At 54.5% G+C, this 70,339-nt stretch overlaps 1 protein-coding gene and 1 pseudogene across 2 annotated transcripts; one reads left to right on the forward strand and one right to left on the reverse strand.

Moving 5' to 3' along the window:
* Positions 1 to 26,723: 26,723 nt before the first annotated feature.
* On the reverse strand, positions 26,724 to 41,081 carry LOC145339578 (DNA-directed RNA polymerase III subunit RPC7-like). The gene is given in 8 exon segments (XM_080184070.1): positions 26,724 to 26,828; positions 29,993 to 30,041; positions 30,043 to 30,101; positions 31,467 to 31,540; positions 34,529 to 34,585; positions 36,227 to 36,295; positions 37,259 to 37,388; positions 40,910 to 41,081. Coding segments are annotated over 8 exon segments (648 nt in total). The 5' UTR covers positions 41,033 to 41,081; the 3' UTR covers positions 26,724 to 26,741.
* A 496-nt stretch (positions 41,082 to 41,577) lies between these two features.
* LOC145339577 (LIX1-like protein) lies at positions 41,578 to 60,189 on the forward strand (annotated as a pseudogene). Its single transcript, XR_013886040.1, has 6 exons — positions 41,578 to 41,813; positions 48,857 to 49,021; positions 49,676 to 49,816; positions 55,753 to 55,848; positions 57,128 to 57,205; positions 59,049 to 60,189. The product of XR_013886040.1 is annotated as an LIX1-like protein (transcript).
* The last annotated feature ends 10,150 nt before the right edge of the window (positions 60,190 to 70,339 follow it).

The raw sequence follows: 70,339 nt of genomic DNA on the forward strand, positions 1-70,339 counted from the left end.
ATCCCAAGTCTGCAGAAGGTAAACAGGAAGAACATTATGTTCCGCAGTTACTAAAAGCCATAGCACTCTCTGTGGTTTTGACTGCTGTGAGCCTGCGGCGAGGATTCTCTGTACAGTCTGTACAATCTGCTGTTCTACAGATAAAACCTCAGCGCACCGATCTCAACAATTAATCCTCATTTTACCCAGCGAGGCCCAAACTTTTAACCCAGTGAGATCTCCTGTACATCACAACACAGAACCAAGCACAAAATAGCACCAGGCACTGTATACAGCACATCACACCCTCTCACAGAGAGAGAGACAGAGAGAGAGACACAGAGAGAGAGAGACAGAGAGAAAGAGACAGAGAGAAAGAGACAGAGAGAAAGAGACAGAGAGAAAGAGACAGAGAGAGACATAGAGGGAGAGACAGAGAGAAAAAGAGAGAGAGAAAAAGAGAGCGAGACATAGAGAAAGAGACAGAAACAGACAGAGAGAGACAGAGACAGAGAGAGAAACAGAGAGAGAGAGACAGACACAGAGAGAGAGAGAGACAGAGAGAGACACAGACAGAGAGAGAGACAGAGAGAGAGACAGAGAGAGAGACAGAGAGAGAGACAGAGAGAGAGACAGACATAGAGCGACAGAGACAGAGAGAGAGACAAAGAGAGAGAGAGAGACACAGAGAGAGAGACACAGAGAGAGAGACACAGAGAGAGAGACACAGAGAGAGAGACACAGAGACACACACACATAGAGAGAGAGGATACAGACTCTGTGAGTGTGTACAGTTTTAGTTTAGGCAGCGTGTTCGGGGCAGGCTTGGAGGGTCTGAAGGGTCTGTTCCTGTGCTGGAGGGTTCTCTGTTCTTTCTTCCTTTGATGTGGAGGATGGCCTCACCCGAGACCTTGGGTTCATGTCGCTCTATCTGTAACCCCCAGGACTGGGGTGGGTTTGTAAAACCTCACTCACTGTGCTGTCTGGAGACAATACACATCTCTTTAACCTGTGATCAGTGCTCCTTCCACTCACATTGTCAGCCACTTTAAGACTTGAACAGCAGGTTAGGTGTAAAGATTCGCATTCTAATCAGTAAACTGTAAACTCTCTGCGCTGTTATATGCTCTGTCTGAGGCCAGAACTCTCCATTCACCTGACGAAGGGGCTAACCCCGAAAGCTTGTGGGTTTACTATCAAATAAATCGGTTGGACTTAAACCTGGTGTTGTCAGACTTCTTACTTTCTTTGACACAGACAGCAACAGAGAGAGACGCACAAAGAGACACACACACACACACACACGCACACACACACACGCACAAAGAGAGAACTCAGACACACAGAGAGACCAAGAGACACACAATGAGGGATGGATGGATACAGAGAGAGGTTGGGGGGGGGGTAGGGAGGGAATTCCAGAGCTTAGGGGCCCCCCCCAGGCAGCTGAAGGCACGACCTCCCCAATGGCGGAGCGATGGGAAATCGGGGGATGCTCGAGAGGCCGGAATTAGAGGAACGCAGAGATCTCGGAGGGTTGTAGGGATTGGAGGGGGTTACAGAGATAGGGAGGGGGGTGTAGGGGGCTGGAGGGGGTGACAGAGATAGGGAGGGGTGTAGGGGCTGGAGGGGGTGACAGAGATAGGGAGGGGGTGTAGGGGGCTGGAGGGGGTTACAGAGATAGGGAGGGGGGTGTAGAGGGGCTGGAGGGGGGTTACAGAGATAGAGAGGGGGCTGGAGGAGGTTACAGAGATAGGGAGGGGGTGTATGGGGCTGGAGGAGGTTACAGAGATAGGGAGGGGGTGTAGGGGCTGGAGGAGGTTACAGAGATAGGGAGGGGGTGTATGGGGCTGGAGGAGGTTACAGAGATAGGGAGGGGGTGTAGGGGCTGGAGGAGGTTACAGAGATAGGGACGGGGTGTAGGGGCTGGAGGAGGTTACAGAGATAGGGAGGGGGTGTAGGGGGCTGGAGGAGGTTGCAGAGATAGGGAGGGGGTGTAGGGGGCTGGAGGAGGTTACAGAGATAGGGAGGGGGTGTAGGGGGCTGGAGGAGGTTGCAGAGATAGGGAGGGGGTGTAGGGGGCTGGAGGAGGTTACAGAGATAGGGAGGGGGTATAGGGGGCTGGAGGAGGTTACAGAGACGGGGGAGGGGGTGTAGGGGCTGGAGGAGGTTACAGAGATAGGGAGGGGGTGTAGGGGCTGGAGGAGGTTACAGAGATAGGGAGGGGGTGTAGGGGCTGGAGGAGGTTGCAGAGATAGGGAGGGGGTGTAGGGGGCTGGAGGAGGTTACAGAGATAGGGAGGGGGTATAGGGGGCTGGAGGAGGTTACAGAGAAGGGGGAGGGGGTGTAGGGGCTGGAGGAGGGGGCAGAGATAGGATTACAATTGACTCTGAGCACCCCAGGGGCAGATTTCCCTGCCTGGGAACAGACAGGCAGAGTTCCCTCAATCCTCCCTCACTCCCCCCAGTCCCTCAGGCAGAGTTCCCTCAATCCTCCCTCACTCCCCCCAGTCCCTCAGGCAGAGTTCCCTCAATCCTCCCTCACTCCCCCAGACCCTCAGGCGGAGTTCCCTCAATCCTCCCTCACTCCCCCCTCACTCCCCCCCCCCCAGACCCTCAGGCAGAGTTCCCTCAATCCTCCCTCACTCCCCCCAGTCCCTCAGGCAGAGTTCCCTCAATCCTCCCTCACTCCCCCAGACCCTCAGACAGAGTTCCCTCAATCCTCCCTCACTCCCCCCCCCCCAGACCCTCAGGCAGAGTTCCCTCAATCCTCCCTCACTCCCCCCAGTCCCTCAGGTAGAGTTCCCTCAATCCTCCCTCACTCCCCCCAGTCCCTCAGGCAGAGTTCCCTCAATCCTCCCTCACTCCCCCCTCACTCCCCCCCCCCCAAGTCCCTCAGGCAGAGTTCCCTCAATCCTCCCTCACTCCCCCCAGTCCCTCAGGCAGAGTTCCCTCAATCCTCCCTCACTCCCCCCAGTCCCTCAGGTGGAGTTCCCTCAATCCTCCCTCACTCCCCCCAGTCCCTCAGGCGGAGTTCCCTCAATCCTCCCTCACTCCCCCCAGTCCCTCAGGCAGAGTTCCCTCAATCCTCCCTCACTCCCCCCAGTCCCTCAGGCAGAGTTCCCTCAATCCTCCCTCACTCCCCCCTCACTCCCCCCCCCCAGTCCCTCAGGCAGAGTTCCCTCAATCCTCCCTCACTCCCCCAGACCCTCAGGCAGAGTTCCCTCAATCCTCCCTCACTCCCCCAGACCCTCAGGCAGAGTTCCCTCAATCCTCCCTCACTCCCCCAGACCCTCAAGAGTTCCCTCACTCCCCCCTCACTCCCCCCCCCCAGACCCTCAGGCAGAGTTCCCTCAATCCTCCCTCACTCCCCCCAGTCCCTCAGGCAGAGTTCCCTCAATCCTCCCTCACTCCCTCCAGTCCCTCAGGCAGAGTTCCCTCAATCCTCCCTCACTCCCCCCAGTCCCTCAGGCAGAATTCCCTCAATCCTCCCTCAGTCCCCCCAGTCCCTCAGGCAGAGTTCCCTCAATCCTCCCTCACTCCCCCAGTCCCTCAGGCGGAGTTCCCTCAATCCTCCCTCACTCCCCCCTCACTCCCCCCCCCCAGACCCTCAGGCAGAGTTCCCTCAATCCTCCCTCACTCCCCCAGACCCTCAGACAGAGTTCCCTCAATCCTCCCTCACTCCCCCAGACCCTCAGACAGAGTTCCCTCAATCCTCCCTCACTCCCCCAGTCCCTCAGGCAGAGATCCCTCAATCCTCCCTCACTCTCCCCAGTCCCTCAGGCAGAGATCCCTCAATCCTCCCTCACTCCCCCAGTCCCTCAGGCAGAGTTCCCTCAATCCTCCCTCACTCCCCCAGACCCTCAGGCAGAGTTCCCTCAATCCTCCCTCACTCCCCCAGACCCTCAAGAGTTCCCTCAATCCTCCCTCACTCCCCCCCAGACCCTCAGGCGGAGTTCCCTCACTCCCCCCTCACTCCCCCCCCCCAGACCCTCAGGCAGAGTTCCCTCAATCCTCCCTCACTCCCCCCAGTCCCTCAGGTAGAGTTCCCTCAATCCTCCCTCACTCCCCCCAGTCCCTCAGGCAGAGTTCCCTCAATCCTCCCTCACTCCCCCCAGTCCCTCAGGCGGAGTTCCCTCAGTCCTCCCTCACTCCCCCCTCACTCCCCCCCCCCAGTCCCTCAGGCAGAGTTCCCTCAATCCTCCCTCACTCCCCCCAGTCCCTCAGGCAGAGTTCCCTCAATCCTCCCTCACTCCCCCCTCACTCCCCCCCCCCAGTCCCTCAGGCAGAGTTCCCTCAATCCTCCCTCACTCCCCCCAGTCCCTCAGGCAGAGTTCCCTCAATCCTCCCTCACTCCCCCCAGTCCCTCAGGCAGAGTTCCCTCAATCCTCCCTCACTGCCCCAGTCCCTCAGGCAGAGTTCCCTCAATCCCCCCTCACTCCCCCCCCCTCAGACGGAGTTCCCTCAATCCTCCCTCACTCCCCCAGTCCCTCAGGCAGAGTTCCCTCAATCCCCCCTCACTCCCCCCCCCCTCAGACGGAGTTCCCTCAATCCTCCCTCACTCCCCCAGTCCCTCAGGCAGAGTTCCCTCAATCCTCCCTCACTCCCCCCCAGTCCCTCAGGCGGAATTCCCGTCACTTCCGGGGATTCCCCCAATTTGTAACAAACATGAAACTGACACACTGGCGCCACGTGAACGGCGCTCTCCTCCAATCAGCGGCCGCCTGCTGGGGGCCCAGCAGCCAATCACAGCCGGGGGGACACGAGGCGGAAGCGTGATTCCCTTTTCAGTTCAAAACAAAACTTCAACCAGAAAACTTTAACCCAGAGAGATCCAGAGAGATCCCACACAACACTGACCCAGAGAGATCCCACACAACACTAACCCAGAGAGATCCCACACAACACTGATCCAGAGAGATCCCACACAACACTGACCCAGAGAGATCCCACACAACACTGATCCAGAGAGATCCCACACAACACTAACCCAGAGAGATCCAGAGAGATCCCACACAACACTGATCCAGAGAGATCCCACACAACACTAACCCAGAGAGATCCCACACAACACTGACCCAGAGAGATCCCAGACAACACTGACCCAGAGAGATCCCACACAACACTGACCCAGAGAGATCCCAGACAACACTGACCCAGAGAGATCCCACGCAACACTGACCCAGAGAGATCCCACACAACACTGACCCGGAGAGATCCCACACAACACTAACCCAGAGAGATCCCACACAACACTAACCCAGAGAGATCCAGGGAGATCCCACACAACACTAACCCAGTGAGATCCAGAGAGATTCCACACAACACTAACCCAGAGAGATCCCACACAACACTAACCCGGAGAGATCCCACACAACACTAACCCAGAGAGATCCCTCACAACACTAACCCAGAGAGATCCAGGGAGATCCCACACAACACTAACCCAGTGAGATCCAGGGAGATCCCACCTGGACATTAACCAGATCACACCTTTCGAACAAAAGAATTCCTGCAGTGCAGATAGAGGCCATTCAGCCCATTGAGTCTGTACCGACTCTCTGACAGAGAATCCCTCTCCCTGTAACCCCATACACTTAGTCAATCCACCCTAACCTACACATCTTTGGACACTAAGGGACAATTTAGCATGGCCAATCCACCCTAACCTACACATCTTTGGACACTAAGGGACAATTTAGCACGGCCAATCCACCCTAACCTACACATCTTTGGACACTAAGGGACAATTTAGCACGGCCAATCCACCCTAACCTACACATCTTTGGACACTAAGGGACAATTTAGCACGGCCAATCCACCCTAACCTACACATCTTTGGACACTAAGGGACAATTTAGCATGGCCAATCCACCCTAACCTGCACATCTTTGGGACACTAAGGGACAATTTAGCACGGCCAATCCACCCTAACCTATTGAGTTACTGAGAGATGGAGTCTTGCTCTGTAACATCACCCCCGAGGAATGTAGGGGGCTTTGAAAGCCTTGCAATTTCTCCATCTACACGGGGTGATGCCGGCCTGACCCAGATCCCAGGCAGAGAATTCATAAACAAGGAACAAAGAACAGCACAGGAACAGGCCATTCGGCCCCCTCCTGCTCTGACTATGAATCCTAAACTAAAACCGTACGTGCTTACAGAGTCCGTACCCTCCCATTCCCCATCCTGTTCATGGATTTGCCCAGTTGCCCCTTAAATCCCACTATTGTACCCGCTCCCACCCCCTCCCTGGGTGTCCCAGACACTCACCTCCCTCTGTGTAAAAAAAACTTACCCCTCACGTCTCCTCTAAACATTTCCCCTTAAACCTGTGCCCCCCGACTCTTCCCCCCCTGGGGGGGGAGAAAGCTACACTCTGTCCCTCACAATCTTGTAGATTTCTATCAGGGTCTCCCCCGTCAACCTCCAGTGAGAACAAACCGAGTTCCTCCAACCTCTCCTCGTAGCTAATGCCCTCCGTACCAGGGGCAACATCCTGGTAAATCTTTTCTGTAACCCTCTCCAAAGCCTCCACATCCTTCTGGTGAACAGAATTGAACACTCTATCCCAAGTGCAGTCTCACTAAGGTTCTATACAGCTCCAGTATGACTTCCTGTTAATCACAGTATAAACCTCTATCGGGTCACCCCTCAACAAACATTCTGTCCCTTCAAGCTGTAATCCATCTCGCCACTCCCTCATCCCCGAGACTGACTGTAATCAGTGTGTGTGTGTCCCCCGAGACTGACTGTAATCAGTGTGTGTCCCCGAGACTGACTGTAATCAGTGTGTGTGTGTGTGTCCCGAGACTGACTGTAATCTGTGTGCGTGTCCCCCGAGACTGACTGTAATCAGTGTGTGTGTGTCCCCTGAGACTGACTGTAATCAGTGTGTGTGTGTCCCCCGAGACTGACTGTAATCAGTGTGTGTCCCCCGAGACTGACTGTAATCAGTGTGTGTCCCAGAGACTGACTGTAATCAGTGTGTGTGTGTCCCCCAAGACTGACTGTAATCAGTGTGTGTCTCTGAGACTGACAGTAATCAGTGTGAGTGTCCCCGAGACTGACTAATCAGTGTGTGTGTCCCCCGAGACTGACTGTAATCAGTGTGTGTGTCCCCCGAGACTGACTGTAATCAGTGTGTGTGTCCCCCTGAGACTGACTGTAATCAGTGTGTGTGTGTCCCCCGAGACTGACTGTAATCAGTGTGTGTCCCCCGAGACTGACTGTAATCAGTGTGTGTGTCCCCGAGACTGACTGTAATCAGTGTGTGTGTCCCCGAGACTGACTGTAATCAGTGTGTGTGTCCCCCGAGACTGACTGTAATCAGTGTGTGTGTCCCCGAGACTGACTGTAATCAGTGTGTGTGTCCCCAAGACTGACTGTAATCAGTGTGTGTGTCCCCAAGACTGACTGTAATCAGTGTGTGTCCCTCAGACAGGCTGTAATCAGTGCCTCAGAGTGTGATTACACGCTGCCTCTCCCTGGCCTGGGGGAGACAGGCTGGTTCCGGGAAAATGTTCTGACAATGCTGGAAACTGGGCAATGATCGCCTGTTCTCCCGAATTCCAATCCCAGCTTTACTTAAACCCTGAGAATCTCCCAGACAGAATGAAACCATAACAATAGTCACCGTGGGTAGGGGAGACACTCCCTGCTCGGAGGGCGGAGACACTCCCTGACTCTGTTCTAGGAAAGTTCAGACTTTCCGGGAATCGTTACAGACTCTGTTCAAATTGAAACCCTTGATGAGACACGGGGCGGGGAACACCAAACTCTCTAATCAGCAGCGAGCGGACTCTCCCCCCGTTCTCAGAGCAGATCTAACACACCGTCCACCCCAACACACCCCTACACACTATCCCTCACCCCAGTGAGAGTCAGTGTGTGTGGGACCCCGTACCCCAGTGAGAGTCAGTGTGTGTGGGACCCCAGTGAGAGTCAGTGTGTGTGGGACCCCAGTGAGAGTCAGTGTGTGTGTGGGACCCGTACCCCAGTGAGAGTCAGTGTGTGTGGGACCCGTACCCCAGTGAGAGTCAGTGTGTGTGGGAGCCGTACCCCAGTGAGAGTCAGTGTGTGTGGGAGCCGTACCCCAGTGAGAGTCAGTGTATGTGGGACCCCAGTGAGAGTCAGTGTGTGTGGGACCCCAGTGAGAGTCAGTGTGTGTGGGACCCCAGTGAGAGTCAGTGTGTGTGGGACCCCAGTGAGAGTCAGTGTGTGTGGGACCCCAGTGAGAGTCAGTGTGTGTGGGACCCGTACCCCAGTGAGAGTCAGTGTGAGTGGGACCCGTACCCCAGTGAGAGTCAGTGTGTGTGGGACCCGTACCCCAGTGAGAGTCAGTGTGTGTGGGACCCCAGTGAGAGTCAGTGTGTGTGGGACCCGTACCCCAGTGAGAGTCAGTGTGTGTGGGACCCCAGTGAGAGTCAGTGTGTGTGGGACCCCAGTGAGAGTCTGTGTGTGTGGGACCCCAGTGAGAGTCAGTGTGTGTGGGACCCCAGTGAGAGTCAGTGTGTGTGGGACCCGTACCCCAGTGAGAGTCAGTGTGTGTGGGAGCCGTACCCCAGTGAGAGTCAGTGTGTGTGGGACCCGTACCCCAGTGAGAGTCAGTGTCTGTGGGACCCGTACCCCAGTGAGAGTCAGTGTGTGTGGGACCCGTGCCCCAGTGAGAGTCAGTGTGTGTGGGACCCTGTACCCCAGTGAGAGTCAGTGTGTGTGGGACCCCAGTGAGAGTCAGTGTGTGTGGGACCCCAGTGAGAGTCAGTGTGTGTGGGACCCCAGTGAGAGTCAGTGTGTGTGGGACCCGTACCCCAGTGAGAGTCAGTGTGTGTGGGACCCGTACCCCAGTGAGAGTCAGTGTGTGTGGGACCCACACCCCAGTGAGAGTCAGTGTGTGTGGGACCCGTACCCCAGTGAGAGTCAGTGTGTGTGGGACCCTGTACCCCAGTGAGAGTCAGTGTGTGTGGGAGCCGTACCCCAGTGAGAGTCAGTGTGTGTGGGACCCGTACCCCAGTGAGAGTCAGTGTGTGTGGGAGCCGTACCCCAGTGAGAGTCAGTGTGTGTGGGACCCGTACCCCAGTGAGAGTCAGTGTGTGTGGGAGCCGTACCCCAGTGAGAGTCAGTGTGTGTGGGACCCGTACCCCAGTGAGAGTCAGTGTGTGTGGACCCGTACCCCAGTGTGTGGGACCCGTACCCCAGTGAGAGTCAGTGTGTGTGGGACCCGTACCCCAGTGAGGGTCAGTGTGTGTGGGACCCGTACCCCAGTGAGAGTCAGTGTGTGTGGGACCCCAGTGAGAGTCAGTGTGTGTGGGAGCCGTACCCCAGTGAGAGTCAGTGTGTGTGGGACCCGTACCCCAGTGAGAGTCAGTGTGTGTGGGACCTGTACCCCAGTGAGAGTCAGTGTGTGTGGGACCCGTACCCCAGTGAGGGTCAGTGTGTGTAGGACCCGTACCCCAGTGAGAGTCAGTGTGTGTGGGACCCGTACCCCAGTGAGAGTCAGTGTGTGTGGGACCTGTACCCCAGTGAGAGTCAGTGTGTGTGTGGGACCCGTACCCCAGTGGGAGTCAGTGTGTGTGGGACCCGTACCCCAGTGAGAGTCAGTGTGTGTGGGAGCCGTACCCCAGTGAGAGTCAGTGTGTGTGGGAGCCGTACCCCAGTGAGAGTCAGTGTGTGTGGGACCCCAGTGAGAGTCAGTGTGTGTGGGACCCCAGTGAGAGTCAGTGTGTGTGGGACCCTGTACCCCAGTGATAGTCAGTGTGTGTGGGACCCTGTACCCCAGTGAGAGTCAGTGTGTGTGGGAGCCGTACCCCAGTGAGAGTCAGTGTGTGTGGGACCCGTACCCCAGTGAGAGTCAGTGTGTGTGGGACCCGTACCCCAGTGAGAGTCAGTGTGTGTGGGACCCGTACCCCAGTGAGAGTCAGTGTGTGTGGGACCCGTACCCCAGTGAGAGTCAGTGTGTGTGGGACCTGTACCCCAGTGAGAGTCAGTGTGTGTGGGACCCGTACCCCAGTGAGAGTCAGTGTGTGTGGGAGCCGTACCCCAGTGAGAGTCAGTGTGTGTGGGACCCGTACCCCAGTGAGAGTCAGTGTGTGTGGGACCCGTACCCCAGTGAGAGTCAGTGTGTGTGGGACCCGTACCCCAGTGAGAGTCAGTGTGTGTGGGACCCGTACCCCAGTGAGAGTCAGTGTGTGTGGGACCCCAGTGAGAGTCAGTGTGTGTGGGACCCCAGTGAGAGTCAGTGTGTGTGGGACCCGTACCCCAGTGAGAGTCAGTGTGTGTGGGACCCGTACCCCAGTGAGAGTCAGTGTGTGTGGGACCCCAGTGAGAGTCAGTGTGTGTGGGACCCCAGTGAGAGTCAGTGTGTGTGGGACCCCAGTGAGAGTCAGTGTGTGTGGGACCCCAGTGAGAGTCAGTGTGTGTGGGACCCCAGTGAGAGTCAGTGTGTGTGGGAGCCGTACCCCAGTGAGAGTCAGTGTGTGTGGGACCCCAGTGAGAGTCAGTGTGTGTGGGACCTGTACCCCAGTGAGAGTCAGTGTGTGTGGGACCCGTACCCCAGTGAGAGTCAGTGTGTGTGGGGACCCGTACCCCAGTGAGAGTCAGTGTGTGTGGGACCTGTACCCCAGTGAGAGTCAGTGTGTGTGGGACCCCAGTGAGAGTCAGTGTGTGTGGGAGCCGTACCCCAGTGAGAGTCAGTGTGTGTGGGACCTGTACCCCAGTGAGAGTCAGTGTGTGTGGGACCCGTACCCAAGTGAGAGTCAGTGTGTGTGGGACCCGTACCCCAGTGAGAGTCAGTGTGTGTGGGACCTGTACCCCAGTGAGAGTCAGTGTGTGTGTGGGACCCGTACCCCAGTGGGAGTCAGTGTGTGTGGGACCCGTACCCCAGTGAGAGTCAGTGTGTGTGGGAGCCGTACCCCAGTGAGAGTCAGTGTGTGTGGGAGCCGTACCCCAGTGAGAGTCAGTGTGTGTGGGACCCGTACCCCAGTGAGAGTCAGTGTGTGTGGGACCCGTACCCCAGTGAGAGTCAGTGTGTGTGGGACCCGTACCCCAGTGAGAGTCAGTGTGTGTGGGAGCCGTACCCCAGTGAGAGTCAGTGTGTGTGGGACCCGTACCCCAGTGACAGTCAGTGTGTGTGGGACCCGTACCCCAGTGAGAGTCAGTGTGTGTGGGACCTGTACCCCAGTGAGAGTCAGTGTGTGTGGGACCCCAGTGAGAGTCAGTGTGTGTGGGACCCGTACCCCAGTGAGAGTCAGTGTGTGTGGGACCCCAGTGAGAGTCAGTGTGTGTGGGACCCGCACCCCAGTGAGAGTCAGTGTGTGTGGGACCCTGTACCCCAGTGAGAGTCAGTGTGTGTGGGACCCTGTACCCCAGTGAGAGTCAGTGTGTTTGGGAGCCGTACCCCAGTGAGAGTCAGTGTGTGTGGGACTCGTACCCCAGTGAGAGTCAGTGTGTGTGGGACCCGTACCCCAGTGAGAGTCAGTGTGTGTGGGACCCGTACCCCAGTGAGAGTCAGTGTGTGTGGGACCCGTACCCCAGTGAGAGTCAGTGTGTGTGGGACCCGTACCCCAGTGAGAGTCAGTGTGTGTGGGACCCGTACCCCAGTGAGAGTCAGTGTGTGTGGGAGCCGTACCCCAGTGAGAGTCAGTGTGTGTGGGACCCGTACCCCAGTGAGAGTCAGTGTGTGTGGGACCCCAGTGAGAGTCAGTGTGTGTGGGAGCCGTACCCCAGTGAGAGTCAGTGTGTGTGGGACCCGTACCCCAGTGAGAGTCAGTGTGTGTGGGACCCGTACCCCAGTGAGAGTCAGTGTGTGTGGGACCCGTACCCCAGTGAGAGTCAGTGTGTGTGGGACCCGTACCCCAGTGAGAGTCAGTGTGTGTGGGACCCCAGTGAGAGTCAGTGTGTGTGGGAGCCGTACCCCAGTGAGAGTCAGTGTGTGTGGGACCCGTACCCCAGTGAGAGTCAGTGTGTGTGGGACCCGTACCCCAGTGAGAGTCAGTGTGTGTGGGACCCCAGTGAGAGTCAGTGTGTGTGGGACCCGTACCCCAGTGAGAGTCAGTGTGTGTGGGACCCGTACCCCAGTGAGAGTCAGTGTGTGTGGGACCCGTACCCCAGTGAGAGTCAGTGTGTGTGGGAGCCGTACCCCAGTGAGAGTCAGTGTGTGTGGGACCCCAGTGAGAGTCAGTGTGTGTGGGACCCAGTTAGAGTCAGTGTGTGTGGGACCCCAGTGAGAGTCAGTGTGTGTGGGACCCCAGTGAGAGTCAGTGTGTGTGGGACCCCAGTGAGAGTCAGTGTGTGTGGGAGCCGTACCCCAGTGAGAGTCAGTGTGTGTGGGACCGCAGTGAGAGTGTGTGTGTGGGAGGGGGACCCAGTGGGTGTCAGGGTTAGGGGAGTTGTGGGGTCGGATGGCAGTAACGTGCCAGTGAGTGGGCAGAGGGTGAATGAGATGTTCGATGAGTTGTTATTTTGGATAGTTCCCTTACTCAGAGATCTCGTGTTAACTGGTGGCAAACCACTTCCTGTGACTGGTAGAAACTTGTCCTGTATCTGTGGCTTTGCGATTTGGATCTTTCTTTGCGTGAGGGGGGTAGGGGAGGGGAACCGGGTCCCTCTGCGGGTCAGGGGGAGGGGAACCGGGTCCCTCTGCGGGTCAGGGGGAGGGGAACCCGGGTCCCTCTGCGGGTTGGTGGTGGGGTGGGGGTGACCAGATCTCTTCCTCTGTGGATGTATAATCCTAACCCACTCAGTCTCTCCTCAGACCCAGGAATCAGGGTGGGAAACCCCTCGCTGTCCTCCCTCTGTAGCGAGGAAACATCCTTCCTCAGATAGGGAGACCAGAACTGCTCACAATACTCCAGGTGTCGCCTCACCAACGTCCTGTATAACTGTGGCTAACTATCCCTATCCTCCAATCCTCTCGCTATGAACTTACCTGCTTTACTGCCCGCTGTACCTGCACGCTTACTGTCAGCGACTGATACCCAGGGACTCCAAAGTCTCACTGTGTACCCGCCTCGCTCAATTTACACCCATTCCAGTAATTATCTGTCTTCCTATTATTGCTACCAAAGTGGATAACCTCACATTTATCCACATGATCCTGCATCTGCCATGTCTTAGTCTACAGGGAGACTTGGTCAAGTTGCAGAGCTGGGCCGAGAGGTGGCGGATGGAGTTTAATGCGGAAAAGTGTGAGGTAATTCACTTTGGCAGGAATAATGGATGTGTAGAGTATAGGGCTAACGGGAGGACTCTGAATAGTGTGGATGAACAGAGGGATCTAGGTGTATGTGTACATAGATCCCTGAAAGTTGGGAATCAAGTAGATAGGGTTGTTAGGAAGGCATACGGTGTCTTGGCGTTTATTGGTAGGGGGATTGAATTTAAGAGCCGCAGCGTCATGTTGCAACTGTACAAAACTCTGGTGCGTCCGCACTTGGAGTATTGTGTGCAGTTCTGGTCCCCACATTATAGGAAGGATGTGGAGGCTTTGGAGGGGGTGCAGAGGAGGTTTACCATGATGTTGCCTGGTATGGAGGGGAGGTCCTATGAGGAGAGACTGAGGGATTTGAGGTTGTTTTCATTAGAAAGAAGGCGGCTAAGAGGGGATCTTATTGAAACATATAAGATGATTAGAGGTTTAGATAGGGTGGACAGTGATAGCCTTTTTCCTCGGATGGAGAAAGCTAGCACGAGGGGGCATAGCTTTAAATTAAGGGGTGGTAGTTATAGGACGGATGTCAGGGGTAGGTTCTTTACCCAGAGGGTGGTGAGGGATTGGAATGCCCTGCCTGCTGCAGTTGTAAATGCGCCTAGTTTGGGGGCGTTTAAGAGATCCGTGGATAGGTTTATGGATGGTAAGGGTTTGGTTTAGGTTAGAGGGTCATTGTTTTTTAACTGGTCGGCGCAACATCGTGGGCCGAAGGGCCTGTTCTGCGCTGTAATGTTCTATGTTCTATGTAGATACCCACTCACTCAGCCTGTCCCAAATCACTCTGAACGGTAGAAAATTTACAGCTCAGAAACAGGTCCTCCTTGTCTGTGCCAAACCATTTTTCTGCCTTGTCCCACTGACCTGAGCCTGGACCATATCCCTCCGCACCCCTCTCATCCATGAACCCGTCCAAGTTTTTCTTAAACGTGACCCCGCGTTGACCACTTTATCTCATTCCGCACTCCCACCATTCTCTGCGTGAAGAAGTCCCCCCCCCCGCCACAAATATTCCCTTTAAACTTTTCCCCCTTAACCCATGCCTGCTGGTTTTTTTCTCCCCTCTAGCCTCAGTGGAAAAAGCCCGCTTGCGTTCACTCTATCTATACCCATCTCACCTTATGCACGTCTATCAAATATCCTCTCATTCTTCTACGCTCCAGGGAATAAAGTCCTAACCTATTCAATCTCTAACTCAGCTTCTCAAGTCCCGGCAACATCCTTCTCTGCACTCTTTCAACCTTATTTACGTCCTTCCTGTAACGAGGTGACCAAAACTGTACACAATAGTCTAAATTCGGCCTCACCCAATGTCTTGTCCAACCTCACCATAACACTCCAACTTTTACACTCAATACTTCGATTTATAAAGGCCAATGTGCACTCTTTACGACCCTAACTACCTGTGACGCCACTTTTAGGGAATGATGTATCTGTATTCACAGATCCCTCTGCTTGATAATATCTTCAGTGTCCGACTCTGCATCGTCACCCTCCCACCCAACTCTGTATCTAACCCCGTGCTGTACCTGTCCTGGGATGGGGGGACAGTGTAGAGGGAGCTTTACTCTGTATCTAACCCCGTGCTGTACCTGTCCTGGGAGTGTTTGATGGGGGGACAGTTTAGAGGGAGCTTTACTGTGTATCTAACCCCGTGCTGTACCTGTCCTCGGATGGGGGAACAGTGTAGAGGAAGCTTTACTCTGTATCTAACCCCATTCTGTACCTGTCCTGGGAGTGTTTGATGGGGGGACAGTGTAGAGGGAGCTTTACTCTGTATCTAACCCTGTGCTGTTCCTGTCCTGGGATGGGGGACAGTGTAGATGGAGCTTTACTCTGTATCTAACCCCGTGCTGTATCTGTCCTGGGAGTGTTTGATGGGGGGACAGTGTAGAGGGAGCTTTACTGTGTATCTAACCCCGTGCTGTACCTGTCCTGGGAGTGTTTGATGGGGGACAGTGTAGAGGGAGCTTTACTGTGTATCTAACCCCATTCTGTACCTGTCCTGGGAGTGTTTGATGGGGGGACAGTGTAGAGGGAGCTTTACTCTGTATCTAACCCCGTTCTGTACCTGTCCTGGGAGTGTTTGATGGGGGGACAGTGTAGAGGGAGCTTTACTCTGTATCTAACCCCGTGCTGTACCTGTCCTGGGAGTGTTTGATGGGGGACAGTGTAGAGGGAGCTTTACTGTGTATCTAACCCCGTGCTGTACCTGTCCTGGGATGGGGGGGACAGTGTGGAGGGAACTTTACTCTGTATCTAGCCCCGTGCAGTACCTCTGTGCGTGATTGACGTGCACCAAATGTGCTGTTCTGTTCTACAAGCTCGGCAGTACATTAGGTCGAGGTATTTGAGTATCAGCTGTGCTCTGTTCTGTTCTGTTCTGTTACTATTGTGGGTGTGACATCTCTTGACAGCCAGCCTGACTGATAGTACAGTAGGGGCTGGTAGTTCTGCACGTATCATGTTCCTAAGTACAGGGCGAGTGACAGAAAGCAGTAAACAGCAGCAATTGGTGCCAAAGTTTAGAATGCAAGCTGGAGTGGGGGGGAAGGGAGAGGAGTTGAGATCAGCTTTCCAGAAATAAAGACTTTGCAGTCAGAATCTGTCAACACGTCAGGTTTCACTCCACAGGCTGCAGAGTTAACAATACACAGTGACACACAGTGACATAATGCTGTGTCGCTGAGGAGGGGGGAAGGAGGTTTCGGGGGGTAAGTTTTGGGGGAAGTTTCGGGGGGAAATCGGGGAGTTTCGCCGGGGGGGAAATGGGGAGTTTCGGGGGGGGGAAAATGGGGAGTTTCGGGGGGGGAAAATGGGGAGTTTCGGGGGGGGGGAAATGGGGAGTTTCGGGGGGGGGGGGAAATGGGGAGTTTCGGGGGGGGGGGGAAATGGGGAGTTTCGGGGGGGGGGGGAAATGGGGAGTTTCGGGGGGGGGGGGGAAATGGGGAGTTTCGGGGGGGGGGGAAATGGGGAGTTTCGGGGGGGGGGGAAATGGGGAGTTTCGGGGGGGGGAATGGGGAGTTTCGGGGGGGGAATGGGGAGTTTCGGGGGGGGGGAAATGGGGAGGTTTCTGGGGGGGAAATGGGGAGTTTCGGGGGGGGGGAAATGGGGAGGTTTCGGGGGGGGGAAATGGGGAGTTTCGGGGGGGGGGAAATGGGGAGTTTCACGGGGGGGGAATGGGGAGTTTCGGGGGGGGGAAATGGGGAGTTTCATGGGGGGGGGAATGGGGAGTTTCGGGGGGGGAAATGGGGAGTTTCGGGGGGGAAAATGGGGAGTTTCGGGGGGGAAATGGGGAGTTTCGGGGGGGAAATGGGGAGTTTCGGGAGGGAAATGGGGAGTTTCGGGGGGGAAATGGGGAGTTTCGGGGGGGAAATGGGGAGTTTCGGGGGGGGGAATGGGGAGTTTCGCGGGGGGGGAAATTGGGGAGTTTCGGGGGGGAAATGGGGAGTTTCGGGGGGGGGGAATGGGGAGTTTCGGGGGGGGAATGGGGAGTTTCGGGGGGGGGGAATGGGGAGTTTCGGGGGGGGAATGGGGAGGTTTCTGGGGGGGAAAATGGGGAGTTTCGGGGGGGGAAATGGGGAGTTTCGGGGGGGGAAATGGGGAGTTTCGGGGGGGGAAATGGGGAGTTTCGGGGGGGGAAATGGGGAGTTTCGGGGGGGGAAATGGGGAGTTTCGGGGCAGGGGAAATGGGAGGTTTATGGGGGAAAGGGGGGAGAAAAGAGGGGGAGATTTCAGGAGGGAAAATTGGGGAGGTTTCGGGGGAGAGTTTCGGGAGTTTTCGGGGAGAAAAGAGGGGGAGAGGTTTTGGGGGGAAAGGGGGAGTTTCCGGGGGTGAAAGGGGAGAGGTTTCGGAGGAAAGCGGAGGAATTGGGGGGATGTTTCGGGGGAAGATTTTGGGAGAAAGTGGGGAGGTTTCTGGGGGCAAGGGAGGGAGTTTTGGGGGGAGGTCTCGACGGGGGCGGAATAGAGGCTTCGGGGGAGGTTTCGGAGGGGGGACGTTTTGGCGGGGGGAGAGGTTTCGGAGGTCCCCGTGCAGGCAGCGTGTGTTTGGGCCTCGGCACAGGTTACCGGGGAGAGGGATGGTACCGGTGGACAGAGTAACGCAGTGCGGAGCGAGGACCCAAGAAGGGTGGCGGCAGATTCTCCCCCTCCCTCCCTCCCTCCCCATCTCCCCCCACCCCCACTGCACCCTGCTCACCCCACCTGCACCACCCCCGCCCCCACCGCCACAGGGTGAGGGGTGTCTCTGTCCGAGAGGCAGACTGAGGTAGGGGGTGTCTCTGTCTGAGACAGACTTGGGGCGGGGGGTGGTGGTGGTGTCTATGTCTGAGAGGTAGACGGGGGGTTGTTCTGTCTGGTGGGCAGACCTGGGGTGGGGTGGTGGGGGGGGGGGATGTTGTGTGAGCCAGAGTGCGGAGATGCGGGCGTGGGACTGGGGTGAACACAGTCAGAAGTCTCACCACACCGGGTTAAAGTCCGACAGGTTTACTTGGTGGGAAACGCCGCTAGCTTTTGGAGCGTTACCCCTTCGTCAGCTGAGTGGGGAGGTTCCGAACCTGGCGTTGTGAGGTTTCTGACTCGGGGGGGGGCTCAGGGTTCGACTCGGGGCTGAGACTGGGTCCTGGTGCCATCTGCCAGTCACTCTCTGAACTGCAACAGAGCCACGGAAATCACACAATCCTGCAGAGGGCCATTCAGACCATCCAATTGGCACTGACTCTCTGAAAGAGAATCTTAACCGGGCCCCCGATGCACCAATCCCCGTAACCCCACACATTAACCCCACCAATCCCCCCTAACCTACACATCTTTGGACACTAAGGGACAATTTAGCACGGCCAATCCACCCTAACCTACACATCTTTGGGACACTAAGGGACAATTTAGCACGGCCAATCCACCCTAACCTGCACATCTTTGGACACTAAGGGACAATTTAGCACGGCCAATCCACCCTAACCTGCACATCTTTGGACACTAAGGGACAATTTAGCACGGCCAATCCACCCTAACCTACACATCTTTGGGACACTAAGGGACAATTTAGCACGGCCAATCCACCCTAACCTGCACATCTTTGGACACTAAGGGACAATTTAGCACGGCCAATCCACCCTAACCTACACATCTTTGGGACACTAAGGGACAATTTAGCACGGCCAATCCACCCTAACCTACACATCTTTGGGACACTAAGGGACAATTTAGCACGGCCAATCCACCCTAACCTACACATCTTTGGGACACTAAGGGACAATTTAGCACGGCCAATCCACCCTAACCTACACATCTTTGGACACTAAGGGACAATTTAGCACGGCCAATCCACCCTAACCTGCACATCTTTGGACACTAAGGGACAATTTAGCACGGCCAATCCACCCTAACCTGCACATCTTTGGACACTAAGGGACAATTTAGCACGGCCAATCCACCCTAACCTACACATCTTTGGACACTAAGGGACAATTTAGCACGGCCAATCCACCCTAACCTACACATCTTTGGACACTAAGGGACAATTTAGCACGGCCAATCCACCCTAACCTACACATCTTTGGACACTAAGGGACAATTTAGCATGGCCAATCCACCCTAACCTACACATCTTTGGACACTAAGGGACAATTTAGCACGGCCAATCCACCCTAACCTACACATCTTTGGACACTAAGGGACAATTTAGCACGGCCAATCCACCCTAACCTACACATCTTTGGACACTAAGGGGCAATTTAGCACGGCCAATCCACCCTAACCTACACATCTTTGGACACTAAGGGGCAATTTAGCACGGCCAATCCACCCTAACCTACACATCTTTGGACACTAAGGGGCAATTTAGCACGGCCAATCCACCCTAACCTACACATCTTTGGACACTAAGGGGCAATTTAGCACGGCCAATCCACCCTAACCTACACATCTTTGGACACTAAGGGACAATTTAGCACGGCCAATCCACCCTAACCTACACATCTTTGGACACTAAGGGGCAATTTAGCATGGCCAATCCACCCTAACCTACACATCTTTGGACACTAAGGGGCAATTTAGCACGGCCAATCCACCCTAACCTACACATCTTTGGACACTAAGGGGCAATTTAGCATGGCCAACCCCCCTGGACTGTGGGAGGAAACCGGAGCACCCGGAGGAAACCCACGCAGACATGGGGAGAACGTGCAGACTCCACACAGGCAGTGACCCCGAGCCGGGAATCGAACCCGGCTCCCCGGAGCTGAGAGGCAGCAGCGCTAACCCCACTGTGCTGCTCGGAGCAAATTTCAGGACTAAATGAAATCCAACTAATCTTAACCTCGATTATGCAATTTGAGGGGGGGGCGAGGGGATGGAGACGGCGAGACGGGGGTGGGGGGAACGGAGGGGGCGAGGCGGAGAAGGATGGAGAAGGGGATGGAGAGACCAGGTGAGGTGGGAGCAGGAGAGAAGAAATCTCTTTATATAGGATCTATTTAACCATGCAATGCATCACAAAAAGGGACAGAGCCTTGCACAACTGTACCAATCCCAAACTAATCCCACTGCCCCGCTCTCTCCCCATAGCCCTGTATCAATCCCCAAACTAATCCCACTGCCCCCGCTCTCTCCCCATAGCCCTGTATCGATCCCCAAACTAATCCCACTGCCCCCCGCTCTCTCCCCATAGCCCTGTATCAATCCCCAAACTAATCCCACTGCCCCGCTCTCTCCCCATAGCCCTGTATCAATCCCAAACTAATCCCACTGCCCCGCTCTCTCCCCATAGCCCTGTATCAATCCCCAAACTAATCTCACTGTCCCCGCTCTCTCCCCATAGCCCTGTATCGATCCCCAAACTAATCCCACTGCCCCCCGCTCTCTCCCCATAGCCCTGTATCAATCCCCAAACTAATCCCACTGCCCCGCTCTCTCCCCATAGCCCTGTATCAATCCCCAAACTAATCCCACTGCCCCGCTCTCTCCCCATAGCCCTGTATCAATCCCCAAACTAATCCCACTGTCCCGCTCTCTCCCCATAGCCCTGTATCAATCCCCAAACTAATCCCACTAACCCCCCATAGCCCTGTACAATCCCCAAACTAATCCCACTGCCCCACTCTCTCCCCATAGCCCTGTGTCAATCCCCAAACTAATCCCACTGTCCCGCTCTCTCCCCATAGCCCTGTATCAATCCCCAAACTAATCCCACTGACCCCCCATAGCCCCTGTATCAATCCCCAAACTAATCCCACTGCCCCACGCTCTCCCCATAGCCCTGTATCAATCCCCAAACTAATCCCACTGCCCCGCTCTCTCCCCATAGCCCTGTATCAATCCCCAAACTAATCCCACTGCCCCGCTCTCTCCCCATAGCCCTGTATCAATCCCCAACTAATCCCACTGTCCCGCTCTCTCCCCATAGCCCTGTATCAATCCCCAAACTAATCCCACTGCCCCACTCTCTCCCCATAGCCCTGTATCAATCCCCAAACTAATCCCACTGTCCCGCTCTCTCCCCATAGCCCTGTATCAATCCCCAAACTAATCCCACTGACCCCCCATAGCCCTGTATCAATCCCCAAACTAATCCCACTGTCCCGTTCTCTCCCCATAGCCCTGTATCAATGCCCAAACTAATCCCACTGCCCCCGCTCTCTCCCCAAACTAATCCCACTGCCCCCGCTCTCTCCCCATAGCCCTGTATCACTCCCCAAACTAATCCCACTGCCCCCGCTCTCTCCCCATAGCCCTGTATCAATCCCCAAACTAATCCCACTGACCCCCCATAGCCCTGTATCAATCCCCAAACTAATCCCACTGTCCCGCTCTCTCCCCATAGCCCTGTATCAATCCCCAAACTAATCCCACTGCCCCGCTCTCTCCCCATAGCCCTGTATCAATCCCCAAACTAATCCCACTGCCCTGCTCTCTCCCCATAGCCCAGTATCATCCCCAAACTAATCCCACTGCCCCCGCTCTCTCCCCATAGCCCTGTATCAATCCCCAAACTAATCCCACTGACCCCCCATAGCCCTGTATCAATCCCCAAACTAATCCCACTGCCCCACTCTCTCCCCATAGCCCTGTATCAATCCCCAAACTAATCCCACTGTCCCGCTCTCTCCCCATAGCCCTGTATCAATCCCCAAACTAATCCCACTGACCCCCCATAGCCCTGTATCAATCCCCAAACTAATCCCACTGACCCCCCATAGCCCTGTATCAATCCCCAAACTAATCCCACTGTCCCGCTCTCTCCCCATAGCCCTGTATCAATCCCCAAACTAATCCCACTGCCCCCACTCTCTCCCCATAGCCCCGTATCAATCACCAAACTAATCCCACTGCCCCTGCTCTCTCCCCATAGCCCTGTATCAATCCCCAAACTAATCCCCTGTCCCGCTCTCTCCCCATAGCCCCGTATCAATCACCAAACTAATCCCACTGCCCCACTCTCTCCCCATAGCCCTGTATCAGTCCCCAAACTAATCCCACTGCCCCCGCTCTCTCCCCATAGCCCTGTATCAGTCCCCAAACTAATCCCACTGTCCCGCCCTCTCCCCATAGCCCTGTATCAATCCCCAAACTAATCCCACTGCCCCGCTCTCTCCCCATAGCCCTGTATCATATCCCCAAACTAATCCCACTGTCCCGCTCTCTCCCCATAGCCCTGTATCAATCCCCAAACTAATCCCACTGCCCCACTCTCTCCCCATAGCCCTGTATCAATCCCCAAACTAATCCCACTGTCCCGCTCTCTCCCCATAGCCCTGTATCAATCCCCAAACTAATCCCACTGACCCCCCATAGCCCTGTATCAATCCCCAAACTAATCCCACTGTCCCGTTCTCTCCCCATAGCCCTGTATCAATGCCCAAACTAATCCCACTGCCCCCGCTCTCTCCCCAAACTAATCCCACTGCCCCCGCTCTCTCCCCATAGCCCTGTATCACTCCCCAAACTAATCCCACTGCCCCCGCTCTCCCCCATAGCCCTGTATCAATCCCCAAACTAATCCCACTGACCCCCCATAGCCCTGTATCAATCCCCAAACTAATCCCACTGTCCCGCTCTCTCCCCATAGCCCTGTATCAATCCCCAAACTAATCCCACTGCCCGCTCTCTCCCCATAGCCCTGTATCAATCCCCAAACTAATCCCACTGCCCCGCTCTCTCCCCATAGCCCTGTATCAATCCCCAAACTAATCCCACTGACCCCCCATAGCCCTGTATCAATCCCCAAACTAATCCCACTGCCCCACTCTCTCCCCATAGCCCTGTATCAATCCCAAACTAATCCCACTGTCCCGCTCTCTCCCCATAGCCCTGTATCAATCCCCAAACTAATCCCACTGACCCCCCATAGCCCTGTATCAATCCCCAAACTAATCCCACTGACCCCCCATAGCCCTGTATCAATCCCCAAACTAATCCCACTGTCCCGCTCTCTCCCCATAGCCCTGTATCAATCCCCAAACTAATCCCACTGCCCCCACTCTCTCCCCATAGCCCCGTATCAATCACCAAACTAATCCCACTGCCCCTGCTCTCTCCCCATAGCCCTGTATCAATCCCCAAACTAATCCCACTGTCCCGCTCTCTCCCCATAGCCCCGTATCAATCACCAAACTAATCCCACTGCCCCACTCTCTCCCCATAGCCCTGTATCAGTCCCCAAACTAATCCCACTGCCCCCGCTCTCTCCCCATAGCCCTGTATCAGTCCCCAAACTAATCCCACTGTCCCGCCCTCTCCCCATAGCCCTGTATCAATCCCCAAACTAATCCCACTGCCCTGCTCTCTCCCCATAGCCCCGTATCAATCCCCAAACTAATCCCACTGCCCCCCGCTCTCTCCCCATAGCCCCGTATCAATCCCCAAACTAATCCCACTGCCCCCCGCTCTCTCCCCATAGCCCCGTATCAATCCCCAAACTAATCCCACTGCCCCCCGCTCTCTCCCCATAGCCCTGTATCAATCCCCAAACTAATCCCACTGCCCCCCGCTCTCTCCCCATAGCTCTGTCTCGGTGAGCAGGGGCTCCGAGCTGGGGGTCCCTTCCCTTCCTGATGTGAAGAAACATGCCTCTGTCCAAGCTGGTTTCAGACACGCACACAGTAGAAAAGATTTCTTTATTAATAGGGGTTAAAATCTGTATAAACACTGAAAAACACTTTGTACAACACAAAACCATTCCTGCCAGGGACCCGGGGGCAGCGCCAGGGACAGAGCGGACACTGCCAGGGACCTGGGAGGGGCAGCAGGATACTGGGGTTAAGACAGCAACACCAGGGCACGAGCGAGACAACGGGGGGATGGACGTGGGTGGGGAACGTGAAGCCAGTGACACACAGCCCCGGGGTCGGGCTGGCCAGCCTCTCTCACACTGAGCACAAAGCCCTGTGTACAACGTCAACCCAGCACCCTCACATCCTGCACCCCCCCCAACCCCCACCATCCCTCACAACCCTCCCCTTACTCAGTCAGCTGCCTGAGTGATGGAGGGAGGGAGGGAGGGGTGAGGAGGAGGCTGGAGAGGAAGCCTCCAGCTTAATATTTGATTTATTATTGTCACTGGGACACAGTGAAAAGTATTGTTTCTCACGCGCTATACAGACAAAGCATACCCTTCATAGAGAAGGAAGGGTGCAGAATGTAGTGTTACAGTCACAGCAAGGGTGTAGAGAAAGATCAACTTAATGCGAGGTAGGTCCATTCAAAAGTCTGACAGCAGCAGGGAAGAAGCTGTTCTTGAGTCGGTCGGTACGGGACCTCAGACTTTTGTATCTTTTTCCCCGACGGAAGAAGGTGGAAGAGAGAATGTCCGGGGTGTGTGGGGGGGGGTCCTTGATTATCCCGGCTGCTTTTCCCCGAGGCAGCGGGAAGTGTAGACGGAGTCAATGGACGGGAGGCTGACTGTGGTGGGGAGGGCTGTCCAGCCCCTCTGCAGTCAAAGGTGAGGGAGTGAGGGGGAGGGACCACTCACTCATTGGGTTTAAACTCACCTCCTGCCCCTCTGAGTGAGCGCAGTGAACCCTCAGGGTGAGTAAACACTCGACTGGACAAGCCTGGCTTCTCCAATCAACGTTGCCCAAGTCACCTCACTGTCTGGTTGGCGTGTGCGCAGAACAAACGTGGCACCACCCCCCCCCCCTCCTCCCCCCCCTCCACAGAGCCAGGACAACAAGCTGCTAATTCCAATCTCCCCTCATTTCCAACTCAGAGCAGCAGTGCGGCTTTTCAAAACAGTTACCCTGTCGCTGGTGTAGCCCCCCAGCATTGATTCCCCATGAGGGGGTTGGACTATGAAGAGAGACTGAATAGACTGGGTCTGTGCTCGTTGGAGTTTAGAAGGATGAGGGGGGATCTTATAGAGACGTGTAAGATAATGAAGGGGATGGATAGGGTAGAGGTAGAGAGATTCTTCCCGCTTAGAAAGGACAGCAGGACTAGAGGGCACAGCCTCAAGATAAGGGGAGGGGGCAGTTTAGATCGGAGTTGAGGAGGAACTTCTTCACTCACAGGGTGGTGAATCTCTGGAATTCTCTGCCCGTTGAAGTGGTGGGGCTGCCTCGCTGAATATATTTAAGTCACGGGTAGATAGGTTTCTGATAGACAGGGGAATTAAGGGGAGAAAGCGGGGAAAGTGGAACTGATCCACTTCAGATCAGCCATGATCTTAAGAATGGCGGGCAGGCTCGAAGGGCTAGATGGCCGACTCCTGCTCCTATTTCTTATGATCTTATCCCTAATTGTCCCCTCGAGGTGGTGGTGGATGAGCCGTCATCTTGAACCCACCACTGCGTGTGGGGTAGGTACACCCACAGTGCTGTTAGGGAGGGAGTTCCAGGATTGTTGTTGGACATCAGTCAGTCCTCGTGTGTGTGGGGTAGGTACACCCACAGCGCTGTTAGGGAGGGAGTTCCGGGATTGTTATTGGACATCAGTCAGTCCCCCTGTGTGTGGGCTAGGTACACCCACGGCGCTGTTAGAGAGGGGGTTCCAGGATTGTTATTGGACATCAGTCAGTCCCCGTGTGTGTGGGGTAGGTACACCCACGGCGCTGTTAGAGAGGGGGTTCCAGGATTGTTATTGGAGGGGAAAGGGGACCCCAGAGAATAAATCTGTCACACAGAGGGTGGTGTGTGAGTGCGATGAGCTGCCAGAGGTGGTGGTAGAGGTGGCTACGATGACAACATTTTGAAGACATTTAGACAGGCGCATGGATGGGAAAGGTTTAGAGGGATACGGACCACACACAGCCCCACCAACGCCTCCACTTTCCTCAGAAGACTAAAGGAAATTTGGCTGCGACTCTCACCAACTTTTACAGATGCCCCGTAGAAAGCATCCTTTCTGGTTGTATCACAGCTCGGTCTGGGCTCCTGCTCTGCCCAAGACTGCAAGGAACTACAAAAGGGTGGTGAATGTAGCCCCCAATCCATCACGCAAACCAGCCTCCCATCCATTGACTCCGTCTACACTTCCCACTGTCTCGGCAAAGCAGCCGGGATAATCAAAGACCCCCCCCCCCACACACACCCCGGACATTCTCTCTTCCGCCTTCTTCCATCAGGAAAAAGGTACAAAAGTCTGAGGTCCCGTACCGACCGACTCAAGAACAGCTTCTTCCCTGCTGCTGTCAGACTTTTGAATGGACCCACCTCGCATTAAGCTGATCCTTCTCTACACCCTCGCTGTGACTGTAACACTACATTCTGCACCCTCTCCTTTCCTTCTCCATGAACGGTATGCTTTGTCTGTATAGAGTGCAAGAAACAATACTTTTCACTGCGTCCCAATACACGTGACAATAATAAATCAAATCTATGTACTCTATGAAAGGTGTGCTTTGTATTGCGCACAATAAACAATTCTTTTCACTGTATCCCAATACGCGTGACAATAATAAATCATAAAATGGCATTAGTTCAGTTTGGGAAACCTGGTTGGCATGAGGGAGATGAGCCGGAGGGCCTGTTTCTGTGCTGTAAATCTCTAAGTGGTTATCCAGTTGTCTAAGTCCTGATGGATGAATGAAGTGTGGGGTTAAACCCCTGTACTGATTAGCAAGAGGGGTTAGACAGTGGGAGAAATGTCACCAGCAGATCCCTCACCCATTCCCGATGACTCACCCACGCCAGAGATCCGCTGGCGCTCGGGGCAGAGAACTCTCAGAGACCGAGACCACCCCAGCCTTGCACCCAAACACAGTGCGAACAAATGGGGACCTTCATTAACCAACACAGAGGGACGCAGACACAAGACATTCCCACAGACAGCTCAGGCTGCACGAGGCCTGAATCTGACCTCCCCCCCCCCCTCCTCCCCCCACGCACAGGAACCGAACCCACACTCTCAGTCTTGTCTGAGGATCCAAACAGGGGGGAAAGTGGAGCCAGCTCCGGGGTTCCTGGGCAATCTCTCGCCTGGGGTCGCGGGATTGGAGGGGGGGGGGGCGATGGCGGCACTTTCGACCTGCGAGGGGGGGGGGGGGATTCTGTCCGTCAGGGACTGGCTGGGTGTTGGGAAGGGGGAGCCGGAGCCCCCTCCCCACATCCCCCCCATCGCTCTCAGTAGATTGCCTCATCCATGTTGTCGTCACTGTCTCCCCCAAACTGCTCACCGTTGTCAAAGTACGACATGACGTAGTCCGTCTCCTGTTCAGAGATTCAAACCGGAGGGAATTAGAATAACTCTGCGCAGCAAGGCTAAAGTTTATCTTATCAGTGTCACATTAACGCCGCAATGAAGTTACTGTGAAAATCCCCCACACTCCTGTCCGGGTTACACTGAGGGAGAATTTTAGCCCGGCCGATCCCACCCTAACCAGCACAGTCTTTCGGACTGTGGGAGGAAACCGGAGCGCCCGGAGGAAACCCATGCAGACACGGGGAGAGATGTGCAGACTCCACACAGACCCGAGCCGGGAGTCGAAGCCGTGTCCTTGGCACTCAGAGGCAGCAGCGCTAACCCGCTGTGTCACCAACGATCACCAATAGGAGCCGTTTCTACAAGGGAAATGTTTTCGATATCCCGTTCCCTACTGACCAATACGGTGCCTGGGGAAATCTAACCAGTGTGGTTTATTTAGTTTCAGAACCTTTACCCAAATCTACACCAGAGACCTGGGGCAGGTGTGTCTGTGTGTGTGTGTGTGTGTGTGTGTGTCTCTGAGAGTCTCAGTGTGTGTGTGTGCTCTGAGAGTCTCAGTGTGTGTGTGCGTCTCTGAGAGTCTCAGTGTGTGTGTGCGTCTCTGAGAGTCTCATTGTGTGTGTGCGTCTCTGAGAGTCTCAGTGTGTGTGTGCGTCTCTGAGAGTCTCAGTGTGTGTGTGCGTCTCTGAGAGTCTCAGTTGTGTGTGCGTCTCTGAGAGTCTCAGTGTGTGTGTGCGTCTCTGAGGAGTCTCAGTGTGTGTGTGCGTCTCTGAGAGTCTCAGTGTGTGTGTGCGTCTCTGAGAGTCTCAGTGTGTGTGTGCGTCTCTGAGAGTCTCAGTGTGTGTGTGCGTCTCTGAGAGTCTCAGTGTGTGTGTGCGTCTCTGAGAGTCTCAGTGTGTGTGTGCGTCTCTGAGAGTCTCAGTGTGTGTGTGCGTCTCTGAGAGTCTCAGTGTGTGTGTGCGTCTCTGAGAGTCTCAGTGTGTGTGTGCGTCTCTGAGAGTCCTCAGTGTGTGTGTGCGTCTCTGAGAGTCTCAGTGTGTGTGTGCGTCTCTGAGAGTCTCAGTGTGTGTGTGCGTCTCTGAGAGTCTCAGTGTGTGTGTGCGTCTCTGAGAGTCTCAGTGTGTGTGTGCGTCTCTGAGAGTCTCAGTGTGTGTGTGCGTGACTGAGAGTCTCAGTGTGGCGTGACTGAGAGTCTCAGTGTGTGCGTGACTGAGAGTCTCAGTGTGTGCGTGACTGAGAGTCTCAGTGTGTGCGTGACTGAGAGTCTCAGTGTGTGCGTGACTGAGGGACTGAAGTCTCAGTGTGTGCGTGACTGAGAGTCTCAGTGTGTGCGTGACTGAGGAGTCTCAGTGTGTGCGTGACTGAGAGTCTCAGTGTGTGCGTGACTGAGAGTCTCAGTGTGTGCGTGACTAGAGCTCAGTGGGCGTGACTGAGAGTCTCAGTGTGTGCGTGACTGAGAGTCTCAGTGTGTGCGTGACTGAGAGTCTGTGTGTGTGTGTCTCTGAGAGTCTCAGTGTTGTGTGTCTCTGAGAGTCTGTGTGTGTGTGTCTCTGAGAGTCTCAGTGTGTGTGTGACTGAGAGTCTCAGTGTGTGTGTGACTGAGAGTCTCAGTGTGTGTGTGACTGAGAGTCTGTGTGTGTGTGTCTCTGAGAGTCTCAGTGTGTGTGTGTCTCTGAGAGTCTGTGTGTGTGTGTCTCTGAGAGTCTCAGTGTGGTGTCTCTGAGAGTCTCAGTGTGTGTGTGTCTCTGAGAGTCTGTGTGTGTGTGTCTCTGAGAGCCTCAGTGTGTGTGTCTCTGAGGTCTCAGTGTGTGTGTGTCTCTGAGAGTCTCAGTGTGTGTGTCTCTGAGAGCCTCAGTGTGTGTGTGACTGAGAGTCTCAGTGTGTGTGTCGGAGAGTATCTGTGTGCGTGTGTGTGTGTGTGAGACTGAGAGTCTGTGTGTGTGTGTGTGTGTGTGTGTGTGTGAGACTGAGAGTCTGTGTGTGTGTGTGTGTGTGTGTGCGCGAGGCGCTGTAACTGGACAATTACATTCAATACTGACTGTAATCACACACGGACACAGAGGAGCTACAGCTCAGTGCCTGGGGTGGGACGGCGAGGGTCAGCGGTGATATCCGGGTTGCCGGTGGGGGGGGGGGGGGGGGGGGGGCGGTTATTGTGAAGCAGCCAAAACGAAGAGGAACATAAGTCACTCGCTCCCCCTCCAGAGAGGTGAGGAGAGACAGTAGCCCTCAGAGAAGCAGCGAGAGCTTCCAGTCGCGTTCCAGACAGGTGTCAGCTGAGACAGTGTTCCCAATGCCGGGGGCGGGGGGAGTCAGAGTTTGAGGATAAGGGGTAAACCTTTTCGGACGGAGGGAGGGGAAATTTCTTCCCCAGAGGGTGGCGAATTCACCGCCACAGAAGTAGTCGAGGCCAAAACGCTGTGTGATTTCAGGAAGGAATTAAATTTCGCTTCAAGAATCTACTGACTGTCGGGAAAACCCTCTAGTTCCCCTTTAGGAAGGAAATCTGCCGTCCTTACCCCGGTCTGGCCTACACGAGACTCCAGAGAGCCACACAGCCAATGTGGGTGACTCTCAACTGACCCTCCAAGGGGCAACAAGGGATGGATAATAAACGTACACCAAGGTTTCAAACACTTCCAGGATGCTTGAATTGAAAATGGAGCCAGAGTTATAAAGATTGATATGAATTCCCCACTGGATATTGTGTCCATTCCAAACCCTGGGAGACAGAGGGCGGGGACTGGATTCCCTCCAGAACGGGAGCTGGGATGAGGGGAGGGAGAGACTGGGTCACCACCCCCCCAAACCCCAACTCCGAGCGGAGAGGGGTGGATTTATTCGTGAGGCATGGAGAGAATCGGGAAAGGAACCGGAGTGGAGGGAGGGGAGAGAGACGGGGAGAATTCTGGACGGAAAGGATCGAGTGCTGTGATCTGGAAGGACACTGGAAGCAGATTCAATAGGAACTCATACAGGGCGAGGGGAGAGGGGGTGGTGGGGGGTACTAATTGGATAGAGGATGCAGTGATTTTGCTGAGATCTCAGGGTGAGCGGACAGGCTGGGTAGAAAGGGGGATTACAGATCGGAGACAGCAGCCTTGTTGTGGCAGGTCTGGCTGTCTCCGAGGTACAGCCATCGGAAACACCACAACACACCGGTACTCACCTCCTCAAACTCCTCCTCGTCATATTCCTCCTCATTCTCCTTCTCCTCTCCTCTTCTCCTTATCCTCCTCCTCGTCAGAGCTGTGAGCCTCTTCCTTCTGTTCCAACGTCTGGGAAAGGATCGACACGGTTACAGAGCGGAGAGTGTTCAGGGCCCACTCTGTCCGTCAACACACCGACCCCACGCTCCGTCCTCCCGGCCCCACGCTCCCTCCCTCCGTCAACACGCCGACCCCACGCTCCGTCCCTCCGACCCCGCGCTCCGTCCCTCCGTCAACACACCGACCCCGCGCTCCCTCCCTCCGACCCGCGCTCCCTCCCTCCGTCAACCCCACGACCCCGCCCTCCGTCAACACACCGACCCCGCGCTCCGTCCCTCTGACCCCGCACTCCCTCCCCACACTGACCCCCCTCTCCCTCCCCACACTGACCCCCCTCTCTCTCCCCACACTGACCCCCTCTCTCTCCCACACTGACCCCCCTCTCTCTCCCCACACTGACCCCCCTCTCTCTCCCCACACTGACCCCCTCTCTCTCCCCACACTGACCCCCCTCTCTCTCCCCACACTGACCCCCCTCTCTCTCCCCACACTGACCCCCCTCTCTCTCCCCACACTGACCCCCCTCTCTCTCCCCACACTGACCCCCCTCTCTCTCCCCACACTGACCCCCCTCTCTCTCCCCACACTGACCCCCCTCTCTCTCCCCACACTGACCCCTCCTCTCTCTCCCCACACTGACCCCCCTCTCTCTCCCCACACTGACCCCCTCTCTCTCCCCACACTGACCCCCCTCTCTCCCCACACTGACCCCCCTCTCTCTCCCCACACTGACCCCCTCTCTCTCCCACACTGACCCCCTCTCTCTCCCCACACTGACCCCCCTCTCTCTCCCCAACACTGACCCCCCTCTCTCTCCCCACACTGACCCCCCTCTCTCTCCCCACACTGATCCCCCTCTCTCTCCCCACACTGACCCCCCTCTCTCTCCCCACACTGACCCCCTCTCTCTCCCCACACTGACCCCTCTCTCTCCCCACACTGACCCCCCTCTCCTCCCCCACTGACCCCCCTCTCTCTCCCCACACTGACCCCCCCTCTCTCTCCCCACACTGACCCCCCTCTCTCTCCCCACACTGACCCCCCTCTCTCTCCCCACACTGACCCCCCTCTCTCTCCCCACACTGACCCCCCTCTCTCTCCCCACACTGACCCCCCTCTCTCTCCCCACACTGACCCCCTCTCTCTCCCCACACTGACCCCCCCTCTCTCTCCCCACACTGACCCCCCTCTCTCTCCCCACACTGACCCCCCTCTCTCTCCCCACACTGACCCCCCTCTCTCTCCCCACACTGACCCCCCTCTCTCTCCCCACACTGACCCCCCTCTCTCTCCCCACACTGACACACACTGACCCCCTGCACTCCCCTCACGGGGACACTCTCGGTAACTCCTCGCTGCGCTTTGCCAGTTTACCTCCAGTTTTTTGATGATTTCCTCTTTCTCCACCGTTGTTCTGGGTCCGATCTTCCTGGTGCAGAGTGGGGTCTCTGTAAACACAATCGACACGACAGCAGGTCAGTCATCGCACAGATTCATCCAGATTGAGAGAGAGAGAAGGTGGTGTGTGACCAACCTCATTCTGTTTATATTTAGCTTCTTTCATTTATTTATTAATGTCACAAGTAGGCTTACATTAACACTGCAATGAAAGTTACTGTGAAAATCCCAGAGTTGCCACACTCGTATTAGGTAGACTAAGGGGCAATTTAGCACGGCCAATCCACCCTAACCTACACATCTTTGGACGCTAAGGGACAATTTAGCACGGCCAATCCACCCTAACCTACAATCTTTGGACACTAAGGGACAATTTAGCATGGCCAATCCACCCTAACCTACACATCTTTGGACACTAAGGGACAATTTAGCATGGCCAATCCAGCCTAACCTACACATCTTTGGACACTAAGGGGCAATTTAGCATGGCCAATCCAGCCTAACCTACACATCTTTGGGCACTAAGGGGCAATTTAGCACGGCCAATCCCCCCTAACCCGCACATCTTTCGGACTGTGGAAAGAAACCGGAGCACCCGGGGGAAATCTACACAGAGAGGGGAGAACGTGCAGACTGCACACAGACAGTGACCCGAGCCGGGAATCGAACCCGGGTCCCTGGAGCTATGAGGCCGCAGCGCTGACCCACTGTGCCAAGTTTGTCAGTGTGAGTGCAGTGGATACTGTCTGTATTTGGACTTTCCCGAGGTGCCTGATTGTCGCACAGCAGACAGTTCAGTCATATCGAAGCCCGCGGGGGGGTATGTGGGAGCGGTATCGTGCATTCACCAGTGTCTGGAGGTCGGAAAGCACTGAGTAGTGGCCAACACTGGTGATCGGATGGAGGGATTCAAGTCTTCAAAACTTTATTAGTGTCACAAAAAAGGTTCCATTAACACTGCAGTGAAGTTACTGTGAAAGAAGTGTGCCCAGAACCATCAGTACCAGACACATCTGGTCACTCTGGATCACTCTGTTTATTCCCGGATAAACTCGGTTTGTCCTCACGGGGATGACAGAGGTTGAGGGGGTCTCATAGAACCCTACAGTACAGAAAGAGGCCATTTGGCCCATCGGGTCTGCACCGACCACAATCCACCCAGGCCCTACCCCATATCCCTACACATTTATCCACTAATCCCCCTAACCTACACATCCCTGGACACTAAGGGGCAGTTTCTTAGCACGGCCAATCAACCTAACCAGCACGTCTTTGGAGTGTGGGAGGAAACCGGAGCACCCGGAGGAAACCCACGCAGACACGGGGAGAATGTGCAGACTCCACACAGTGACAGACAGTGACCCGAGCCGGGAATCGAACCCGGGTCCCTGGAGCTGTGAGGCAGCGGCGCTAACCTCACTGTGCTACCGTGCCGCCCACAATGTGACCCTGATAGAGGTTTACAAGGTTATGAGGGGCAGAGTGGATAGTCAGAAGCTTTCTCCCCCCAGGGTGGAAGAGTCAAGGTTTAAGGTGCGAGGGGAAAAGTTTGGAAGAGATGCGAGGGGTAAGTTTTTTTTACACAGAGGGTGTGAGTGTCTGGGACGCCTGGGGAGGGGTGGGAGCGGGAACGATAGTGGGATTTAAGGGGCAACTGGACAAACCCATGAATAGGAGACGGCAACGGGAGGGTACGGACTCTGTAAGTGTGTACGGTTTTAGTTTAGGATTCATGGTCGGAGCAGGAGGGCCTGAAGGGCCTGTTCCTGTGCTGGAGAGTTCTCTGTTGCTCCTGCTGTGTCTGTCCAGAATCGCGGTTGATAGTTTAGTCCCTGACTGGCCTTGCGTCTGCGAAAATGTCTCCATCTGTGATGTTATGTGAAATACTCTGGGAAAGTCAATAAACATCATCCCGTGTAGTTACCCCAGCCCAGATTCACCTGTTACCCCGTAAACCTCCCCCCAGAAAAACCCAAATCTCCATCGGGAAAGCACAGCAGACACGGCGGCCTGGCTGTACAGGTCACAGGACAGGTACCTGCACCAAGCAAAATATCAAAACGGTGCTGGAGGGTGTAACCGTTCTGTCTGTAGTCTGGCTGCATCAGGACAGTGTGGTGTCTGCCTGTAGTCCGGCTGTGTCGGGGCAGGGCGGTGTCTGCCTGTAGTCTGGCTGTGTGTTGGGACAGGGTGGTGTCTGCCTGTAGTCTGGCTGTGTCTGTCTGTAGTCTGCCTGTGTGTCGGGACTGTGCAAAATATCAAAACGGTGCTGGAGGGTGTAACCGTCTGTCTGTAGTCTGGCTGCATCAGGACAGTGTGGTGTCTGCCTGTAGTCCGGCTGTGTCGGGACAGGGCGGTGTCTGCCTGTAGTCTGGCTGTGTGTTGGGACAGGGTGGTGTCTGCCTGTAGTCTGGCTGTGTCTGTCTGTAGTCTGCCTGTGTGTCGGGACTGTGCAAAATATCAAAACAGTGCTGGAGGGTGTAACCGTCTGTCTGTAGACTGACTGTGTCAGGATGGTGCGGTGTCTGTCTGTAGTCTGGCTGTGTCGGGACAGTGCGGTGTCCACCTGTAGTCTGGCTGTGTCGGGACAGTGCGGTGTCCACCTGTAGTCTGGCTGCATCAGGACAGTGTGGTGCCCGCTTGTAGTCTGGCTGCATCAGGACAGTGTGGTGCCCGCCTGTAGTCTGGCTGCATCAGGACAGTGTGGTGCCCACCTGTAGTCTGGCTATGTCGGGACAGGGCGGTGTCTGTCTGTAGTCTGGCTGTGTGTCGGGACGGTATGGTGTCTGCCTGTAGCCAGGCTGTGTCGGGACAGTGCGGTGTCTGTCTGTGTGTCGGGACGGTACGGTGTCTGTCTATATCGGGACGGTGTTGTGTCTGCCTGTAGTCTGGCTGTGTTGGGACGGTGTGGTGTCTGTCTATATCAGGACGGTGTTGTGTCTGCCTGTAGTCTGGCTGTGTCGGGACGGTGTGGTGTCTGCCTGTAGTCCGGCTGTGTCGGGACGGTGTGGGAATCCCCCTGGGCCTTGCATACTCACTGTCCTTTGCTGGTTTACGAATTCGGATCTTCAGTTCCCGCGGTAACCGGCGCCAATCTGAAACGAGAGAGACGGATTGGCTGGGACGTGCGGAGGGAGAGGCCGCGTGTCAAAGGTTAAAGTGGAGAAAACACAACTAGCTGCACAAGGGGGCAAAAGTTACTGTGAAAATCGCCAGAATCTGGCGCCTGTTCGGGTACACTGTGGGAGAACTGAGCACGGCCAACGTATCTAACCATGATAAAATGCCCTTAGTGTCAGGGAATTAGCAGAGTAAATACGTGGGGTTAGGGGATAGGACTGTTGTCAGTGCAGGTTTGATGGGCCGAACATTCTCCTTCTGCACTGCAGGGATCCTATGTAACTGACCACTGGAAAACGCAACTGGGAATGGGGAATGGTTTGTTACAGGCGGGCAGGGTGATGGCACACAAGCACTCGCAGTGAAACCATTGAGAAATTAGTAGGTATTAAACACCTTCCACAAGGGGAGGCGACGGCCTGGTGGTATTATCGCTGGACTATTAATCAGCGAACGTTCTGGGGGACCCGGGTTCGAATCCCGCCCGCGGCAGACGGTGGAATTTGAATTCAATAAAAATATCTGGGATTAAGAAGCTACTGATTGTCGGGAAAACCCGTCCTTTCGGAAGGAGATCCGCCCTCCTTACCCGGTCTGGCCTACTACGTGTGACGCAGAGAGCAACAGCAATGGGGTTGACTCTCAACTGCCCCTCCAAGGGGTAACTAGGGATGGGTAATAAATGCTGGACCCAGCCAGCGACACCCGTGTCCAGGATTGAATAAAGAAATCCTGGCAATCTTCCTGATGTAGAATCATAGAACCCTACAGTACAGAAAGAGGCCATTCGGCCCATCGAGTCTGCACTGACCACAATCCCACCCAGGCCCTACCCCCATTATATTTACCCACTAATCCCTCAAATCTATGCATCGTAGGACACCAAGGGCCAATTTTAGCATGGCCAATCCACCCTAACCAGGTAGGTGGACGGTTGGAGACAGTGGCAGAGACCCATCCCCAGGCAGCAGAGAGTGCAAACAGCTTCGGCTGCGAGGGGCAGTCCTGGCCTCCGACCAAACCGAGGGAGTAAACATAAGAACATAAGAAATAGGAGCAGGGAGTAGGCCATCTAGCCCTTCGAGCCTGCCCCGCCATTCAATAAGATCATGGCTGATCTGTCGTGGCTCAGTTCCACATTCCCGCCCTCTCCCATAACCCTTAATCCCCTCTCTTATCAAAAACCCATCAACCCGCGTCTTAAAATATTGAGCGAGGCAGCCTCCACCACTTCAATGGGCAGAGAATTCCAGAGATTCACCACCCTTTGAGTGAAGAAGTTCCTCCTCAACTCCGTTCTAAACCGCCCCCCCTTTATCTTGAGGCTGTGCCCTCTAGTCCTACTATCCTTCTGAGCGGGGAGAATCTCTCCACCTCTATCCATCCCATTCATCATCTTATACGTCTCAATGAGATCTCCAATGAGATCTCCCCTCATTCTTCTAAACTCTAACGAGTACAAGCTAGTTTATTCAGCCTCTCCTCATAGCTCAACCCCTCAACTCCGGTATCAGCCTAGTAAACCTCCTCTGCACTCCCTCCAAGGCCAAATATCCTTGCGTAAGTGCGGCGCCCAAAACTGCACACAGTACTCCAGCTGCGTTCCGCTCACTCACCGGGGTTCCACTCGATGGTGTTGTCGGTGGGTCCTGAGGATTGGTACTTATCAGAGTAACGCTCGATATCTGGGGAAAACAGAACAGCGGCACTGCGTCACGTCGCAAAGCAGACATCAAACAGAAAGACATCAGAGCCAAACTGAGAGATAGGTGGCTGGACAGAGAGATCAGTTCAGCAGGGTGTTAGTAGGAGTTTATTAAAACGTTTAGGCTATTACGTGGGTATAGAGGGACGTGGGCCAAACGCGGGTAATTGGGATTAACTCAGTGGTCAAAACTGGCAGCATGGACAAGTTGGGCCGAAGGGCCTGTTTCCATGCTGTAAACATCTCTGATAGATTACTCAAGCACGGTAATGGGGTGGCACAGTGGGGTTAGCGCTGCTGCCTCACAGCGCCAGGGACCCGGGTTTGATTCCTGGCTCGGGTCACTGTCTGTGTGTGGATCTGCACATTCTCCCCGTGTCTGCGTGGGTTTCCTGCGGCTCTCTCCCGTTTCCTCCCACACTCCAAAGACGTGCGGTTTAGGTTGACTGGCCATGTTAAATTGCCCCTCAGTGTCGGGGGGGGATTAGCAGGGTAAATGTGTTGAGTTATTGGGAGAGGGCCTGGGTGGGATTGTGGTTGGTGCAGACTCAATGGACCGAATGGTCTCTTTCTGCACTGTGGAAAAAATACAAGACACAGCCTGTGACCACCGTCACCCAACCATGACCCCCTGCCCCACAGGCGCAGGCGGGCACAGAGCTCCCAAAAGTAGGGGCGGAGGGAATGACGGAAGAGCACACATTAAGTAGGGGGCGCTGAGACGGAGTTTTGGGAGGAGCGAGGGGTTGCAACATTGGGGGAGGGGGCAGGGGGGATTGGCTGGGGGAAGGAGGAAAGAGGGGGCGATGGGGGGGTGTGGGTGGGGAAGAGAGGGTGATGGGGGGGGGGGGCGGGAAAAGAGAAGAGGCCGATGTTGGTGGGGGGGGGGTGGACAGGGAAGCGGAGAGGCAATGCGCTCCTGAATGGCGTCCCACTCTGTTACCTTTCTTGGGAGCTGCAGGCTTGACGTAATAGGGCAGGGTCCTCATGGCCCCACGCAGCTCCTGTTTCAGAGCCAGCATGTACTCAGCTTCCTCTCCCACATGTAAGGGAACGGCCTTGAACTCTAGAGACTGAGACACACACAAACCATCAGAGAGAGGATTGAGGTTCAGATCACTGCAGCATCACCCCAACACTCAGAACAGTCCTCAACACACACTGGACACCATTACCCCCTGACCCTTCCCAACACACAACCTCCCCTGACCCTCCCAACACACGCAAAACTCCCCCCGACCCTCCCTACGTGTGTCAAATTTGGCATGTCCAACTCTCACCAACTTTTACAGATGCCCCATAGAAAGCATTCTTTCTGGGTTGTATCACAGCTCGGTCTGGGCTCCTGCTCTGCCCAAGACCGCAAGGAACTACAAAAGGGTGGTGAATGTAGCCCCAATCCCATCACACAAACCAGCCTCCCATCCATTGACTCTGTCTACACTTCCCGCTGCCTCGGGGGAAAAGCAGCCGGCATAATCAAGGACCCCCCCCCCACACACCCCAAACATTCTCTCTTCCACCTTCTTCCATTGGGGAAAGATACAAAAGTCTTGATTTATTATTGTCACATGTATTGGGACGCAGTGAAAAGTATCGTTTCTTGCACACTACACAGACAAAGCAGACCCTTTGGAGATGGGTGAAAGGGAAGTGGGGAATAGGGGGCCAGGTGGATTTGAGACCAGGGAGAGATCAGCCATGATCTGTTTGAACGGCGGAACAGGCTCGAAGGGCTAAATTGCCAACTTCTGCTCCTAATTCCTACGTTACTATAGATAATCCTTAAATTGGAACTAGAGAATAGTTAGCATTTAAAAATTATCCCTTGTCAAGGTTAAGTATTTCAATTGGGTGGCACAGTGGGTTAGCGCTGCTGCCTCTCGGCGCCAGGGACCCGGGTTCGATTCCCGGCTCGGGGCCACCGTCTGTGTGGAGTCTGCACATTCTCCCGGTGTCTGCGTGGGTTTCCTCCGGTTTCCTCCCACAGGCTGAAAGACTGTGCTGGTTAGGGTGCATTGGGCCGTGCTAAATTCTCATTGTGTACCTGAGCAGGCGCCGGAATGTGGCGACTCGGGGATTTTCGCAGTAACTTCATTGCAGTGTGAATGTAAGCCTTACTTGTGACACTAATAAATTAGCACTACTTTTTAAAAGTTTACTTACAAGGGGGCTCAGGTTCAAAGTGGGGGGGGAGAGATTAAGGGAGACATGCGGGGAAAGTTTTTCAGAGTGGTGGGTGCCTGGAACGCCAGAGGTGATGGAGGAAACAGGCACATTAGCAACACTTAAGAGGCATCTGGGTGGGTACATGCATAGGGAGGGGAGAGAGAGATACGGACTGAAAAAGGGTAGAAGGTTTTTTTAAGTTTAGTTGGGACATCATGATCAGCGCAGCGCTGAAGGACCTGTTCCTGTGCTGTATTGTTCTTTTTCATTATTTAATAATATTATTTCACAACAACAAGAAAATTTGTTTTAATAAAAGCTTCCTAATGCGAATCATACCCAGAGTGAAACACCTCATACTCACACTAATGCCAAAGTCAAAGTTTGGGGTCTAATCGAACTTCAGAATAGGAGAGGCAGGTTAATGGGGTGGTGAAAAAGGTGTACGGCACTCTCGCCTGTATCAATCGGGGTGTAGGTTACAAAAATAGAGAGGTCGTGGTGGAGTTATATAGAACTTTAGCGAGGCCACAGCTGGAGCACTGTGTGCAGTTCTGGTCACCACATTCTAGGAAGGATGTGAATGCACTGGAGGGGGTGCGGAGGAGTTTCACCAGGGTGCTGCCTGGGATGGAACATTTGAGTGACAAAGAGAGGCTTGGGTTGTTTACCCTGGAGCAGAGAAGACTGAGGGGGCGACCTGATCGAGGTGTACAAGATGATGAGGGGGGTGGATAGGGAGCAGCTGTTCCCCTTAGGAGGGTCAGTTACGAGGGGGACACAAGTTAAAAGTGAGGGGTGGGAGGTTTGGGAGGGGGGTGGGGGGGAGCGGATTTGAGAGAACTTTTTTTTTTAAACCCAGGAGGTGGTGACGGTCCGGGAACGCGCTGCCTGGGAGATTGGTGGAGGTGGGATGGCTCGCGTCTTTTTACAAAGTGCCTGGATGAGCACTTGGCACGCTGTAACACTCAGGGCTACGGGCTGAGTGCTGGCAAGTGGGGTTAGGTGGGCAGCTCAGGGCCTTTCATACGTTGGTGCAGACACGATGGGCTGAAGGGCCTCATCTGCACTGTAGGATTCTGAATATACCTTGGAGCTCCTGATCTGATAACTAACGGTGTTACATCGATTAACGGTTGGTCAGTTATGGATAAACCAAATATTTCCGGGTGTGACGGGCTCCTAGTGAAGTGAAAGTTTATTCATTAGTCATAAGTAAGGCAAACATTAACACTGCAATGAAGTTACTGTGCAATGCCCCTAGTCGCCACGCTCCGGCGCCTGTTCGGGTCAATGCGCCCCGAACCGGCACGTCTTTCAGACTGTGGGAGGAAACCCACGCACACACGGGGAGGATGTGCAGACTCCACGCATGATGTGGAGGTGCCTGCCTTGGACTGGGGGTAAAACAGAAAGAAATCTCACAACACCAGCTCAAAGTCCAACGGATTTATTTGCAGCAGAACTCCCACCCACCTGAAGAAGGAACAATGTGTTCCGAAAGCTTGGGGCCTTTGCTACAAATAAATTTGTTGGACTTTTAAGCTGGCGTTGTGAGATTTCTTTCTGTTTTAGACTCCACACAGACAGTAACCCAAGCCGGGAATCTAACCCGGATCAACACCAGGTTGAGGAGTTTGAACGGATTTGATGGTGTGTTTTCCGGATGGACTCTCTGGGGCGGGGGGAAGGGTCCAGATCAAAAGGGCAGAACATTTAAACTTGAACTAGGCTGGGGGATGGGGTGGGGGAGGGTCTCAGGGGTCATCGCAGCAACAGGGGGTGGCGAGGGGTCAGGATGAGGGGGTGAAGCGTCCAGAAGGAGGTCATTCTGCCCATCGAGTCAGTACCGACTCTCCGAAAGAGTGTCTTACCCAGGCCCCATCCCCTAACCCCACACACTGACCAGGGTCAATCCATCTAACCTACACATCTTTGGAAGGGTAGGTATCAGGGGTTGGGGGTGGGCAAAGTCAGGGTCAGGGGGAAGGGCTGTGGCTGAAGTCAGGGGTGAGGGATCAGGGTTGGGGAGGGGGGGGGGTGATGATGTGCCAGTGGGTGAGAGTTGAGGGGTCGGGGTTCGGGGGGCAGGGCGAGGGGTCGGGGGGCAGAGGGAAGGGGTCGGGGGGCAGAGGGAAGGGGTCGGGGGGCAGAGGGAAGGGGTCGGGGGGCAGAGTGAAGGGGTCGGGGGTCAGAGGGAAGGGTTCGGGGGTCAGAGTGAAGGGGTCAGGGGGTAGAGTGAAGGGGTCAGGGGGCAGATTGAAGGGGTCAGGGGTCAGAGTGAAGGGGTCAGGGGGTCAGAGTGAAGGGGTCAGGGGTCAGAGTGAAGGGGTCAGGGGGTCAGAGTGAAGGGGTCAGGGGGTCAGAGTGAAGGGGTCAGGGGGTCAGAGTGAAGGGGTCAGGGGGTCAGTGTTGACTCTCTTACCGGGTAGAGCGGTCCGGGTTGCAGGGTGGGCGGCGGTAGAGTCTCCCCCTTCCCCATGGCCATCAGCTCCACATTGAGGGAGAGCGCGGCCTGGCCCTGAGGCCGGGCCCGGGAACCCAGCATCCCGGGGGCCGGGGATCCCTGTGATTCTCTCAGTCTCCGGGCCCGGGGCTCCCTCACACACACACACACACAGGCCGGCCCGGGGCTGGAACCGGGTCTCTCTCCGTCCCGGCGCCGCCACTCGAGCGCCTCACAAACCCCGCCCCCCCTCTGATTGACAGCCGGGGGGAAAGGAGGGCTCACGCTGAGCATGCGCTCTCCTTCTCCTTCGCTGTCTCTCCGGGCAACGGGGGCGGAGTCAGGACCGGGGCTCACGCCGCGCATGCTCTCTGTGCTCTCCTCGTCGGGCCGCGGGAGGGCGGGGTTGGATTTCAGTAGGCGGGGCTGTGTTTCAGTGCGGGGGAACACACCGCGCAGGCGCTCTGCTCTCTCCCCATGGAGGCGCTCCAGGCCGCGGGGCGGGGCCGTGTTTCGGTGGGCGGGGCTGACTGTGCGCAGGCGCTCTCTGCTCTCTCCCCATGGAGGCGCTCCAGGCCGCGGGGCGGGGCTGTGTTTTAGTGGGCGGGGATTGGGGCGGGGCCGTGTTTCGGTGGGCGGGGCTGACCGTGCGCAGGCGCTCTCTGCTCTCTCCCTATGGAGGCTGTCCGGGCCGCTCAGCCCTCTCCCGGGGGGAATTTCCGCTCCCTGCTGCCCCCCGGGGCCCCGGGATCTCCCTCCGCACCGGGAGCCTGTCCCCTCCCCGGGCCCGCAGCCCCGGATGAGCGCAGCCGGGCCGTGCTGAGAGAGGCGGTGGAGGCGGTGGTGAAGAGTTTCGCCAAACACACCCAGGGATACGGCAGAGGTGAGAGAGGGGGGGAGGAGGGGGAGGAGGGGGGGGAGAGGTGGGGGGGGGGAGGGAGAGAGGGAGGGGGGGGAGGGAGAGAGGGAGGGGGGGGAGGGTAGGGAGGGGGGGGGAGGTGGGGAGGGAGGGGGGGGGAGGTGGGGACGGGGAGAGGGAGGGGGGGGGAGGTGGGGACGGGGAGAGGGAGGGGGGGAGGGGGAGGAGGGGGAGAGGGAGGGGAGGGGGAGAGGGAGGGGGGGAGGTGGGGGAGGGGGAGAGGGAGAGGGGGGGGGAGAGAGAGGGGGGGGCCTGGGGGAGGGAGAGAGGGGGGGGGGAGAGTGGGGGGGGGGAGAGGGAGGGGGGGGAGGGGGAGAGGGAGGGGGGGGAGAGGGAGAGGGGGGGGGAGAGAGAGGGGGGGGGCCTGGGGGAGGGAGAGAGGGGGGGGGGAGAGTGGGGGGGAGGAGAGGGAGAGAGGGGGGGGGGAGGAGAGAGAGGGGGGGGGCCTGGGGGGAGGGGGGGGGAGAGGGGGTGGGGGGAAGAGAGAGGGGGGGGTGAGAGAGAGGGGGGGTGGGGGGGGGAGAGGGGGTGGGGGAAGAGAGAGGGGGGGGTGAGAGAGAGGGGGGGTGGGGGGAAGAGAGAGGGGGGTGGGAGAGAGGGGGAAGAGAGAGGGGGGGGTGCCTGTAGTGGGGGGGAGAGAGTGGGGGGCCTGGGGGGGTGGGGAGAGAGGGGGGGCCTGGAGGGGGGAGAGAGATGGGGGGCCTGGGAAGGGGCACCTGTGGGGGAGAGAGAGGGGCCTGGAGGGGGGGCCTGGGGGCACAGTGAACCAGGCCAGAGTGGGACAGAGGGGTAAGAAGAGAGAGGGGCCTCGGGGGGGATGCAGGGACAGGAGTGTCCTTGTGTGGGGTACAGGGTAAAGAGGGGATAAGAGAGAGAGAGAGGCCTGGGGCAGGGGAGGATAGAGGGGGGATGGGTGGGTGGTGGGGGGGAACCAGGCCAGAGTGTAACACAGGGCACAGGATGGTAAGAGAGAGAGAGGCCTGGGGTACACAGAGGGTACTGGGGGTACAGGGGTCAGAGTGTTCCAGAGTGGGATAGTGGGGGTACTGGGGACACGGGTAAGAGAGGAGAGGCTCTGGGACAGAGTACAAGGGGGTACTGGGCACAGAGTGGGGCACAGGGCTCAGAGTATAACACAGGATACAGAGGTAAGAAAGAGGCTCGGGAACAGAGGGATTAGGGGGATGCAGGGCTCAGAGTGGGATACTGGGGGCATAGGGGTAAGAGAGGAAAGGCTCTGGGACAGAGTACAGGGGGTACTGGAGTGTCCCAGAGTGGGGCACAGGGGTAAGAGAGGCCCAGGGGCATTGGGGGTACAGGGCACAGAATGTCCCAGAATCTGGCACAGGGCCCTGCTGAACCAGCCCAGTGTGGGACATAGGGCACAGGGGTAAGAGAAGAGAGGCCTGGGGGCACAGGGGGTTCAGGAGCACCCCAGAGTGGGCACAGGGCCATGCTAAACCAGCCCAGAGTGTGGCATTGGAGTGTCCCAGAGTGGAGCAGTAGGCACAGGCCACGTGAACCAGCCCTGAGTGTGAGACAGGTGTGTCCCAAAGTGGGCACAGGTGAAAGAGGCTGGGGCCCTGGGGGTACAGGGCCACGCTGAACCAGCCCAGAGTGTGGCACTGCAGTGTCCCAAAGTGTGGCATTGGGAGTGCTAAACTAGCCTTTACCGTTCCCACAGGGGCACTGGGTATGCTCAACTATCCCTGAGTGTCCCAATGTGTGGGATGGGGCATTGGCCATGCTAAACTACCCCCTCAGTGTCCAAAGATGTGCGGGTTAGCGAGGGGGATTGAATATAAAAGTAGGGAGGTCTTGCTGCGGCTGTATAGGGCATTGGTGAGGCCGCAGCTGGAGTACTGTGTGCAGTTTTGGGCGCCGTACTTACACAAGGATATTTTGGCCTTGGAGGGAGTGCAGAGGAGGTTTACTAGGCTGATGCCGGAGTTGAGGGGGTTGAGCTATGAGGAGAGGCTGAATAAACTAGGCTTGTACTCGTTAGAGTCTAGAAGAATGAGGGGAGATCTCATTGAGACGTATATGATGATGAATGGGATGGATAGGATAGAGGTGGAGAGACTCTTCCCGCTCAGAAAGGACAGTAGGACTAGGGGGCACAGCCTCAAGATAAAGGGGGGGTGCGGTTTAGAACAGAGTTGAGGAGGAACTTCTTCACTCAAAGGGTGGTGAATCTCTGGAATTCTCTGCCCGTTGAAGTGGTGGAGGCTGCCTCGCTAAATATTTTTAAGACGCGGGTTGATGAGTTTTTGATAAGCGAGGGGATTAAGGGTCATGGGGAGAGGGCGGGAATGTGGAACTGAGCCACGACAGATCAGCCGTGATCTTATTGAATGGCGGGGCAGGCTCGAGGGGCTAGATGGCCTACTCCTGCTCCTATTTCTTATGGTCTTATGTTAGGTGGATTGGCCATGCTAAATTGCCCCTTAGTGTCCAAAGATGTGATAAATTGCCCCTTGTCAGGGGGGATTACAGGGTCTGGATGGGATTGTTGTCAGTGTAAATTCGATGGGCCGAATTGCCTCCTTCTGCACTGCACAGACTCTGTGATTCTATAACCCTGGACCCACCACCATGCCTTTGACAATCTTCTCTGTTCAAGTTCTGTTTCCAGCTTTGACAAAGAGTCATCTGGACTCGAAACGTCAGCTCTTTTCTCTCCTTACAGATGCCGCCAGACCCGCTGAGATTTTCCAGCAGCTTTCTCTTTACGTTTCAGATTCCAGCATCTGCAGTAATTTGAGTTTATTCTCTGTTACCTCATTCGATAAAAATTTAATTACATTACTCAAACACACATCTGCTTTTTACAAATCCATGCCAGCTCTCATTTCACACTTTCCCAGTGACTGACATCTTCCCACCCCCCCCCCCACCCACAATGATCAGTTTCTAGAATTTTCCTCACGTTTCCCTAGCGATTCGGTAGTTACCCGCAATGCCCCAGCACCGTTTCTCCAGTCGGGTTGGGAGGGTGGCGGGGTCAGGTTCTCCAAACAAGGGGTGGCACAGTGGTGAGCACTGCTCCCTCGCAGCGCCAGCGACCCGGGTTCGATTCCAGCCTTGGGCCACTATCTGTGTGGAGTCTGCACATTCTCCCCGTGTCTGCGTGGGTTTCCTTCCGTTTCCTCCCACAGTCCAAAGATGTGTAGGTTAGGGTGGATTGGCCATGCTAAATTGTCCCTTAGTGTCCAAAGATGTGTAGGTTAGGGTGGATTGGCCGTGCTAAATTGTCCCTTAGTGTCCAAAGATGTGCAGGTTAGGGTGGATTGGCCGTGCTAAATTGCCCCTTAGTGTCCAAAGATGTGCAGGTTAGGGTGGATTGGCCATGCTAAATTGTCCCTTAGTGTCCAAAGATGTGTAGGTTAGGGTGGATTGGCCATGCTAAATTGTCCCTTAGTGTCCAAAGATGTGCAGGTCAGGGTGGATTGGCCGTGCTAAATTGTCCCTTAGTGTCCAAAGGTGTGTAGGTTAGATGGATTGGCCGTGCTAAATTGCCCCTTAGTGTCCAAAGATGTGCAGGTTAGGGTGGATTGGCCGTGCTAAATTGTCCCTTAGTGTCCAAAGATGTGTAGGTTAGGGTGGATTGGCCATGCTAAATTGCCCCTTAGTGTCCAAAGATGTGTAGGTTAGGGTGGATTGGCCATGCTAAATTGTCCCTTAGTGTCCAAAGATGTGTAGGTTAGGGTGGATTGGCCGTGCTAAATTGTCCCTTAGTGTCCAAAGATGTGTAGGTTAGGGTGGATTGGCCGTGCTAAATTGTCCCTTAGTGTCCAAAGATGTGTAGGTTAGGGTGGATTGGCCATGCTAAATTGTCCCTTAGTGTCCAAAGATGTGCAGGTTAGGGTGGATTGGCCGTGCTAAATTGCCCCTTAGTGTCCAAAGATGTGCAGGTTAGGGTGGATTGGCCATGCTAAATTGTCCCTTAGTGTCCAAAGATGTGTAGGTTAGGGTGGATTGGCCATGCTAAATTGTCCCTTAGTGTCCAAAGATGTGCAGGTCAGGGTGGATTGGCCGTGCTAAATTGTCCCTTAGTGTCCAAAGGTGTGTAGGTTAGATGGATTGGCCGTGCTAAATTGCCCCTTAGTGTCCAAAGATGTGCAGGTTAGGGTGGATTGGCCGTGCTAAATTGTCCCTTAGTGTCCAAAGATGTGTAGGTTAGGGTGGATTGGCCATGCTAAATTGCCCCTTAGTGTCCAAAGATGTGTAGGTTAGGGTGGATTGGCCATGCTAAATTGTCCCTTAGTGTCCAAAGATGTGTAGGTTAGGGTGGATTGGCCGTGCTAAATTGTCCCTTAGTGTCCAAAGATGTGTAGGTTAGGGTGGATTGGCCGTGCTAAATTGTCCCTTAGTGTCCAAAGATGTGTAGGTTAGGGTGGATTGGCCGTGCTAAATTGTCCCTTAGTGTCCAAAGATGTGTAGGTTAGGGTGGATTGGCCATGCTAAATTGTCCCTTAGTGTCCAAAGATGTGCGGGTTAGGGTGGATTGGCCGTGCTAAATTGCCCCTTAGTGTCCAAAGATGTGCGGGTTAGGGTGGATTGTGTAAATCAGCAGAGTGGTTAGCACTGTTGTCTCTCAGCACCAGGGACCCGGGTTCGAATCCCGGCTCGGGTCACTGTCTGTGCATTACCTGCACGTCCTCCTCGTGTCTGCGTGGGTTTCCCCCCACAGTCCGAAAGACGTGCGGGTTAGGATGGGATCGGCCGTGCTAAATCCTCCCTCGGCGTAACCCGAGCAGGAATGTGGCGGCTCGGGGGGGATTTTCACAGTAACTTCATCGTAGAGTTAATGTGAGGCGACTTGCGACTCTAATAAGTAAATAAACCTACTGACGAGGCCCTTATAAGACCATGTTTGGAGTATTGCGAACAGTTCTTGGCTCTGTGTCTAAGGGAGGATGTGCTGGCCTTGGAAACGGGCCAGAGAAGGTTCACGAGGAGGGGACTGGGAATGAAAGACTTGTGTACAAGGAGCGTCTGAGGACTCTGGGTCTGCACTCGGTGGAGTTTAGAAGGATGGGGGAGGGTGTGGAACCTCACTGAAATTTGCAGAGTGCTGAAAGGATGATGAATTATTCTGCCCCTCTCCCCGTCCCTTGTGGCCTGGGTGACAACACATGCAGTGGTTTTAGAAACTGCGTAACCGCAAATTAACCAAGGATTATAAGCTTAAACTGTACTTTCGGTATAAACATATTATCCAACCTGTGTAAAAAAAAAACTTGCCTCGTACATCTCCTTTAAACCCGTGACCCCCCAACACTTCCACCCTGGGGGGAAAAAAGTTTCTCACTATCCACTCTGTCCCTCATAATCTATCAGGGTCACCCCCTCAACCTCCAGTGAGAACAAACCAAGCTTCTCCAACCTCCCCTCGTAGCTAATGCTCCCCTCCGCAGTCGGCATTCCGATATTTTATCCTTGTGTGAATGATAGAATCATTGAGTTTTACAACACGGAAAACTTGTCCATACCACCTTTTTTTTAAGCTAATCCAATTGCCCGTGTTTGCCCCATATCCCTCTATACCCATGTAACTGTCTAAATGCTTGTCAAAAGACAAAATTGTACTCGCCTCTACTACTTATCTCTGGCAGCTCGTTCCAGACACACTGTGTGAAAAAATTGCCCCTCTGGACCCTCTCCCCTTAACCCTACACCCTCTAGTTTTAGACTCCCCTACCTTTGGGGAAAAGATATTGACTATCTAGCTGATCTGTGCCCCTCATTATTTTATAGACCTCTATAAGATCACCCCTCCAGAGAAAAAAGTCCCAGTCTATCCAGCCTCTCGCCAATCCATCAAGTCCCGGTACCATCCTAGTAAATCTTTTCCGCACTCTTTCTAGTTTAATAAGATCCTTTCTATAATAGGGTGACCAGAACTGTACACAAGTGCGGCCTTCCCAATGTCTTGTACAACTTCAACAAGACGTCCCAACTCCTGTATTCTGGCCGATGAAACCAAGCTTGCCGAATGCCTTCTCCCCCGCTCTGTGACCCCACTTTCAAGGAGCTACGAACCTGTCCCCCTAGATCTCTCCGTTCTGTAACTCTCCTCGACCATTAACTGAGTAACAGCGGCCCCGGTTCGATCTACCAAATCTTTTGTATCTCTGCCCTCTAGTTTTAGACTCCCCTACCTTTGGGGAAAAGATATTGACTATCTATTGGCTACATAGGGCATTGGTGAGGCCGCAGCTGGAGTACTGTGTGCAGTTTTGGGCGCCGTACTTACGCAAGGATATTTTGGCCTTGGAGGGAGTGCAGAGGAGGTTCACTAGGCTGATACCGGAGTTGAGGGGATTGAGCTATGAGGAGAGGCTGAATAAACTAGGCTTGTACTCGTTAGAGTTTAGAAGAATGAGGGGAGATCTCATTGAGACATATAAGATGATGAATGGGATGGATAGGATAGAGGTGGAGAGACTCTTCCCGCTCAGAAAGGACAGTAGGACTAGGGGGCACAGCCTCAAGATAAAAGGGGGGGCGGTTTAGAACGGAGTTGAGGAGGAACTTCTTCACTCAAAGGGTGGTGAATCTCTGGAATTCTCTGCCCGTTGAAGTGGTGGAGGCTGCCTCGCTAAATATTTTTAAGACGCGGGTTGATGGGTTTTTGATAAGCGAGGGGATTAAGGGTTCTGGGGAGAGGGCGGGAATGTGGAACTGAGCCACGACAGATCAGCCAATGATCTTATTGAATGGCGGGGCAGGCTCGAAGGGCTAGATGGCCGACTCCTGCTCCTATTTCTTATGTTCACCTTAACCTACGCCCCCCCCCCCCCCTTAGTTTTAGACTCCCCTGCCTTTGGGGAAAAGGTATTGACTACCTCGCTGATCTGCGCCCCTCATTATTTTATAGACCTTATTTGCCACAAGCGTAAGCAGTTCAGAGTGCGCCCCACCTCCTCCCACTGTGGTGGCCTGGGTCTCCATGAGGGGGGTGGTCTTGTTGCTAACCCTGTCTTCTCTCCCGCCCCCCCCAGTGAACGTGGTGGAAGCTCTCCAGGAGTTCTGGCAGATGAAGCTGTCCCGGGGAGCTGAGCTGAGGAACGGGGGCCCTGGTGGTGTACGAGATGGTGCCCTCCAGTAGCCCCCCCTACGTCTGCTACGTCACCCTGCCGGGAGGCAGCTGCTTTGGCAGCTTTCAGGTACGGGCGCGGAACCCGTCCGGGCGCGGCTGACGTGAGGGAGGGAGGGGCGTGAGGGGAGAGGTCAGAGCAAGGGTGGGGTTGAGGGTGATAAGTGGGAGGGTCGGCGAGAGGGGCGAGGTTGATGCGGGTGAGGGGTCGGGGAGGGGGGGGGACAAGGGGTCGTGGTCGGAGGCGCGAGGCGTCAGGAGCGGGGGATTGGGGGCAAGGGGGCGGGATGGGGTCAGGGGTGAGGGGTCAAGGTCGAGAGCAAAGGGGTCGAGGGGAGGAATAAGGTGAGGGGGTGAGGAGTTTGGGGGCAGTGTTTGGGGGACAGGGGGCGCGTGGGAGGCGCGCCGCCAGGGGATGGGGGCAGGTGGGGCGTGGTCAGGGGGGGAGGGTGATTTGGGGGGGGGGTGGGGGTACACGGTCAGGGGACGGGGGCAGGGCAGGCGAGGGGAGGGGCAGAGGCGGGGGCACAGTCAATGGAGGGGGCAGGGGAGAGGGTGGGACACACAGGCAGGGTGGGGGGGACGTTGGGAGGTGCACGGTCAGGGGAGCGAGGCGGGGGCGCACAGTCAGGGGAGGGGGTCGGTGGGGAGGGAGGGGGAGAGGTCGGGGTGGGGGGGTTCGGGATCAGGCCAAGGTGCTAAGCTGGGGTTTGGGTTCCCCCAGTTGTGTCCGACCAAGGCAGAGGGGAGGCGCAGCGCTGCCAAGATCGCCCTGATGAATTCCGTCTTCAACGAGCACCCGTCCCGGAGGATAAACGACGGCTTCATCGAGAAGAGTGTCTCCGAGGCCCTGGCATCCTTCAACGTGAGTACCGGGTGGGGGAGGGGGTCAGGGCCTGGGGGGAGCGGGTCAGAGCCCGAGGAGGGGGGGAGGGAGCGGGTCAGGGGCCCGAGGAGGGGGCAGGGAGCGGGTCGGGGCCCGAGGAGGGGAGGAGGGAGCGGGTCGGGGCCCGAGGAGGGGGGCAGGGAGCGGGTTGGGGCCCGAGGAGGAGGGGGGAGGGAGCGGGTCGGGGCCCGAGGAGGAGGGGGGGAGGGAGCGGGTCAGGGCCCGAGGAGGAGGGGGGGAGGGAGCGGGTCAGGGCCCAAGGAGGGGGGGCAGGGAGCGGGTCAGGGCCCGAGGAGGGGGGCAGGGAGCGGGTCGGGGCCCGAGGAGGGGGGGAGGGAGCGGGTCGGGGCCCGAGGAGGGGGGAGGGAGCGGGTCGGGGCCCCAAGGTGGGGGGGAGGGAGCGGGTCGGGGCCCGAGGAGGGGGGAGGAGGGGTCGGGATCCAGTGGGGAGCGGGTCAGAGCCCGAGGCGGGGAGGGAGCGGGTCAGGGTGAGGTGTGCGGAACATAAGAACCAGGAGCAGGAGTGGGCCATCTGGCCCCTCGAGCCTGCTCTGCCATTCAGTAAGATCACGGGCTGATCTTCTCATGGACTCCGCTCCACTTACCCGCCCGCTCACCTTAATTCCTTTACTGTTCAAAAATCTATCTATCCTCACCTTAAAATCATTCAATGAGGGAGCCTCAACTGGGCAGGGAATTCCACAGATTCACAACCCTTTGGGTGAAGAGTACTGAAGAGCAGCTGGAGTACTGTGTGCAGTTTTGGGCGCTGCACCTGCGCAAAGATATTTTGGCCTTGGAGGGAGTGCAGAGGAGGTTTACTAGGCTGATACCGGAGTTGAGGGGGTTGAGCTATGAGGAGAGGCTGAATAAACTAGGCTTGTACTCGCCAGAGTTTAGAAGAATGAGGGGAGATCTCATTGAGACGTATAAGATGATGAATGGGATGGATAGGATAGAGGTGGAGAGACTCTTCCCGCTCAAAAAAGACAGTAGGACTAGGGGGCACAGCCTCAAGATAAAGGGGAGGCGGTTTAGAACGGAGTTGAGGAGGAACTTCTTCACTCAAAGGGTGGTGAATCTCTGGAATTCTCTGCCCGTTGAAGTGGTGGAGGCTGCCTCGCTAAATATTTTTAAGAAGCGGGTTGATGGGTTTTTGATAAGAGAGGGGATTAAGGGTTATGGGGAGAGGGCGGGAAAGTGGAACTGAGCCACAACAGATCAGCCATGATCTTATTGAATGGCGGGGCAGGCTCGAAGGGCTAGATGGCCTACTCCTGCTCCTATTTCTTATGTTCTTAAGAAGTTCCTCCTCAACTCAGTCCTAAATCTGCTCCCCCTTCTTTTGAGGCCATTCCCCCCTTCTTTTGAGGCTTTGCCCCCTAGTTCTAGTTTCACCCACCAGTGGAAACAACCTCTCTACTTCTATTTTATCGATTCCCTTATCTGTTTCTATAAGTTCTCCCCCCCGCCCCACCATTCTTCTGAATTCCAATGAGTATAGCCCCAGTCTCCCCTCATAAACCAACCCTCTCAACTCCAGAATCAACCCTAGTGAATCTCCTCTGCACCCCCTCCAGTGCCAGTATATCCTTTCTCCAGTAAGGAGACCAAAACTGTACACAGCGCTCCAGGCGTGGCCTCACCAGCACCTTATACGTAACCTCGCTGTTTTTAAACTCCATCCCTCTGGCAATGACGGACAAAATTCCGTTTGCCGTTTGAAATAGCTGCTGCATCTGCAAACCAACTTTCATGTACCAGGACACCCAGATCCCTCTGCACAGCAGCCTGCTTTCATTTTATACCATTTAAATAATAATCCGTTGTGCTGTTATTTTTACACGGCTGCAGTTATTCATGGAGATGGTTGGTATAAAGGGGCCAGGGCGAAGGTTTTCATCATTAAGGAGGTGCTGGCATCGTCCAGCTTGAGCACCTGAGGAGAGGGCTGATAACCGAGGGGTAAATAGTGCCCTCGGGGCTTCACCTGACCCCTGTCCTGAAAACTGCAGCGGGCAAGCCTGCCCCAGATCTGAGGGGGAGCTCTGTCCCAGATATGATCGCAAGAGGAATGTTCTAAGGTGTCCCCCGGGGTGTCCTGTATTTAGCTGACCTGGCTAAACTAATAAACAGACGGTGAAAGGCAGTGTTCAGATTCAGAATGGAAAGGAATGCACTAATGCACGCATCGGGAGGGGGGACGCAGTCAATGAGGGGGCGACTGTCCCCTCTGAGCTCACCTCGGAATTATAAAATGGTGTTATTCACTATCCGTCCAACCTCCTCAATCGGACTGGAGGGTCCAAATACAATATTACACGTTATTACCTTGGCCAATAACGTTCCACCTCTCAACAGGAATAGCTCGTTGGCTCATTGCCTCTGTAAGTTCCTCCCCAAGCAAACTTACCCCGTGTCAATTCCAGTAACCAAGACCACAGCTAACTCCTGTGAGTTTTAATTGTTAAAAGGAATCATTCTCTGCCTGAGTCTGGCCCCACCTTATCAGCTTAGAGACTTGATTTATTATTGGGATACAGTGAAAAGTATTGTTTCTTGCGTGCTATACAGACAAAGCATACCATTCATAGAGTACACAGATTTGATTTATTATTGTGGCATGTATTGGGAAACAGTGAAAAGTATTGTTTTTTGCACGTTATATGGACAAAGCATACTGTTCATAGAGAAGGAAACAAGTGTGTGCAGTGTAGTGTTACAGTCACAGCGAGGGTGTAGAGAAAGATCAGCTTAATGCGAGGTAGGTCCATTCAAAAGTCTGACAGCAGCAGGGAAGAAGCTGTTCTTGAGTCGGTCGGTACGGGACCTCAGACTTTTGTATCTTTTTCCCCGACGGAAGAAGGTGGAAGAGAGAATGTCCGGGGTGTGTGTGTGGGGAGGGTTCTTGATTATGCCGGCTGCTTTTCCCCGAGGCAGCGGGAAGTGTAGACGGAGTCAATGGATGGGAGGCTGGTTTGTGTGATGAATTGGGCTACATTCACCACCCTTTTGTTTCTCCTTGCGATATTGGCTTCTTCAGCCTTGCTACCTATGACACGAAGGTTGGTGGTGTTGTGGATAGTCTGGAGGGATGTCAGAAGTTGCAGCGGGACATAGATAGGATGCAAGACTGGGCGGAGAAGTGGCAGATGGACTTCATCGCGGATAAATGTGTAGTCGTCCATTTTGGCAGGTCCAATGGGATGAAGGAGTACAATATCAAGGGTAGGAGTCTTAGCTGTGTTGGGGAGCAGAGGGATCCTGGGGTCCGGGTCCACAGGACTCTTAAATCGGCCTCGCAGGTGGAGGATGTGGTCAAGAAGGCGTATGGTGTACTGGCCTTCATTAATCGAGGGATTGAGTTTAGGAGTCGGGAGGTAATGCTGCAGCTTTATAAGACCCTTGTCAGACCCCACTTGGAGTACTGTGCGCAGTTCTGGTCGCCTCACTACAGGAAGGATGTGGAAGCTATTGAGAGGGTGCAGAGGAGATTTACAAGGATGTTGCCTGGATTGGGAGGCATGCCTTCTGAAGATAGGTTGAGGGAGCTCGGTCTCTTCTCCCTGGAGAGACGAAGGTTGAGAGGCGACCTGATAGAGGTTTATAAGATGTTGAGAGTTATAGATAGGGTGGATTCTCGGAGGCTATTTCCCAGGGCTGAAATGGTCGCTACGAGAGGACACAGGTTTCAGGTGTGGGGTGGGGGGGGTACAGAGGAGATGTTAGAGGTAAGTTTTTCACTCAGAGGGTGGTGAGTGAGTGGAATCGGCTGCCGTCAGTGGTGGTAGAGGCGAACTCGCTGGGGTCTTTTAAAAGACTTCTGGATAAGTACACAGGATTTAATAGGATTGAGGGTTATAGGTAGGCCTAGTAGGTAGGGATATGATCAGCGCAACTTGTGGGCCGAAGGGCCTGTTTGTGCTGTAGTTTTTCTATGTTCTAAGTCTACCCCCTCACGTACCCTATTAAACATGCCATTCTCATATCCGACAGCAGATAAGCTTTTCTGTGCTCCGCTGTATTAAGTCTGTCTGCCACTGTGTTCAACAGAAAGAAATCTCCCAATACCAGCTTAAAAGTCCAACACACTTATTTGTTGGACTTTTAAGCTGGTGTTGGGAGATTTTTGTTTTACCCCCAGTCCAACACCGGCATCTCCACACCACGACCACCGCTGTGTTTCCCAGCATGCTGCATTCAGAACAAAGTTGGCCAAGTCACACAGTACATCTACATTGAAAATAAGAACATAAGAACATAAGAAATAGGAGCAGGAGTAGGCCATCTGGCCCTTCGAGCCTGCCCCGCCATTCAATAAGATCATGGCTGATCTGTCGTGGCTCAGTTCCACTTTCCCGCCCTCTCCCCATAACCCTTAATCCCCTCTCTTATCAAAAACCCATCAACCCGCTTCTTAAAAATATTTAGCGAGGCAGCCTCCACCACTTCAACGGGCAGAGAATTCCAGAGATTCACCACCCTTTGAGTGAAGAAGTTCCTCCTCAACTCCGTTCTGAACCGCCCCCCCTTTATCTTGAGGCTGTGCCCCCTAGTCCTACTGTCTTTTTTGAGCGGGAAGAGTCTTTCCACCTCTATCCTATCCATCCCATTCATCATCTTATACGTCTCAATGAGATCTCCCCTCATTCTTCTAAACTCTAACGAGTACAAGCCTAGTTTATTCAGCCTCTCCTCATAGCTCAACCCCCTCAACTCCGGTATCAGCCTAGTAAACCTCCTCTGCACTCCCTCCAGGGCCAAAATATCCTTGCGCAGGTGCGGCGCCCAAAACTGCACACAGTACTCCAGCTGCGGCCTCACCAATGCCCTATACAGCTGCAGCAAGACCTCCCTACTTTTATATTCAATCCCCCTCGCTATGAAGGCCAGCATCCCATTCGCCTTCCTGACCACCTGCTGCACTTGCAGGCTGGGTTTTTGCGACTCATTAACTTATGGTTCTACGGTTTATGAGCTTTGCTGTACCTCTGTATATTTTGTTCCAGCCACATTGTAATTTATATTTATATATGTACAAGGTATTTTATAATTACTTCAACCTAGTCTACTCATGATAGTAAAGCTAAAATGAAGGATGTAAGAAATAGGAGCAGGAGTCGGCCACCTAGCCCTTCGAGCCTGCCCTGCCATTCAATAAGATCATGGCTGATCTGAAGTGGATCAGTTCCACTTTCCCGCTTTCTCCCCTTAATTCCCCTGTCTATCAGAAACCTATCTACCCGTGACTTCAATATATTTAGCGAGGCAGCCCCCACCACTTCAACGGGCAGAGAATTCCAGAGATTCACCACCCTTTGAGTGAAGAAGTTCCTCCTCAACTCCGTTCTAAACCGCCCCCCCTTATCTTGAGGCTGTGCCCTCTAGTCCTGCTGTCCTTTCTAAGGGGGAAGAATCTCTCTACCTCTATCCTATCCATCCCCTTCATTATCTTGTAAGTCTCTATAAGGACCTCCTCTATACTAAGAATTCTATACGATCCTCCATCAATCATGGAGGAGGCCATTCAGCCCTCACCATCGGTGACAGTCCAGTCCAGTTAGGGGAATTAAGGGTTATGGGGAGACAGCGGGAAAGTGGAACTGATCCACTTCAGATCAGCCATGATTTTATTGAATGGCGGGGCAGGCTCGAGGGGCTAGATGGCCGACTCCTGCTCCTATTTCTGATGTTAGGCTCGCTCCCTGCTGTCCTCCCACTCCCCACTAAGCTCTCTTTCCCTCCACCCCAACCTCCGCTGGACACGAGGTTTCCCTAGGTAACGGGGGGAAGAACCACAGGAGTAACGAGCCCCCGCTCCTGTTACGAGGTAGTGGAACGTTTCGCCTCTGCCCCCTCGCTGATGGGAGCTCGCGTGACTGAACACCCTTCTCCGCCTCTCCGAACCCCTACAGGGCAACCGGGAGGAGGCCGACATTCCGAACACGGGCATCGGAGCCTTCCGGTTCATGCTGGAATCCAACAAGGGGAAGTCCATGCTGGAGTTTCAGGTAACGCGGAGGGGGTGGCGGGGGGTGGGGGGGGGGGTGGTACTGGAGTTGCCAGGAGGGAGGGGGCAGGGGACGGGGAGGGGACTGGTGTCACCGAGACGGTTGGGGGGGGGGGGGTGGTGCTGGAGTTGCGGGGAGGGAGAGGGGCTGGAGTCATTGGGGGGAAGGGGGTGGGGGCTGGAGTCGCCAGGAGGGAGAAGGTTTTGGGGGGGGGGGGGGGGGGTTCTGGAGTCACTGGGAAGGAGAGGGTTGGCGGGGATTGGGGGGGGCGCGCGCGCTGGTGTGACAGGAAGGGAGGGGGTAGCGGGGCCTGGATGGGAGGGGGGGTGGAGTCGCGGGCAGGGAGAGGGTGGGGGGGGTGCTGGATGGGAGGGAGAGGGTGGGGGGGTGGTGCTGGATGGGAGGGAGAGGGTGGGGGGTGGTGCTGGATGGGAGGGAGAGGGTGGGGGGTGGTGCTGGATGGGAGGGAGAGGGTGGGGGGGGTACTGGATGGGAGGGAGAGGGTGGGGGGTGGTGCTGGATGGGAGGGAGAGGGTGGGGGGTGGTGCTGGATGGGAGGGAGAGGGTGGGGGGGGTGCTGGATGGGAGGGAGAGGGTGGGGGGTGGTGCTGGATGGGAGGGAGAGGGTGGGGGGTGGTGCTGGATGGGAGGGAGAGGGTGGGGGGTGGTGCTGGATGGGAGGGAGAGGGTGGGGGGTGGTGCTGGATGGGAGGGAGAGGGTGGAGGGTGGTGCTGGATGGGAGGGAGAGGGTGGGGGGTGGTGCTGGATGGGAGGGAGAGGGTGGAGGTGGTGCTGGATGGGAGGGAGAGGGTGGGGGGTGGTGCTGGATGGGAGGGAGAGGGTGGGGGGTGGTGCTGGATGGGAGGGAGAGGGTGGGGGGTGGTGCTGGATGGGAGGGAGAGGGTGGGGGGGGTGCTGGATGGGAGGGGGGGGGTTAGAGTCACTGGGAGGGAGAGGTGGGGGGCTGGAGAGGGGAGAAGAAAGGGACAACTGGAGTCACTGGGAGTGGGGGGCTGGAGTCGTGGGGGAGGGGGGGGGGCTGGAGTCGCGGGTGGGGGAGGGGGGGGTGGCTGGAGTCATGGGGAGGGAGAGGATGGGGGGGTGGTTCTGGAGTCACTGGGAGGGAGAGGGTGTGGGGGGGTCTGGTTGGGAAGGGAGGAGTGGAGGCAGGGGGGAGGGGTGTGTGGGTGGGTCGGAGGGACGGAGGGTCCGCGACGGGGGGGGGGGGATTTTCCCTCCCAGACCGGCTGCACTGTGGTGGTTGTCTCTGTGTTTCAGGAGCTGATGACTGTGTTCCAGCTTCTACACTGGAACGGGAGCCTGAAGGCGATGCGGGAGCGGCAGTGCTCACGGCAGGTAAGCCCCCACCCCCAGCTTCCAGAGCGTGCCTGGCCCAAGGCCCTTCCCCCCCCGGCCCCTCCGCCCCTCCGTGCTCTCGGACGCACCTTCTCCTCGCGGTTAGTTTCCCGAGAAACGAGGGCTGAGATTGACACCCTTTCCCCGGATGTGTGCGTGGTGAAGGAGGGGTGGAGAAGTGTGTGTGTGTGTGTGTGTGTGTGTGTGTGTGTGTGTGTGTGTGTGTGTGTGTGTGTGTGCGCGCGCGCACACGTTCGCCTGGGCCTCTGTCCGAGGATAACGGTGTATGAGGAACCCAATCAGAAACCCCAAGGTATATTCTAGGGCTGCACAGCGGGGTTAGCGCTGCTGCCTCACGGCGCCAGGGACCCGGGTTCGATTCCCGGCTCGGGTCACTGTCTGTGTGGAGTCTGCACATTCTCCCCGTGTCTGCGTGGGTTTCCTCCGGGTGCTCTGCTTTCCTCCCACAGTCTGAAAGACGTGCTGGTTAGGGTGGGATCGGCCGTGCTAAATTCTCCCTCGATGTAACCCGAACAGGAGTGTGGCGACTAGGGGATTTTCACAGTAACTTCATTGCAGCGTTAATGTGAGCCTACTTGTGACACTAATAAATAAACTTTAAATTTCAGTTCGCACAAAGAAAAGTGTAGGCTTATGTGGATGCTGGATTTCCTGCCTTTTTAACCCCTCTGGACAGATTTACCTGTCTTCTGACCCCCACACAGCAGCCTCCAGAGAAAGGGACCCATTTCCTAGCAGATTCCAGTCTCCAACTCCAGAGAACTCCCTCTCCCTAGAAGATACCCAGCAGCAACTGACTTCATTTCTCTGTGTCAGCCTGGTCACGTGATCATTTTTTCCCCTGTCAATCAACCTAATCAAACCCTGCTCTGAAAAGCCCCGGGGGGAACACTAAAATAACAAAAGCATAAGCAAACATTTTAGCAATTAAGATCAATTATGTTGCTGCAGCATCGCCAGGGGATGCCCCGCTCTGAAAAACCCCAGGGGGGAACACTAAAATAACAACAGCGTAAGCAAACATCTTAGCAATTAAGATCAATTATATTGCTGCAGTATCGGCAGGGGCTGCCCTGCTCTGAAAAGCCCCAGGGGGGAACACTAAAATAACAACAGCATAAGCAAACATTTTAGCAATTAAGATCAATTATATTGCTGCAGTATCGCCAGGGGCTGCCCTGCTCTGAAAAACCCCAGGGGGGAACACTAAAATAACAACAGCGTAAGCAAACATCTTAGCAATTAAGATCAATTATATTGCTGCAGTATCGCCAGGGGCTGCCCTGCTCTGAAAAACCCCAGGGGGGAACACTAAAATAACAACAGCGTAAGCAAACATCTTAGCAATTAAGATCAATTATATTGCTGCAGTATCGCCAGGGGCTGCCCTGCTCTGAAAAACCCCAGGGGGGAACACTAAAATAACAACAGCATAAGCAAACATTTTAGCAATTAAGATCAATTATATTGCTGCAGTATCGGCAGGGGCTGCCCTGCTCTGAAAAACCCCAGGGGGGAACACTAAGATAACAACAGCGTAAGCAAACATCTTAGCAATTAAGATCAATTATATTGCTGCAGTATCGCCAGGGGCTGCCCTGCTCTGAAAAACCCCAGGGGGGAACACTAAAATAACAGCATAAGCAAACATTTTAGCAATTAAGATCAATTATATTGCTGCAGTATCGCCAGGGGCTGCCAGTTACAGACTGAGTCGTAAAGCAAATCCCGCACGAGAAACGTGACACAAATAGACTCCTTAAAGGCACAGTATGATCCCGTTGTTGATACACTTCCTGGATTTTCCATGTTCCCCCTCCAGGAAGTGCTGGCTCACTACTCGCACCGGGCCCTGGACGACGACATGCGCACCCACATGGCGATGGACTGGGTGAACCGGGAGCACCTGATGCCGGGCGTGATCAGCCGGGAGCTGGCCACGGCTGAGCAGGAGCTGGAGGAGGCGCGGCTGGCCGGCAAGGAGCTGCGCTTCCACAAGGAGAAGAAGGATATCCTGGTCCTCGCGCTGGGCCAGCTGGGCCCGAAACACACCACCAGCTGTTGAGGTCTGGGACCCTCTGACGGAGGCAGGGGCCTGGGCACCAGCTGCCGGAGGCTGGCAGGAATATTTTGTACCCTTTTTATACTCAATGGCACTCTCGCGGTACTTTACCCGCTGTCCGCCCATCTATCCTTCTCTTCCCGACCTGTTATCCCTGCTAAGAGACTCACCTGTCTTCTGACTCCCATACAGCAGGCTCCAGAGAAAGGGATTCCTTTCCTCGGAAAATCGAGGGCCACTCCTCTGGGAATTGCATTGCACGCGTCAGTAAACACATCACAGCAGCAATAATATCACAGCACAATCAAGGACCCCCCCCCCCCCGACGCACCCCGGACATTCTCTCTTCCACCTTCTTCCATGGGGGTAAAAAGATACAAAAGTCTGAGGTCCCGTACCGACCAACTCAAGAACAGCTTCTTCCCTGCTGCCGTCAGACTTTTGAACGGACCTACCTCGCATTAAGCCGATCTTTCTCTACACCCTCGCTGTGACTGTAACACTACATTCTGCACACTTTCTCCCTTATGTACTCTATGAACAGTATGCATAGTGCACAAGAAGCAATACTTTGTACTCTATGAATGGTATGCTTCACCTGTATAGCGCGCAAGGAGCAATACTTTTCGCTGTGTCCCAATAGACGTAACAATCCCAAAAGTGGGTGGCACAGTGGGGTTAGCGCTGCTGCCTCACGGTGCCAGGGACCCGGGTTCGATTCCTGGCTCGGGTCACTGTCTGTGCGGAGTCTGCACGTTCCTCCCACAGTCCAAAGATGTGTAGGTTAGGGTGGATTGGCCGTGCTAAATTGTCCCTTAGTGTCCAAAGATATGTAGGTTAGGGTGGATTGGCCGTGCTAAATTGCCCCTTAGTGTCCAAAGATGTGTAGGTTAGGGTGGATTGGCCATGCTAAATTGTCCCTTAGTGTCCAAAGATATGTAGGTTAGGGTGGATTGGCCATGCTAAATTGCCCCTTAGTGTCCAAAGATGTGTAGGTTAGGGTGGATTGGCCGTGCTAAATTGCCCCTTAGTGTCCAAAGATGTGTAGGTTAGGGTGGATTGGCCGTGCTAAATTGTCCCTTAGTGTCCAAAGATATGTAGGTTAGGGTGGATTGGCCGTGCTAAATTGCCCCTTAGTGTCCAAAGATGTGTAGGTTAGGGTGGATTGGCCGTGCTAAATTGTCCCTTAGTGTCCAAAGATGTGTAGGTTAGGGTGGATTGGCCATGCTAAATTGCCCCTTAGTGTCCAAAGATGTGTAGGTTAGGGTGGATTGGCCATGCTAAATTGCCCCTTAGTGTCCAAAGATGTGTAGGTTAGGGTGGATTGGCCGTGCTAAATTGTCCCTTAGTGTCCAAAGATGTGCAGGTTAGGATGGATTGGCCGTGCTAAATTGTCCCTTAGTGTCCAAAGATGTGTAGGTTAGGGTGGATTGGCCGTGCTAAATTGTCCCTTAGTGTCCAAAGATGTGCAGGTTAGGATGGATTGGCCATGCTAAATTGTCCCTTAGTGTCCAAAGATGTGTAGGTTAGGGTGGATTGGCCATGCTAAATTGCCCCTTAGTGTCCAAAGATGTGTAGGTTAGGGTGGATTGGCCGTGCTAAATTGTCCCTTAGTGTCCAAAGATGTGCAGGTTAGGATGGATTGGCCATGCTAAATTGTCCCTTAGTGTCCAAAGATGTGTAGGTTAGGGTGGATTGGCCGTGCTAAATTGCCCCTTAGTGTCCAAAGATGTGTAGGTTAGGGTGGATTGGCCGTGCTAAATTGCCCCTTAGTGTCCAAAGATGTGTAGGTTAGGGTGGATTGGCCGTGCTAAATTGCCCCTTAGTGTCCAAAGATGTGTAGGTTAGGGTGGATTGGCCATGCTAAATTGCCCCTTAGTGTCCAAAGATGTGTAGGTTAGGGTGGATTGGCCGTGCTAAATTGTCCCTTAGTGTCCAAAGATGTGCAGGTTAGGATGGATTGGCCATGCTAAATTGTCCCTTAGTGTCCAAAGATGTGTAGGTTAGGGTGGATTGGCCGTGCTAAATTGCCCCTTAGTGTCCAAAGATGTGTAGGTTAGGGTGGATTGGCCGTGCTAAATTGCCCCTTAGTGTCCAAAGATGTGTAGGTTAGGGTGGATTGGCCGTGCTAAATTGCCCCTTAGTGTCCAAAGATGTGTAGGTTAGGGTGGATTGGCCATGCTAAATTGCCCCTTAGTGTCCAAAGATGTGTAGGTTAGGGTGGATTGGCCGTGCTAAATTGTCCCTTAGTGTCCAAAGATGTGCAGGTTAGGATGGATTGGCCATGCTAAATTGTCCCTTAGTGTCCAAAGATGTGCAGGTTAGGGTGGATTGGCCGTGCTAAATTGTCCCTTAGTGTCCAAAGATGTGTAGGTTAGGGTGGATTGGCCGTGCTAAATTGTCCCTTAGTGTCCAAAGATGTGTAGGTTAGGGTGGATTGGCCGTGCTAAATTGTCCCTCAGTGTCCAAAGATGAGTAGGTTAGGGTGGATTGGCCGTGCTAAATTGTCCCTTAGTGTCCAAAGATGTGTAGGTTAGGGTGGATTGGCCATGCTAAATTGTCCCTTAGTGTACCCAAACAAGCGCCAGAGTGAGGCAGCTAGGGAACTTTCACAGTTTGCAGTGTTAATGTAAGATGGGGGCGAATCTTACAGAAAGATATAAGATGACGGGAATGGATAAGATAGAAGCAGGGAAGTTGTTTCCACTGGGGGGGGGTGAAACCAGAACTAGGGGGCATGGCCTCAAAATAAAGGGGAGCAGATTTCGGGCTGAGTTGAGGAGGAACTTCTTCACCCAAAGGGTTGTGAATGTGTGGAATTCCCCCTGCCCAGTTGAATGTTTTTGAGACAAGGGTTTTTGAACAGTGAAGGAATGACGGGGAGCGGCCGGTTAAATCCACTTCAGATCAGCCCTGATCTTATTGAGTGCTGGGGCAGGATCGAGGGGCCTGCTGCTAATTCTTGCGTTGTGACACTAAATAAACAAGCTTTAAAACTTGCATCAAAGAGCATTAAAACGGGGCACTCAGCTGTCACCGGTGGAGGGATCAACTCCGTGGTTTTGCCTGTTTAGCACCCCTCTCAGTTACACTGTCACCCACCCCAACGTACACCCAGTGTCCAGATGGTCCCCCACCACGTCAACCTATCCTCACCCTTCGATCTCTCTCAATCAGGACAGCGTCAGTAATTTTAACACTCCGATCCATTTCCCTCTTGACTGTATTTTATATTCCGCACACGTTTTGCAGAGGTCAGTGTTTTTTAACGCAGTATTAAGTTTTTGATTCAAAGTCAGTATTATATATTTGATACGTGCCGAGCAGTGGCTCGCTGCTGTGTATCCGTTTCTTCCAATAAAGCTTTGCCATGACGTGCAAGTTTTCTTATTCGTCCGTGGGACACATGCGTCGCTGGCTGAACCAGCATTTATTACCCGTCCCTCGTTGCCCAAAGCCCGTTGAGAGTCTACCGTGTCGCTGTGTGGCTCTCTGGAGTCACCTGTATGCCAGACCGGGGTAAGGACGGCAGATTTCCTCCCCTAAAGGGAACGGGGTGGGTTTTTCCGAATCGGCAGATTCTTCATCCCAGCCCCCAACTCCGTCACGCACCCATCAGAGAACCTCCCCCGATCGCCGCTCTTCTCCCGGCTGGGGTCCCAGAGGGGCCGAGCGGCCTTCCACTCGCTCTCCAAAGGCGTCTCGACCAACAACATCGGGTAAGACACAAGGAGATAAGAAACAGGAAGCCGTTCGCAGCCCCAGGGTCACGGGTTCGATTCCCGGCTCGGGTCGCTGTCTGTGTGGAGTTCGCACATTCTCTCCATGTCTGCGTGGGTTTCCTCCGGGTGCTCCGGTTTCCTCCCACAGTTCAAAGATGTGCGGGTTAGGTTGATTGGCCATGCTGAGAAATTGCCCCTTAGTGTCCAGGGATGTGTAAGCTAGAGGGATTAGTGGGTATGATATGTGGGGATGTAGGGGTGGGGCCTGGGTGGGATTGTGTTCGGTGCAGACTCGATGGGTCGAGGGGCGCCTCTCTGCACTGTGGGGTTGTATGATTCAAACAGAGTGGGAATAAATCGGTCTTTTTCCGATTGGCAGGCAGTGACTTTTTTCTTCATTCATTTGTGGGACATGGGCCTCGCTGGCTGGGCCAGTATTTATTGCCCATCCCTAGTTGCCCCTTGGAGGGGCAGTTGAGAATCAACCACATTGCTGTGGCTCTCTGGAGTCACCTGTAGGCCAGACCGGGGTAAGGACGGCAGATTTCCTTCTCTAAAGGGAACTGGATGGGTTTTTCCGACAATGGGTAATCCCAGATTTTTTTTTAGGGTGAATTAAAATTGCACCATCTGCCGTGGTGGGATTCGAATCCGGGTCCCCTAAAACATGAGCTGAGTTTCTGGATTAATAGCCTAGTGTTGGGTACAGTAATTGTAGATTGGGGAGGTAGGAAGTTAGAATTTAGTGTTTGTCAGATTGTAAAATGCTTGCGGGGGGAAGGAGCCTTTAAAAGGTGGTGCCTTTTCTGTGCTTACACATTTAAAATACAAGTACACAGAGAGCCCAGACTGAAACATTTATATCGAAAGGCCAAGCAGCAGTATTTCCAAGACAACAGGCTTTTGAATTTAGCCAACTCATTTGAATCAGGTACTTAGATACCAAAATCCTATAAAAAAATAAATCTGGTGACTTTGACCAACCTATTGTGGGAAAAATTGATACGTCATCAGAGGTATAAAAGGAGGGGGCAGTGGGATAAAGAGAGCAACTGCCATGTCTTACAGCTCTCAACTCTCGAGAGAGAATCACTGGCTCTCATAGTGCTTTCTCTAAGACATAGATGACACTATCTAACAGCAAAGGTACCAAAGACGTTCCAGAGAGAAGAATCAACAGAGAAAACCCAGAATATTCTAGAAGAGACAAAACCTGGTTGTAATGTGACTCACTTGCATTTTGTTGATGAGTGGGAGCTGTACTTATTGAGGAGCAGACCTCTAGAATCTTGTTTTATTCAGGAATAGTTAATAGAAGGGATTTATTCAGTTTAATAGCTTGCTCGCTGTTAGATAATAAATTGTTAGGTGTTGAGTTTAGAGAAAGTGTGTCAGGGATTTATTTTGTATTTAACCAGGAGGGGGTTGCTGAAGAGCAGGTCACGCTATTTCGCACACACTTTTTACAGATTATAGGGCGAGGTGTTCCTCTTTGGGTGTTAGTTCTCAGAGAGGAGGAATCAATTTCTGCTTTACAACGCGACTGATAATGCCACTAGGCCAATGCGTGTTTGTCTTGCGTGCTGAGTTTTGGTCATTCCAGTGTGTAAGGAAGTGCTCACTGGGATCGCCCCGCATCCATTTTAAGCTGCTTCACTCCCCCATCAAATTCAGTGATTTAATCCTGATTCCATGCACACAAATTAAATTATGTTGGTGAATTTAGATTATCAATGATTTAATCCTGATTTCATGCACAGTGAATTTAGGTTCTTGCAGTGATTTAGATTCTCACAGTGAATTAATCTTGATCCCCCCCCACCACACACTGAATTTAAATTATCACAGTGAATTTAGATTCTCAGTGATTTAATCCTGACTCCACACACATTGAATTTAAATTATCACAATGAATTTAGATTCTCAGTGATTTAATCCTGATTCCCCACATACTGAATTTAAATTATTACAGTAAATTTAGATTCTCACAGTGATTTAATCCTGATTCCCCACACACACGCTGAATTTAAATTATCACAGTGAATTTAGATTCTCAGTGATTTCATCCTGATTCCCCCACACACACACACACACACTGAATTTAGATTATCACAGTGATTTCATCCTGATTGCACTCTGTCTCACTGCGCAGACTCCGCGGTGCCGGCTGCTGGTTGTGCGCCTGCGTCTCATCCGCCCCGGGCTTCAAGCGGCCGGCAGCTGGCTCTGCGCTTGCGCAACCCCGGCGCTCCGCTAGTGCCGGCTTGCCACCTCTGCGCCTGCTCGCTGCCCTCACCGGAAGTGGCTGTCCCCCGGCCTTCTCTCTTCCTCCACCGGGTCCTCACTCACTTCCGGCGGCGGCAAGATGGCGGACGTGCTGGATCTCCATGAGGCGGGAGGCGAGGATTTCGCCATGGATGATGAGGGGGACGGTGAGAGAGAGCCGCACACTCAACACACCCACCCTGACCCTTAACCCTGACCCCCCTCAGCCTGACCCTTAACCCCCCCCCTCAGCCTGACCCTTAACCCCCCCCTCAGCCTGACCCTTAACCCCCCCCCCAGCCTGACCCTTAACCCTGACCCCCCTCAGCCTGACCCTTAACCCCCCCCTCAGCCTGACCCTTAACCCCCCCTCAGCCTGACCCTTAACCCCCCCCTCAGCCTGACCCTTAACCCCCCCTCAGCCTGACCCTTAACCCCCCCCTCAGCCTGACCCTTAACCCCCCCCTCAGCCTGACCCTTAACCCCCCCCAGCCTGACCCTTAACCCCCCCTCAGCCTGACCCTTAACCCCCCCCTCAGCCTGACCCTTAACCCCCCCCCTCAGCCTGACCCTTAACCCCCCCCCTCAGCCTGACCCTTAACCCCCCCTCAGCCTGACCCTTAACACCCCCTCAGCCTGACCCTTAACCCCCCCCCTCAGCCTGACCCTTAACCCTGACCCCCCTCAGCCTGACCTTTAACCCCCCCCCCAGCCTGACCCTTAACACCCCCTCAGCCTGACCACTAACCTCTCACCTTTAACCCCTGACCCTTAACCTCCACCCCTCACCCTGACCCCTAACCCCTCACCCTGACCCCTAACCTCTCACCCTGACATCCCACTACTTGACCCCTAACCCCTCAGCCTGACCCTTAACTGCCTTCAGCTTGACCCCTAACCCCCTCAGCCTCACCCCTAACTTCACCCTTACCCCCCCCCTCACCAGCTAGTGTGATCCCTGCCCCTATTTCCCCCCCCCTCCTCCTCCTCACACTGACTCATTTTTTTTCCTTTCCTGCAGAAAGCATCCACAAACTGAAGGAGAAAGCCAAGAAACGGAAGGGCCGGGGTTTCGGCTCTGGTGAGTAGCGTTGGATCTTCCTGTGCGCTTGCTCGTGGCCCCGATTACAGCGGAGGTTCAGGGCAGCAGGCGGTCCCAGGGTTGCAGGTGGGGGGGTGGGTTGCGGTTAGAGAGGCTTGGCGATCAAAGCCTCTTGGAGATGTGAAGGAGGGTCTGGTGGCTTCCTCCCAGAGCTGGAATTGGATCTCGTTCACATGTAGCAAGCAGCAGTAGAATAATGGGCAGAGAATCTGTTTGCAGTTACGTTATTTGAGGGATGATTATTTCCCCTGAGATGGGGAAAGGTTCATCTGTTTTGGTTCCAGTAGTGACACTGACTGGTATCATTCACCGGAGACATCTTTGCAATATAATTGTCGCTGCTTAGACCCAGCATTCATTTCCCCATCCCTAATCTCTCCCTGAGAAGGGGGTTGGATGGGCCGCCATCTTCAACCCACTGCAGTCCCCGTGTGTGGGGTAGGTACACCCACAGTGCTGTTAGGGAGGGGGTTCCGGGATTGTTATTGGACATCAGTCAGTCCCCGTGTGTGTGGGGTAGGTATACCCACAGCGCTGTTAGGGAGGGAGTTCCAGTATTGTTATTGGACATCAGTCAGTCCCCGTGCGTGTGGGGTAGGTACACCCACAGCGCTGTTAGGGAGGGAGTTCCAGTATTGTTATTGGACATCAGTCAGTCCCCGTGCGTGTGGGGTAGGTACACCCACAGCGCTGTTAGGGAGGGAGTTCCGGGATTGTTATTGGACATCAGTCAGTCCCCGTGCGTGTGGGGTAGGTACACCCACAGCGCTGTTAGGGAGGGAGTTCCAGTATTGTTATTGGACATCAGTCAGTCCCCGTGCGTGTGGGGTAGGTACACCCACAGTGCTGTTAGGGAGGGGGTTCCGGGATTGTTATTGGACATCAGTTAGTCCCCGTGTGTGGGGTAGGTACACCCACAGTGCTGTTAGGGAGGGAGTTCCGGGATTGTTATTGGACATCAGTCAGTCCCCGTGTGTGTGGGGTAGGTACACCCACAGTGCTGTTAGGGAGAGAGTTCCAGTATTGTTATTGGACATCAGTCAGTGTGTGGGGTAGGTACACCCACAGTGCTGTTAGGGAGGGAGTTCCGGGATTGTTATTGGACATCAGTCAGTCCCCGTGTGTGTGGGGTAGGTACACCCACAGCGCTGTTAGGGAGGGAGTTCCAGGCTTGTTAGGGGGAGTCAGGAGGTGAGTTCCTCTCTGCAGGATTCCCAGCCTCTGACTTGCACTGGGAGCCCCAGTATTGATATGGCTGGGTCCAGTTCAGTTTCTGGTCAATGGTAACCCCCAGGATGTTGATAGTCGGGGGGGAATTCAGTGATGGTCAATGGTAACCCCCAGGATGTTGATAGTCGGGGGGGGATTCAGTGATGGTCAATGGTAACCCCCAGGATGTTGATAGTCGGGGGGGGGATTCAGTGATGGTCAATGGTAACCCCCAGGATGTTGATAGTGGGGGGGATTCAGTGATGGTCAATGGTAACCCCCAGGATGTTGATAGTCGGGGGGGGGATTCAGTTTCTGGTCAATGGTAACCCCCAGGATGTTGATAGTCGGGGGGGGATTCAGTTTCTGGTCAATGGTAACCCCCAGGATGTTGATAGTCGGGGGGGGATTCAGTGATGGTCAATGGTAACCCCCAGGGTGTTGATGATGGCAGGGGGTATGGAGAAATTCGGTGATGGAAATGCTTTTGAATATCGTGTGCTGTTTTGGTGAGGGATAAATTCTGTCCTGTTAGGAGTGGTCGTTGCCTGGCACTTAGCTGATATCACTGTCACCCGCCACGTATTAACCCCCATTAAGTTAAATCTTCCCAGGGCTCCTTGATGTCTCACCTCACCTCTGGAATTCAGCTCTTGTGTCCATGTTTGAACCAAGTCTGTAACGAGGTCAGGAGATGAGTGACCCTGGCGGAACTCAAACTGGGCATCACTGAGCAGGTTATTGCCGAGTAAGTGCCATCGCTGTCGATGACCCCCTTCCATCACTTTACTGATGATCGAGAGTAGACTGATGAGGTGGTAATTGGTCGGGCTGGATTTGTCCAACTGTTTGTGTACAGGAGAAACCTGGGCAATTTTCTGGATAGATATCAGTGTTGTAGCTGAACTGAAACAGCTTGGCTAGGGCAAGTTGTGGAGCACAAGTCTTCAGTCCGTGATGATACTGCACCTTTATGAAATATGTCATGTTTCTTGAGAGGGGTATGTTTAAAATTCTGACCTGGATTACCTGGTACCAATCTGTCTGCACCGGGCAGCTCCACACTTGAGAATGTCAGGGAATAATTGACCCGAGATAGAATCATAGAACCCTACAGTGCAGAAAGAGGCCCTTCGGCCCATCGAGTCTGCACCGAACACAATCCCACCCAGGCCCTACCCCCATATCCCTACACATTATACCCACTAATCCTTCTAACCTACGCATCCCTGGACACTAAGGGGCAATTTCTTAGCATGGCCAATCAACGTAACCCGCACATCTTTGGACATTATTGAATAAAAAGATTTTTATGTGTAATGCAGGATCAAGTTGAGCTTTTGTTATGTTTCTATTTAGTGGGGTTCATGTTTTAATTTGAGCTAATGCAATTTTTGGTTTGTCCTGGGGGGTGTTTTCAGAGTAGGGTTTAATTCGGTTGATTGACAAGAGACAGGGTGATGTGAATGGGTGGAGCTAGGATTATAGAGACTCGCTGGCAGATTTTACTTGGGTTTGCAAGAAATGAGAGTTGTTTCTCTGTGTGTGTCTCTCTCTCTCTGCTGTTTGAGCGTCGGAAGACATGTGTTTCTCTGCATCTGTCCCCAGGGGTGTTCTGAGGCTCTGGGAGTAGGTACAAAACCAGTAACCCTGTGTAGTTTGCTAATTGATTTTTGAAGAGGTGTTTACGAGGAATATTGCTTAAATTGGAACTCGTAGAGATAGGTTAGGAGTTGAAAATTGTACCTTGTGATGTTTACGTATCTCAACTGGGAAAAGTTAAGCTAATTTTTTTTTAAATTAAGCTACATTTTGATGAAAGCTTCCCAGTTGGTGACCAGAATCAAACTGGAGTCAAACATCTTGGGGGCAATTCTCCCAGACCACTGCACTGTCCTTGCAGCTCAGCAAGTCAGGAATCAAACGAAGACCGTGTTGCGGGCTTTCCACTGGGTGTCACACAAAGAAAGAAAAGAACAGAGAACAACACAGCACAGGAAACAGGCCCTTCGGCCCTCCAAGCCTGTGCCGTTCATTGGCCCAACTAGACATTTGTTTATATCTCTCTATTCCCAGGCTGCTTATGTGGCTATCCAGATAAGTCTTAAACGATCCCAGTGTGCCTGCCTCCACCACCCTACTTGGCAGTGCATTCCAGGCCCCCACCACCCTCTGTGTAAAATACGTCCCTCTGATATTGGAGTTATACCTCTCCCCTCTCACCTTGAACCCGTGACCCCTCGTGATCGTCACCTCCGACCTGGGAAAATGCTTCCCACCGTTCACCCTATCTATATCCCTCATAATTTTATCCACCTCTATTAGGTCTCCCCTCATCCTCCGTCTTTCCAGGGAGAACAACGCCAGTTTACCCAATCTCTCCTCATAGCTAAGACCCTCCAAACCAGGCAACATCCTGGTAAACCTTCTCTGCACTCTCTCTAAAGCCTCCACGTCCTTCTGGTAGTGCGGCAACCAGAACTGGACGCAGTACTCCAAATGTGGCCTAACCAGCGTTCTATACAGCTGCAACATCGGACTCCAATTTTTATACTTTATACCCCACCCTATAAAGGCAAGCATGCCATATGCCTTCTTCACCACCTTCTCCACCTGTGCTGCCACCTTCAAGGATTTGTGGACTTGCACACCCAGGTTCCTCTGTGTTTCTATTCTGTTCATGGCCCTGCCATATGTTGTGTAACTCCCCCCGACATTACTTCTTCCAAAATGCATCAGCTTGCATTTAACTG

Source organism: Carcharhinus amblyrhynchos, unplaced genomic scaffold, assembly GCF_965287045.1.
Source record: "Carcharhinus amblyrhynchos unplaced genomic scaffold, sCarAmb.v2.hapA scaffold_547, whole genome shotgun sequence".
In the NCBI taxonomy this organism is placed as follows: domain Eukaryota; kingdom Metazoa; phylum Chordata; class Chondrichthyes; order Carcharhiniformes; family Carcharhinidae; genus Carcharhinus; species Carcharhinus amblyrhynchos.